We start from the raw sequence: 71844 nt of genomic DNA, 5'->3' as shown, positions 1-71844 counted from the left end.
CTGCCCTATTAATTAATTGCCCTATAGGTGATAAACTAAACCTAATCCGGGGATGGTTTTTTTATATAGCCTGATATTAATGTAAAACATGTGAGCTCAGTATTTTTAGAATGATATAAACGGTTGTTGTATCTGTTCACCAGCTGCTGAAGGCACATCACACCCTCAGATTTGGGGAAAGATAATCTCTCCAAAAGTAAAAGAAATAACATTTGGTTAATAAAAATAATTATATCTTGATGGTTTGTGGGAAATAATATATAGCGCATATGGAAATTGTAGAGAATCCCACTAATGATACAGCAGTGCTACTTCAGTAGAGAATAAATCATTCAATTCCAAAATGGAAAAAGCAGAATTGTATCAGAATTGGCACAATCTTTTGAAGCTGTAGAGAAAAGGTACTGTATAAATGGTACAATATTACTGCTGTCGGATGAAGTTTCCTCTGCAATGATCCAGAGATTCACAAACACAGATTTAAATGTTCAGATGTCTGGGCATAATTAATATAAAGATAATGCACCAGCAAAGGAAGAATGACCATTAATTGCTATTTTTTATGATAATACTTTAGAAATATAATTGAAAAGTAAACTACTACATCTGTTTGTTTTGTAATGTAATGAAATGAAAGTAATGAAATAAAAAAGATTTGAGTCCAGTAGTTCATAGAAAATGGTAAAGATGATGATGCCCTATCCCTGACTGATTAAACCTTTTAATAGATGTATGAAACCAGACAGGTGTGTCACACGAACCTCTGCAGCCTCCATAAAGTCGGGATGTTTCAATGTTTAGATTGACCCTGTGGCTCCAGGACAGTAAATCTGGGACATTGGTATAGAGGTCAGAGCCTGTCTGGATCGCTTGAGCTGCCCTGTTTTGATAATTATTCAAAACTAAGTGCGCTAAACCTAATCCAGATCCGAAATGAAGAACAAGGAATTATACAGAATTATATGGAATGGCTGCCATTTAAATGGGAATACGATGAGCTCTCTTTATTTTTTCCAGAGTTATGTACAAGACGAATCCTAGATCTTGTCTGGTGATAATACGTAGGAGACGGTATGCACCTAATTTACCAATAACTGAATTATTGAGTTCTTTTTCAGTTGTTTCCCTTTGTCTGTGCCACGTTGATATTTATTGCGTGTGATGGCGGCCGCAGGACTCCAGGAACTCCAAGGATGCTGTTAATTCCACATGTGATCCTATTCCCAGACACTGGGCCACTTTGATGTCAGCGTCTGAAAGGAATGAGGCGGCCGTTTGAAAAGCAGCAGGGCTCCATTCCCGTTCGAGTGATCCGTTCTCCAGGTCGCAAATTTATCTTGAAAAAGCCTGAAAAACTGCCAGCTACTAACTTCTGATTGAAAGTTGCTCTGGATACGGGTGCCTGATAAATGCTGTAAATGTGAATATTAATGAGCCAGGGGACGAGGACAATGTCAAACGTCTGCTTCTGTTCCTGTGTTTTTCAAAAAACGTTGAATAATCTTAGCGGCAAGCACTTAACAAAAGATACAAAGATGTTCTACTATGAGCTATGGTTTGGCAAAATATCTACAGATGAGAGCAATATTGTACTGCTGCCCAAAGAACATCTTGATAACAGAGTCCCTTTCTCTACACACATCATGCTATTGTTTCATGAAAATGAACAGTTTAGGTAAATCTATGTTCAATATGTGTTTTTTGTTAATTACTGCTAAACTAGTTAATAAGACTTTCACAGAATACAAAGAAAGAAAAAAAACTTGTCACATGCCTTCAGTGAACAGGGAGTGGAAGACAGTGATGGTCGTTCTTGTAGTATTTAAGAGATGAGGTGCTTTGGCCTGCAATTTTTTTTTTTTTAATGATATTTACAAACTATTTTGCATGGGTTATAATAAAGAATTATTAAAGGAGCATGTTATGCAAATTAAAAATGTACCATTCCTTTCTAGCTTTCTGCCATTGTGCTTCGGGACAGTAGTGGCTTCGCAGGTAAGGATGCAGACTCGTAACCGAGGGGTTGCAGGTTCAAATCCTGAACCGTCAAGGTGACACCGAGGTCCCCTTCAGCAAGGTACCGTCCCCCCACACTGCTCCCCATGCGCCTTTTATGACTGCTCACTAAAGGTGATGGGCTAAATGCAGAGGCCACATTTCATTGTGCTGCTCCAGTGGGATTGACCCTGTGATTATAAAATGTGACGCGCTCTCGAAGACGGAACTCGTACAGAAAAGGTGTCTTGGTAACACTGGGTGGTAACCTCAACCGTTGGATAAACACTGTCTGGAGCATCACGCTGACGTGCCAAGAATTTTGGATCGGGAGAACAAGGCCACATTTAGGGTAGCGTTGTGCGATTTGAGCGCACACCATGTTTGCCCGGAGCACAAAGCGCTTTCCATGAAGCCTTTCTCAGGATCGCATTCAGCTGGAGCGAGAGGTGCACGGGCAAACGCTGAAGTGTGCCGTGTTTATGTTGGACGCGACCGCCGCATATTTGGGCCACATGTGCAGTGCGTTTGAGAGCAGCCGGGCAAATGAAAGGCAAATTGTATCCCAAGAAACTGCACCGTCTGCACTTGCAACTCTGGAAAACGGAATGGCCCGGCCAACTCTGCCAAGTTTTTTGGGAGTGACATGAAAATAGAACCATTAAGATGAATGTCATACTTTGGATGGGGTGGCCTGTGCAGCCTTAAATCTTTTTTTTTTTTGTTTTGCCCACTTTTCCTTCTGTGCACTTGAATATATAAGCAAATAAATACATAAATAATGATAATAATACAAAAAAAAATTTCTTTCAATTTATCCCAGTACCACTTACATCCATTGAGCGGAAGAAAACTGTTGAAAGCATGCATTACCAGGGTTGGTGGCCAGAGGGCGACCAAGAGCTGTGTGGCCGAGGTCCTCGCTGCTCCTCTCACTTTGTCCCTGCAGTGCACAGTGCATCCAAACCACAGTTCATCACCATCTAGCATTTTTGAATTTCGGCCAGACATTCGTCGGGATGTTCTTCTGTTCCTCTGAGAGGTTATTTGTCACTCGAAAATCATGCCTAATCTGAGCAATAAAGTCAGCTCTCAGCTCCAGTCATTTGGTTTAAATGTTCCTGTAGCCGATCCAAATTTTCCCAGTGGTGGGAAAATCTTTGGTCCACTCAGTGTGTGTTTCTTACAATAAAACTACACTTTTACTGCCATGTGTAATGTGATAGTATTTGTTGGATGTGTTTATTCTTCTTTATTGTTTTATTCAATTATTCCATAATATCCTAAACTCTTACAGAAGGCTTACCTGATCTCCATGAGCTGTTACAGGAAATGGTTCAGTTAATGGCTATAGTTATTATGTTCATTATATGCTGTGGCTATAATATTCTGTCTGATGGAAAAACACGTAAAACTCGTAATCTGCAGTAGTCCATGTAACCTTTGTTTAGACCTCCTGTTGTAGAGTAACCAGAAACTGAATTTACAACCCCTGAACAGAGCCCACTGTGTGGTAACAGGACACATGTTCGATAGTCCAGCAACGTAATGTATTACATTTTTCTTTATTGCAAGGCTTTGCTTAATTTTTGTCTGAACATAACCTCCCGGTGAGGCTTCTCAATTATTGGTCTGTAGTCACCTTCTACACCAACAACGTTCAAAGAATACTGAAACAAGTGGGGGTGTCTCCATTCCTCCAACCCGCACTCCACCCTCACTGAAACGTTAAAATAAATCAAAATAATAATAACAAAAAATAAATAAAATCAATTCATTTCTGTCTGGCATTTTGTTTTCTTTACCTAATTTCTTCTAATGATGTAATTATGGCTTTGGTGAAAACCTATATCTTTCACATGCATCTCATTCTTATCATTCAGAACTCAGATTAGTCCGATCATCATCAAATGGAACCTTGATCTTAATTATACTAAACAATAACTGTAAAAATAAGTTCATACATTGTGCACACTTGTTTTTGTTAGATACGCCATGAAACAGCTGTGTCATGTTTTGTATAAGTGTACCTTTCAGAATGAATGGTGCGACAGCACCCACAGACACAGTTGCAGTCTCAGCATCCTCTCAGGAAGGAGCCCGGCTGGGTCAGTGTCCCACTGTCCTCACGGCAGCCACTCCTGCAGCGCCCTCGTTTATTTTTGGAACTCTGGGATTATGTTACGACCATGAGAAGACCCATTGGACAGGAAGTCACGCAGCGTGAAACCAAAGCAACCAAAGCAACCCCCCCCCCTCAAAAAAAAAAAAAACTCCACTGCAACCAAAGTCACCACCGCTCAACCCTGGACAACTTCTACAATCACCAGTTCAGCTGGAGTTGAAAGCCGCATCAATGTGCACATGGCTTCACCACACAAACGAGGAAATCTCGCTGGCGGTGGTCATGCAATTTCAGTTCTTGATGTCAGGCTGTAGTGGATGGATGTGGTGGCAATAAATATCTCGGCGCAACGTTCTTCCTGGTCTTGAGGCTTAATAAACTTGCTGTAGTGTGGTCCAATGGCATTCGCTTGGCATGTAAATCCAGAGTTCTGAAGCAGCTGAGGAGGCCATGGGCATGGATGCCGCAAATAATGGATTAGCCGCATAATAACATACATACATAACCTACGTTTACAATATCCACACATCACACCTCGTGTCGTCTGTTTATTTCATCACTACCCTGCCATCTGTCAATTTTACGCTGGTTATTGCACAATCAATGCAGTATCCATAGCCACTTTCCAGTGATGTCTGTGTCTTATGTTCTCCTCATACATAAATATTTGCTTCAATTTTAGCTTACTAGCTTCATTTCCCTTTTTACTCTATTTTATTTCCCCCTTTATTTTATTAATTGTATAACTTTACATCTTTAACTATGCACAGGCAAAAACAGAGTGGTTCCGGATGCATTTCATTGCATTTTGCTCTTTCCAATCTCAAATCACATGCAATCACAGTAATCATCTTTAAATGCAATTACATATTTCCATTTTAGGTCTGCAACAATATCCATACTTCAAGCAATGTGACAATTAATTTGACATTGCATGGGTTTTGCAAGATGCTTTTTTGAAAACTAAATTTAAACAACATGTAAAATTATATGTTACCAAGTTGCAAAACATCTTTCCACTGTATATGTTGAAAGAAAAAAAAAAAGAGGGACAATTTTAACATGTCTTCAGCCTGAAGATAAACACCCCTGGCAGACCAGAAAATAAGATGTAAGATATTTTTATCATTGTGTTTGAACGTCTCCTTCTTTGTCCATTCCCGAAAGGTAAAAGTCGTGAGTCAACGATTAAAGCCGCCACATAAACACCATGTGTGTTTGTAACATTTTTGCTTTACTGGAGGCTTGCTCTGCCCTGACCTTAAGGGGAGAGGTCATGTTTCTCCAGCAAGGCTCCAGGAGCTTGGGTTACATCATCTGCCGTTTGGGAAAGCGAGGCTGGACCGTCACACCTTATGAGCTCTCTGCCAACTACACCCACCCATTCAGTCCTGTTTGCCCTTAGGGCCCTTAAAACAATACACGCCTGGACTTTAATGGTGCTAACACGGGCGCAAATAAGGTATGGGACCACCTTAACTAAAGTCACCTCATGTCATCCCTGAACATGGCCAGACGTGAAAATTAAAGCAAGCAAATATGAGAGTGCAAATGGATCATTTGTCTACAACTGGGCCTATTCTGCAACCAATGCTATAGCCATTTATTCTAACTTGATGTGATATTAGAAAAGTGTCATGCTATATATCGACAATCTATACACATCTGCAGTCTGGTCAGATGCTTTGTCAAAAAGGAGAAAATAGACCTGACATACATGTGTTATTGTAAAGGCTAAAGCAATGAAAAAAACGTGATATGATTAAACAACATGTAAATTTACAGCATATACACGACTGGCCAGGAGTCGTGTGTACTAAGCCAATTTAAAATCAATCATCAAGTGTATATATGCCTATCAGCTTCTCCCCAGATTTAATGCAAACAATAAGCAATTTGCTGCAATATATAATTATGACGGAAGGGGGGAGCATTACTGGATCATAGCTATATTTGCTATGCAATGCTTGAGCTGTTCATTTTTATCACATTTGCACTATAAGCATACAGTAAACAGAAGCAAATGACGTACAATGAAGTTTGCTGAAAACCCAAACTAGACTGTACCACAACACAACCACAAGGAGACCCTCCAGTTGTAATGGGCTCCTGAGTTAGGAAGTGTGCAGCGGGTGGGTGAAGGGTGTGGAGCCTCCCCTCCCCCATCCACTTCCTCCACCTCCCCGCCCCCTTCCGCCCCTCCAGTGCTGCCCTGGCTTCATTAAAGCTCACACTGGAGGGTTATGAATGGGCTTGTCTCAGCGCAGCCGCCCTTGAAACTCCAGCTGTTTCCTATTACCGCGCCGTCATGTGCGCTCTTGAGACGGCGCAGGGTCCGGCTACGTCTAATCCCTGGCAGGTAGCAGTGATGATACCCAGAGTTCAGGTGCACCGTGTCTCCCTCTGCGTCTGTGTGTGTGTGTGCGTAGCAGTCAGGGAGTTCACTTCCGGACCCGGTGTTGAATGCAACTTTAAGACCCGTCTCCCTTTCCCTAACTCGATCTGTATCACTCACGTCTTTTATTGCTCGACCCCCTTCTTCTCCTTCTTCTTTTCACCCACTCGCTCCTGCTGTAATTTATCGTAATAAATGAAAACTGTTGGCCCCCCTTTTTTTTTGGTGACACTGTAACCGTTACTTTCCGGGCGGAGTGCCAGTGATGAAAATGCCAGACAGTGTCGGGCTGGTTTTATGAAACTGCATAAATCTGCAGGAGAGAAGGTAAAAGGTAAACCTGCAGCCTTCTCCCTTCCAAGGGTTGGGAGAAGAAAAATGAGCGTTGGGTTAAGTCAACCGAGTGACAGCGGCAATTGAAAGTTTTTTTTTTTTATTCTATATCGTTGCCTTCAACTTTACTCTGCTATGTGTGATATTGTTTACTCATTGCCCAATTTTGTGCCTATTGTAGCCCCCCCCCTCTTCATCCTCCCCCAGAATTCCCAAGAATTAGCAAATCTAGTTCCCCCACAAGCACACACAGAAACAATCTACAAAGGCGTCCCAAACCAAATCTCCCCCTCTCTCTCTCTCTCTCTCTCTCTCTCTCTCTCTCTCTCTCTCTCTTTTTAACTCCATCATCGCTATACACTCACTCACAGCATGCATGCCCTCGCCCCTGTGCAGCAGACACATGCAACCAATTAGGATTTCATTTACCAGGGACACGGAGACGAAGCCCCCAGCAATGTTCATGGCTGATGTTTTTTTTTCTGCTCTCCCTGTCTAAATATATCTGTGTCTGCTTTCTCGTCACTTTGGTTTATTGCCGCTCGCTCTCTCAAACACTGAAACATTAAGGTGAATGTAATTCATGATGCAATTCACCATTAATCCTGAAATTATTAGAAGGTATGGGAGGGGTTTACAGGGCTTACAAGAGATTCCAATTAGCTCTGGCTTCCGATGTAAACGTGGATTTTTAAACTTTTTGGACCTGTTGCACATCTCATTCGGGTGCTGCAGTTCAGATTTCGTCCACAAGAGGAGCCCATGTCTCATTCTAAAGGCTGGCTCGATTCTGTTAACAAGGGGTGGTGTTTTCATTTAATCGCTTATCTGAGTCTCATTTCCAAAAATGACTTCAGTTCTCTAATTACAGGTTCAGTTCCCATGGAGAAGCATGGGGTTAAGTGTGTTCCTCTGGGACAAAAGGATGAAAATTGCATTAATTGCGGTGACTTTCACCCTTATGATTTAGTGGGTCTGCTAGTTCAGCGCTGTTTGATCCAAATGAAATAAAATGTGCAACTAATTGACAAAAAAAAAAGTTCTGAATTGAAATGATTTAATCTGCCATAATGCATTTCCGCTGATTATGTGTCACAGAACGAAATCAAACATTGAGACTTCAGTGTCACTCTTTGTTTTTTTATGGGCAACTGAGGCAAATGTAGATTTTGCTTATTGGAAATCAACTCAGATGCAATTTTGCAGAAGTTGTGAATGATGCCGAGCTGCAGCGAAATTGACATCATGGGAAATTTTATCTTTTTTTTTTATATGTTGATCCATTTTCTAGGTCAGTGCTGCGGGTGGTGATTGAATCTGCTGTTGCCAGGACGACGCTCTAATTTGGCTTCTTGGTAAACATTGTGGCTTGAGCAACAGGTGCTTTTTATTTTGGTCGGTTCTCTGCAGGCTTCAGCTAGTGCCGTTCTACCTTTGTGCGTTCAGAGGGGCTAAAAATACGCCTGCGGGAGAACATGAGCTTTCCGTGGCTCTGCTCTCGCTGGCACACCCAAGGGATATACAGCATTTGTTTACCAGCTACCTGTGAAGATTTTTTCATTGTTATTCAAACTAGCGCGCTGTCTCTGACCATCTCCATCTCTCTTTCTCTCTCTTCAGCTCTCTCAACCCATTTTCTCGCATGCCGTGAGGAGATTATGAGACGACTACCAACCGCCTGCTGCACCCCTGTCACTTTCATAGAGTTTCCGCCTCAATATTCTGCGGGCCTCGCCAGACCAACCCGCCAACCCAGTCGCCAGCACGTGTTATGTGGCCAGGCTGCAAGCACCAAAAATGCTGAGCATGGTGGCAAACTGAGCATGTTTTTTCAGTTAAGATGCATTCAGCTGCCATTAAAATGTTTGAAAAGGAAAACATGTTTTCACTTCTGGCTTGTTAATGAAACATGATGTATGAAAAATGCACGTGTATCCATTATCAGTATAAGAAGATGGTAAAATGTTTGATATCAAAGACATGCATGCATCCATGTAATATGTGGCATAGATGCTGTTACCTCAGTTTACAGAATAATACAGTGGGACAAACTGAAATGAATACTTTTCCTGTAGCCTCTTCCTGTTCATCCTTCCAGCCTTCTTTCAACCTGCCATATAGAAACCAACAGGAAAGAACCCAGAGCATGGTGTCAACAGAGACCTAGACTTGCTTGCAAGTTGATTTAGAATGGTGGTTAAACTAGACTGGAAACACTTTGTGCGCTTAGGAGTCAAAATTGAGTGTGCACCCATAAAATGGTATAAACTTATAAACTTTACCTGATCTCATGTTTGAAAAAAAAAAGAATGACAATTAATCTCTGAATGCTCTTGCCTTTGTGAAATATGTACTTCACCTTTGTTTCTCTCTCTGGGAGTATGTGATCCGGCCAGCTCATCTCTGACCCCTGTTCCTCCCCAGTATGAGCTTGGCAGAAGAAACATGCTGGTTAGTGGGGTTAAAATATTTACAGTGCCGCCTGGGTGCTTCTCTGGGCAAAGTCTCGCCTGTTTTCTTAAGCCAGACGGTGTGTCGACCTTTGACCTCCCCTGTGCCCAGCCCTCAGCCCCGACATGGGGCTCGGCTGTAATTTACAGGGCATTCCCTCTCACTCTGGCCTGCCGACTCATCCGCGGTCCCCTGGTTTAGGTGATAAATGACCTGGAGCGTGACCTGCCATCTCCCTCTCGTGACATGCTGTTGCAGCAGCAGAGAGTGGCACCCACCCCCACAATGGAGGCTAAAACTGAGCTCTCTGCTCTGTTATTCTACATATCCGGTTACAGGCCAAAACCCACGGGGGTCTTTAACAGGCTTAGAGATCGTGACCTCAGCTGTTAACAGCTACTAGGAGACGCCTTTCTACTTTTTTTTACTCCCCTCACCTCCTTGTGATGTGGATCCCATTCCTTTCACTGTCTGATGGTCTTCTCTACACCATCCATTCTTCAGATAAAATCTGACGTTAAATGGTATCAGGACAAAATAATGTCTCATATTGCATGAAGTAATATACGAAAACAACTTTGGCTTTTTGTGATTATTTGTGACCATTCCAGTAATGAATAATCAGATATATGGTTTTGTTGTGATCCCAGGTCAGAACACAGGATCCAATATCTCTTCCATGGAGGCTACCATGTTGCATCACCATATTAAGACTTCTTGTGCTTCTGGTACAGATTTAAAGCAATATTCTCAAAATGTTGATAAAACATGATTACGAAATGCCTGTGTTTCCATTTTATTGTGTCATCAGACAATAAAGAAAATGGTCTGTTCAGAAGCCTCTACATTTCAGTTGATTTGTTTCTATTGCAGCAACTACACTAGCATCATCATTATTTCTAATAAAAGTCAACGCAGGCATGTAATGCTAGATATTTTGGAAATGCACAACGTTTATACTGTAAAAAATAGGGAAAAAGTCTTCCATTAACATGCTTGGTTATTCACAATTGCACAATTTGAGTGTTACTGGATGTGTGACCACAGCAGTAAAAAGAAGAGAGCACTTTTTATGTTTTATTCTGAAGGGTCGCCCAATAGTAGGCTGTGATCTGCAGCCTCACCACTGCAGGTTACACACCGCAACCTTTAATTAAACGAGTAATAATGACTGATGTGGAGAAAATTCCTAATTCCAACCTGCACAGGGCATTCTGACATTGCGGTAACACCCATGTCACGCAAAGCAGGCCAATGTCACTCACTTCACGTTGTGTGTTTGAAATTGTCACCTTTAATCGGCATGCAGGAGTTGAGGTTTGATCTGAAACAGGCAAATGACACTCTGCTTGCCGCCTCAAAATTATGCCTGTCATCTTTTATCTAGTAAATTACCTTTGCCGATGATGACTGAGGATGAGCAAATGGGTATTTTGTATGTCGTCTGATTTTGTCTAAATAAGGGCATGCTCACATAGAGTTGTATAAATTCACCACAAAGGAAGTGACTTCATCCAAGCTTTTCTGGTGGTTTAAGTCTTCTCTGTGCCTTCTAAGAACGTGCCTATTTTCATGCTGACTTAAATTTAACCTTTATCGTAAATAACCTCTGATGCTCTGGTTGCTGAGCTTGTTTTGGAGGTGGGGGTACAAGAACCCGTGTGGTAAGGCAGTGGTGTGGTCCACAGGGTTCATCAGGGCCTGTAGCTCTGCTTCCTGCAGCCACAAACAACCACAAACATGGCCTCCTTCCTGACCCGCAGTTTCGCTCCGCCATTGTCTGAGCCCACGGCCGTGACCCATCGCACAGCAGGGAAGCCCACTCCTATTTTTAATGTCGGGTTTCCTACTTGGGCATTGTCGGCGCACACCCCTTTCCACAGCCTGGTTTCCTCCTTTCAGACGTTGGCTGTTTCCACTGCTTCCTGTTTGTGGAGCAGCAGTCCCGTGACGATCCATTGGCCTTCTGGGGGTTGTTTAGACGGCCCTTGAGCTAATTAGCCCAGGCCTGAGTGCTGCTGTGCGTGGGTCTTTTTGTGAGTGAGCACATTAATGTGCCGTGTGTCATCTAATTGCCTTTTTTTTTTTTTTGTGGAATTCCTGACCGGACAAAATGACAAGGAATGTGCAGTCGCTTGTCTGGACCGAGGAAAAACTCCAGAGTCACGGCCGCACAAAGTAAGCTTGCAGTGTCATAACCTCTGCCCGGACCACTTATCCCTATTCAGGGAAAAGGCGGGCATCATGACACACCCTGTCCTTATTTTTGGGCCGTATACATATATTCATTCCCTGGGACAAATTTGTCTAAATAGTTATCTTCCTCCTGTCATGATCTTACCGTAAAATGCTTGCTATTTCATTTGCATACAAAGAATTGGCCTTCATGCGTCTAAGTGACCATTCTTTCCAATCAAATCATGTTTTTTAGGGTGTGCAGAGGAACAATTGTTTAGGGTAGGGACATGAGAGGGTGCTGAGAAAACAGCAGTCAAACTAGGCCTCCATACTTTATTTTCTTATCTCTATAAAGATGCTTATTTACCCAGCTCCAGGGGAGTCAGATCCAAAACTGTGCTGTCTTTCTGAAAAAAAAAAAAAAAAGCAAGTCTGTCATGTATCTCGAATTCTGATCCCTAGAGATGGTTTGCTTCTGTCTAACAGGAACCCATCATCCCTCATGGGGTTCTTGGTGTCTCTGTCACAGTTTCTTAATATTTTCTCTTTGTCAAGTCTACATCTATTTAACTCCAATTCGTCTCATATTTTCTCTTTTCTGTTCTGGGTAGAGGAAATATCTATACACACACATCAAATCTTGCATTTTAAAGGGCAGCGGTAACAGATTGTGGTTGTGAAGTCAATTTATAGCTCTGTATTACCAGTAAAGAAAATGATCACCTTGCATTCAGTGTTGCTAATCTGGGTGGACTTCATTTCACTGAAATAAATATAAATTATTTATGCTATTTATAATAGTTATGTGTGTGTGTCCACTTTTTTGGGTGAATGTGGGCAGAACAAAAATCTGATTTGGACACACTGCTTGTTGTGGGTTTAAATAATTTAGAATCAGGAAGTATGATGCTTTTATTTTCCATTTCAAACTTAATCATGAAGACGTCATTAAAGTTTTTCTTCGGGTTGACAGAAACAATGACACTCAAAAAGGCGTTGGCAGGCAGTTAGTTCCTCCTCTATGAGATACAGGTATTTCTGGAGATTTCGGAGAATTTGTGGCATTTTTTTTTTTTTTCGTAAATCCAGAAGATACATATTGATGTGACATTAGTAAACATGCCTCCTCAAGGCACCTTAAAGAGCGTAATTTTTCGCCAATCCATGTTGCCGTTAGCTACCCTTCTCAAGAGCATACAAAGTGCCTGTGAGTGAAGACATGCATGAATGGCAGGCCACTGATACATATTTTGTCCTATTGTTAGACCATGTCTAGAGCTTGACAGGAAATGATGCAAAGGGTGGCCTGGGGGGCAATAAACATTTTGAGAATAAGGAGTCTCGAGAGACGCCCCTTTCACAATGGATCAAAATGCACGCTGAACAATGGCATTGGGTCACATTCTCCATTTGCCAGGTGTTTGTCTCTCCTGGTTGAATTATTTTGAGTTTACAGCCCACCTGGAGGTGAGGGAGTCGCATCGTGTGTGTGTGTGGGGGGCTACTCCGATCTCTTATCCGGCGGAGACATCTGCTGCTCTCACTTACACAGATGTTTCCTGACCTGAGTCGGAGAAGGCCGCAGCCCTGCACACTTGCCTGATTTCTGGGCCCAGAAGGGTTGCTACCACCCCTCCCCACCCCAACCCCAGGTCCAGCTGGTCACATTCAGATTTGTGGAGCCTGAACAACACAAGACACCAGGGACCTGATACATCAAAGCTTTTATGCAAAATTATCCGTCCTTTATTCAGTCGATATCTCATAATCGGAATGAAAATCCAGTGTCCATAATTTCCATGACAGTTCTATAAATTTTTATGGACATAATTGTACTCTTGTATGTAGGATGCATGTTTAGTCGAACAGCATGAAAAACCATATGGAAATGCTTTTAAATGACTTAAATGTTTATGGTCTAAAAAGAATTAGGCACGTAACATGATCACATCTGAAGTGCCTTTGTGCATGAAGGCTGAGAATGGTGTAAGAGCGGAAGCTTCCTCAAGCTAATATTTAATGATGATTTATACAGAAGAAAAGCTGATTGTATTTGTTGGTACAATGGAGCTCCCCCATCGAAGCCTACGTGACCTACAGCATTCGGCCCCTCATTCTTTTCTTCTACCTTCTTTTTCCATTAACAGCTCCTCTTGATTTGATGCCAAACGGCCCATAGTTTTATGCTGGAAGCCGAGCCAGTATTGTCACACTGCAGGTTTCACCATCTTCTGCACTAACAGGAAGGCAGGCACGGGAACACTGCTGTACGTCAGCGTGTAAAATACGAGGCGGAATCCCCCTCCCTGCCTTTTCCAAGCACTTAGGCCACTGACAAGAAAGTGGCAAAAAACTCAAATCTGACGTGCAGGCGCTCGCTGACAGTTACCACTCTGCATGGGGGAAAAAAAACGAGATACCAGACTTCACCTTCTGAAACCACACGGAGATCAATCAGTGCATTAAGAAAAATGAATAATTTAGTTTGCGAGGGGAAGCACCAGCCAGACGTTTAACATTGCGGCCCTCAGCAGGCAGCCGAACCGTAAGAAGACAATTGCCATTGTACATTGTGCTATGATGCTCTCTGCTGGCTTCACAATATTTGTTTTTTTTTTTTGCTGTTTAACTGAAGGTGGGAAAATCGACCTCACGCGTGCAAAATGCGAACAGATATGACGTGCGCATGCCGAAGAATTTTGCGTTGGAATCGGCACAGCACATAAACAGCTTGCGGCAAAAGGGCCCGAGTGCTGGGTCTCCGATCGCAACACTCGCAGCGTGCCTGTGGGAGTCTGTCTGTGTTTGCAAGCTAAAATATGTCTCTTCAGTGCAGGAAAACAACATCTGCGTGAGTTTTATGTCAGCTCAAAGCCGCAACCTGCAGGCAACGCGCTTTGAGGGTGGAATGCAAGCCACGTATGACATCACTCGCTGGTTTCTCAGCTCTCTCGCGGGCCGAGGCCTTTCTTTGCCATGTGTTTTGCGTCTACGAACAGACCTTTTTTTTTCCTCCTCGTTTTTTTTTTTTTGCATGCATGCATGCATGCATATGTGTGCACGCAGGCATGCAGTGTGTGTGTGTGTGTGTCTGCACGCACATGCGTTTATGTGTGAGTGGGTTTTGTCTCTCCCTCCTCTCCATGCCCTCGCCCACGCCCAGATGCGTCCTGACCTCACTGCTGGTTTTCATTTTTGCCGTCACGTGTTTCTCAAGGCCCTGTGTTTTGTGTAAGACTCAGGTGCTCTACTCGCCATGACTTCACTGGAACCTTCTCAAACACCCTTATACATTTCATATTCACAAATATATTTAACCAAAAAAAGCATGCGGAAAGTTTTAAACGTTGGCATGATTTCTCTGGCTATTCCTGCACACGTGATGTGCACATTTATACATTTGGAGAAAAATGATTGCATAAAATGACCTTATGCTGCCTGTGGATTTATGGCTTTGGAGGGAGTCACTATTTAGGAGATTAACGTTACTCAGCGAGATGAACGGGACGGTTTTAATCAGGAGTCGTCTGTACTTTTCTTCTTATGAATGTCTTCAGGTAGCATTGATATACAGTCCTTTAAGTCACAGGATCAATTTAATATCCTCCTGTTTTTATCACTTTGAGTTACGGAGAGTCTGATACACGCCAGACTGCCAAACGGTGATTCTCTCCAGACGGCTTGGCTTGAGTTAGACGTATGCCCGACAGATGGTTCTTTTATTCACCTTTTCTATTTTTCTCGCATTTTTTTTCTTCCTGCTCTCTAAAGTGAAGATTCAGCTGAATCCTTCGAGAGAGAGGAAATCCGTCAGATCCACATGGCAACTGGCCTCCGATTCATAACCCTGCCAAGCATTAAAGATGGAGGAAGCTGAAGCCTAATAAGGTGCATCCTGCAGACTTCCTGCCAGGGTAACCTTGGTTTTGCCTCTTTGCCGGGTCTCTGGGTTCCTGTGTCTGCCTCTGAACCTGCGCCCGTTCACTGGCCGCCATCAGGGCTGGGACCAGCACACCCACTGTGATGATGTTTTGATATGAACATGAGGTCAGCTCTTGTACACCTGACTATTGTTGTTTTTGAATTTTGAACCTTTTCAGAATCTGACATTATCTCCAACACAAGTCTAATTTTGTCTCCATGACAATGATGGGGCCCTGGTAAGGGTGATGTGTACAGTGATTGCACAGTGATTGCACTGTGCACAATGATTGATAATCATAAACTGATTAACACCTTAAAGGTACAGAATAAATCATAATAAAGGATGGGACGATCCATGTCAAAAATGTGTTGCTTAATGTCCTGGGTTAACACATTATTGTGTATTGAAGAGCTGAGCACTGATCATTCATTGATATATTCTATTCTGAATGTTTTAAATGCCAATTTGATCATATATAAAGGGGTCCATATTTATTTGACAAACACCCGAATGTCTCACTCACTCATTTTCCTTTTCCACTTATCCCTAAACAGGGTTGTGGCTGGAGCTCATCATCAGGAGACTGGCCGCAGGGCATACACACACACACACACACACACACACACACAGACACATCATTTCACAGAGATCATGCAAACTCCACTGGCACTCTGCATTCAAACTCACATGCTTGTACTCCCCAAGCAGCCCACACATAGATATGTTCCATACATATCCCATGCACCCTGACCCCTGTCACTAACTTTTACCATAATACATAGGTTTTCAAAGGCAAACTGCAGATGATGCAATATTTCCTGCATTTTCATTAGAATGAGAGCAAAATGATATAAAAGACCAAATGCACAAAATGATTCTCACAGCTGTTTGTCATTTGGCAACTCAAGCTTCCCTATTCTGTGTGTTGCTCAATCCGATGTGCAACTGCACAAATGACACCTGGACCTCCACTATTTCTGGATGAGTTTGTGCATGGCTCATGTGTTATCTTATATCTGTATTCATTTATTATTATTGATTATATTAATGTCATGTTTGGGCCCCTTTTCTGTGCATCAGCACATTCCCCATAAGGACTAATAGAGGGGAAAGCCCCACCCGTGGTGCAGTAATCAGGTGGCCCATCTGGATCCAATCCCACCTGATAAAGATAGATCCCAGTGGCTGACCGTGGCTAAAGTGCAGCGGTTGCACATCAAAGTGCGAGGAAGCGCTGGCCACTGCGCATCAGTCGGCCGGGGCCGCTGAGCCTCGCTTGTCTGGGCTGAGGCTCTGCCTCGCCCCTCTGTCTCGCCTTCCAGCCAGACCTGGCTTTAAGCGGTGGGGGTCGGCCTCTCCCCGCCGTTCCACCGATAAGACACGCAGATTCAGATTAGACATGTTGAAAGGATGTGTTTCCAATTTGACTCGTGGCACCCCTCCTCCTCCGACGTCTCCTCTGTCTTCTCTTCTCCTCGGCCGGCCCTCCGGCTGCCTGACACCTGATTAATCCTCCTCTGAAGCAGAAAGTCCGGGCGGTGGAATCAATAAATCATTCCTTTATGTGTCTGCAGGTAAATTAAAAGCATGTCCTCGGCCAAAAACTGTACAGGCAGGGTTCGGTGGAGCCAGTACCCACAGATGCTCCATGGTAATGTCTTCCTGAACAGGGAGCAGAACTTCAATTTATTCTCTATCTCTATTGGTCCCTGGGGTCTTGTCTTACGTCTCTCTCCACTACTGTTCTGCATTTGGATATTTGATTTCAGGTCAGACCCTGTTTTTAAAATGGTACCATCTATAATAATAAATCCACGTATGACTGATTACACCCAGAGACAATGCAGCCACAACAGGCCAAAAAGGAGCCAGTTTTGGATCCTTGCATCATAGAGTCAGACATTTTCCCCCTTAAAACATTGACTTTGCCCTCCACCTGCACGCTCATTTCAGGCCAATGGGCACCAGATGTTCCCTCTGAAAAGCTCTCACACGAGGGCGTGGTGTGGTTTGACTAAGTCTGGTCTCTGGCATGTGTAGAGTCATTATTCATCTGTATGCCATGTATGCGCACGGTAATGTGCGCTTTGTCCAAATTGGGCACCCCCTTACCCTTGTATATCTTTGGAAAAGAGGGTTAAAGGTGCAGTGTATAATTTTTTTTACCGCGGTTAGCATGGTGACCAGTTAGGCTGTCTTAGGCAGTGGTTATAAACTCCACCCATCTCTTTATTTCCAGCCTTTGTGATTGAGTATAAGTTGCCAACACAAGTTGATGGTTTGACAGTCTATGGGTTGCATCTCATGTGATGCATTTCTAATAAAACAGTGCAATTTTTTTTACACTTTTTTAAATTGAAAATGATACGTAAACTTGGTTGAAATAGTGTGTGATAGTGAAGTGGTGTGTGCGTGCTGATCTGTGCTCCTCGTGCTCCTCGTGCTCCTGATAAAGGTGGCTTCCTGCCGATGCTCCACTTTGCAGAGATTGTGAAAGTGCTATCACAGCGAAAAGGAGGGGTGCTTCCCCGGGTCAGCCGAGGCATTGGCTGCGCTCTCTGCTGCCGCCACCGTCACCAACTCCTGTTTATGGCAGCAGAGCGTGTTGCTAATGGCGGGTTGTTGACCTGAAAGCAGACGTCTTCTCTTTTCACTCCCCCTCGCTTGTTCTTATCTCGCCAGCTGCCGCCCACTCTCTCGCACTAGATCTCTCAAAAGACGGTGAGAGGGTAGCAGGGTTGATGTGCAAAGGTGTTTTGTTGGAGTTCAGGCTGCGGTTTGCAAGTCTGCTGTTCATCTGTGCCGCTGTCAAACGTGCTGCGCTTTGGTTAAAAGTAGAGCATCCTAAAGATATGCGCCATAAGCTGTAAGAAGCTATTTAAAGACCCCCTATTTTTCTAATTTACTCTTTTCTGAAATGAAAATGACACAAATATAACCATCAATTTATGACATCCATAAAAAGCATGATTTTGCTAGCATGTTATCTGCATTTAGAACGAGTTAAACCACAGATATACAATCTCTCACATCTACAGTTTTTTGTTTTTTTTTCTTCAGTAGTTTCACTCGGCCTGGTCTGGTTATGCAGTCAGAAATAAGAAAGAGCCGTTCCCATTGTCTCAGCTACTGTTGTGCAAGGGTCAACTCCTGGGCCGCACACACACACACACACACACACACACATCTGCAGAGCGTGCAGTTGCGGCCTCGGCCACTGCAGGATGTGAGAACACGAGGCCCTCGTGTTTCCCAGCCATGGCCCAGGAGAGCGCCGCGGAGGCACTCGGTGTGGGAACGGCCCAGGAGGAGATTGTCCTCTGTGCCGTGGAGAGCCTGGCTGTGGCGGTAAAGATAGCCGCTGTGTTTTCTTCTGCTGCTCGGAGCTTGTTGTTTCAGGGCGGGAGCGAGACGTAACAAAATCTGCTACACAAACAAAAACGGAGATGGTCAGAAGATGCTGTGAACGTCCAAAAGTTCCAGAGATTATTGCTATTGTTCATTTTATTAAAAAACTATTAGATTTAAACTATCGATTTGATCTCCAGGTTACTCTTGGTTACTCGAGTTTAATTATTTAATTGCAGGATCAATAAACTGAACAAGTCACAGCAAGTTGTAACTATGAATGTTGCACCATTATGCTCATTGTGCCAATTGTCTGCATTATGAAAGTGAAGTGATTGTCACTGTGAAACACTGCAGCACAACACACGGTGACACAACGAAATGTGTCTGCTGCTTTTAACCCATCACCCTTGGTGAGCAGTGGGCAGCCATGACAGGCACCCGGGGAGCAGGCAGTGCTTTGCTCAGTGGCACCTCAGTGGCACCTTTGGCGTATTGGGATTTGAACCAGCAACCTTCTGATTATGGGGCCGCTTCCTTAGCCCACACCCACTGCCGCTGAGTGTTGTGGTGATATTCAGATAGATGACAAACCCACATCTATTTTTTTGTATGTGTCGTACATCTAACATCATATATCTTAATTTTGTCTCTCCATATACTTGTAGAGTAGCACAAGTGTCTTGAATTACCTTCAGTGACTGGGCAGGTATTTTATCCCTGGCAAAGTCAGGTCATCCTTCAGGGAATCTGCAGTCTAGGGAATCGGCACAGCTGGGCATTTGTTGTTGTACTTTTCAATGCAAAGGGCATCTTGAAACAAAGGACAGTGAGAATGGCATTGGGTTATATGTGATGGGTTAAATGCAGTTATGCTGTGCTGCAGCGTTTCACAGTGACATTCACTTCACTTTCACATTGGCCTGCCATCATGCATCATCTCCATCCATGCCAAAAGTAAACAGTGCATTCAAGATTACTATTTCCTATTGAATCCTTGTTTACCGAAATTAGTCTCTTTTATTTTCACAATAAATATTCATATTAAACGTTTAAATTGTTTATACCTTTCAGTCTAATGTATTAGGGTCCAAAATAACCTAAATTATTGGTCAAAGGTTAAACCCTCTTGCCATAAAAGTTGTCAATTCTCTTGTTCCACAATAAAAAAAGGAAGTGAAGTTTGAGCCTACACACTTGTCTCACTTTTCAAATACTTCAGTTGCATTGATGAATAAAGAAATTGAGGTTAAGGGCTAAACTTGCACTTTTGCACGGCCCAGAAAAAAAGACACACAGTTTCAGAAGAGTTGTTAAAGCTGAAGTAGTAGCAATGTGCCAAACAGAGCCAGAGCCAAAATGCCATGACAAATTCCACTAAAACTATTTTATACACATACGCACCTGGGCCACAGTGTGACATGGTGTAAAGAACAAGTGTGTGTGGCCAAAGCCTCAGAGTGATGAAGCATTCGTTGCTTTTTCGTTGCTTTTTCAGCTTTGACACGACCACAAGAACAGCGTCTAAACTTGGTTCCAGTAGGTTCTGCCCTGTTTAGCCCTAAAAGTTCATAAACCAACAGATTAGCTGCGTTATCAGCCTAAGAAATCTATTATTTATCTCACCACCAAATCAGCCTTTGGTGAGCCAAACGTTCTCTTGCAGCCCCACACATCATGTGGGGCTTCGTGCATTAGCAAAATGAATACAAGAAGCATTGGGAGATGTGTCTTCCGCATTTAATCGATCACCTTTGTGAGCAGCCATGACAGGCGACCGGGGAGCAGTGTGTGGGGACAATACAGGACCTCACTGGCACTTCCTTACCAGCTAGGCCACCACATGGAGAACATACAACCTATTACACATGGGATTCAAACTCACAATCTTGGAGGCCTGCTGCTACATCGCTAAACGCCACACCTTCGCATAGCCCATCAATCAATCAGTCTGACTTTATTTATATAGTGCCTTTCAAGCACATAGCAACACGGGTGAATTAATCCATGATCCAGTGCAGACATTCTGATAGGGCCTGCTGGTGGAATCCACTGCTCTTAGTTAATACGTAGCCAATGTTTCAAATTAAAAATGGCCCAAGTTTTTTACAGAGATGGCCCACACAAGTCCCACATCATGGTGCCAACACTCAAACCCATGTGTCTTCACACCATGAAATGGCCACGTCACTTTTTAAACCGCTCTGTTGTCTGTCTATATCGGCGTCGCCCTCATTCATAGACGAGTCATTAGCATGCGTCTTGTAATAATTTCCCTGGACTGGGGTGGTGCCCAGCTGGTTTGACTCACTGTCAGCGCTCTGTTTACACAGCCTTGGCCATGCGTGCTTGAGGAACCCCACCCCCCCACCTCCCTCTCCTCCGGCTTTTTTCCGAGCTGCCGACACACACCAGGCAAGCATCTGAAGGGGTCGCTGGGCTGTTGGCGGAGGCTGGCCGGAGGAATGCCGTCGGGATGGTCAGCATTTGGACCAGTAGGAGGTTCCCGAGGTGCGTCATCCCGTGACTTCAGGCTTTCTCACACACAGAGGGAGAAATGATGTGTCCACATGGCTTAGTCATGCACTCAATAAAAAAGAAAAAAAAATCCCTGCTGACGACACTGAGAATACGTGATTATTGGCTTCCACGCCAATGAGATATGTCTGTCACTTATTTTAGGTAACTTGACATGAAGAATATCACGGCTTCTCTGGTTGCAATGAGGTGGACAATCACAAGAAGGTACAGTATGTACTTCCTACCGATGATGTTGGTGAATTGTTTCTTGCCTACAGAAATCAACACCACTACCGCTTGACACCTTGGAGCATGTGTGAACTTCCTCTGTTCTTCTTCTTTGTGTGAGTGAAGCGAAAGTGAAGCAACTGGGATCGTGAAGCACAGCAAGCACAGCACACACTGCACATGACGGAATGTGCCCTCTGCGTTTAACCCATCATCCATGAACGGTGTGGGGACGGTGCCTTGCTCAGTGGCATTCGTACCGGCAACCTTCTGATTACGAGTCAGCTTCCTTACCTGCCAGGCCACCACTTCCCCCTATTGTGTCAACTTTAATCACTTGTTGTGCATGCCACTGGTATTTCAAGGCTAAGATCTAATGTTGGGCATTGTTGGAAGTGATGTGATCATTGGTCATTGGTTTCATTTGACTCATAGGGAAACAGTTACTGTTCCTAAGGAACTCTCTTGCATCAGAGGACACAATTGCCTTGTGGTCCTGTCACTTATTATTGTTAAGAAAGTTCAATCAGCACCACTATGACCTAATTTTCAATGCAGGAAACCAGTGACAACCATAGTCTTCTCGTCTCAAAAGAAAATGTCACATGAACATCACAACACATGAATGTCACAAAAAAATTAAGTTGAACTTCTGCTGGTAGGCAGCTTTTAGCTTTTAGCATTTTAGCATATCAGTCTTTTGCCTGCATGGCCAGTCATCACCTTCTTTACACCCGTCCACATGTGTTCATTCATCGTTTTGACCAATGTAAATAGTTTTTACTCATGTAAATGATCATGACAATAAAGAAAACACATTGAATGAAGGCGTGTCCAAATTTTGGCCTGTACTGTATGTGTTATCACTGTTGTGATTTACTGGTGTAAACTGGACATGCCAGAGTAAGGCTTGTCAATGATAATTGTGCTGAGCTGCTATTAGAAACATTACTAAGCAATAGTCAATTGAAATGTTAGCTTTGTCCAGCAGGACCCCACGGCCAATACACTGTTATACAAAGGTCCAAACTTAATGAAAGTTAAAGCAATCGTTCTACTATCAAATCTGGTCATCTTTAACCAATGGAGACACTAAAACCGCGTTGTCATTGTTTGCTAAAGTTGAACAATTCTTAGTCTAAATGCCAACATGTGCTGCTTGTTCAACCAAACTCTCAATAGCTAATGAAATTTCAGCAGTCAATCAGACTAACCGGCTCCAAGTGTTTCATAACACTTTTATCACCAGTGTTGCAACGCAACTGTGGTTAGCATGACAACATCCTGGTTGGTGGCTTTCATGGAGAACTAATGAGCAAGTGTAAATGATCGCTCTTTACAATACTTCACCATTACTGACCAAATAAAAAAAAAAATCAGCCATGGGGTGCTTTTGTCTATTTCATTGCTTTGGTTGTGCCTTGATTTGACCTTATCTAGATTCAAACATGCTCTAGAAATTTTCCATCTAACTGTAGAAGAAGGGTGCATAAGTTAAGAGCATAAACATGAAATCCTATTTCTGCTTTCAACTGTGACTCAGTGAACAAATGCATTTGTCATTTGTTCAAAATAGGCAAGTTACAGCTCTTCATGTCGTGAAAAAAACAGCAGTTTCCTGCATATGACAGATGCCCCCAAAAATAAAACATTACAGAACGCAGGTTGCATCCACGATCTCGGTTGCCTCCGTGTGGGTCTTCTATCAGAGATTTACGGCACGGGCAGCGAAAGGATTAAACAGGAAAACAGACTGAGCAGTAAATCACGTCTGGGCGAGCAGGCGGCGGCCTCCAGACCCACGCTGGTCGGTGTCAAGGTGCTCAGGGGGTAAAGGGGTCAGCAGAAAAGGGGACGCACGAGACGCCGGCCCTACGAGCGCAGTGCCGAGCGCCTCACGGGCACCTCATGTCGGCCGTGCACATGGAAGGGCTCGAGCATGTGTTTGTGGCTTGCAGTGAAAATATGTCTCGGTGTTTGCGTTAGCCTCGTGTGATTCACTCAGCTCAGCCCTGAATATTTATGGAAAGTACCTGTTATTATTAGCAGGTTTTTTTTTTTTTTTTTTTTTTGCTGTTTATTGACACAGAGGAGTTGAAAGTTGCCCTGCAACGGTGACCACACGTGAGAGCAAAACAGCCTGATTGTGGCGTAGAAGATCATCAGCTTAGTTTTTTTTTTTTTTTTTGCTATGGATGGGGGATGGCAAGAAAGGGCGACTTGGAAGAGGCGAAGAGTTCTTTTGGCAGCCAGGGCCGACCCCTGCCCTGTTTTCTCACGGATGGCGTGGGAGTGGGTGCTTAGAGCAGCAGTGCTGTGGTTAGGCGAGCGAGAGCCTGAAGGGCCCCGTCTGACGCGGCCCTCGTCTCCCGCTCGGCCCGCTGCCACTTGTGTACATTTGCTGTAAAACATTTACTCCCTCGCTCATCCACGTGGCTGTATACATGTCCCCTTACATCAACACACTCTCCTCGTGGCGTGCTAATAATAATCCCGTCTACTTCTCCCGCTCACCGGCCATCTGCGGCGCTCGTAAATTACCCCGTCCGGACCTGCGAAGACGCGTTCTTTGAATCATTAATTCAGCAATTCCGTTCAATGGGCGATTTGGGACTTGCAAATCTTTGACATGGCAGTTTTTTTCCCAGCCTCAAGTTCCCACATAATTCGATATTTATTTCCCCTGCACAGCATATAGGGAATACATACATATCAGCGTTGAAGTAATCGGCCCGGAAAGCCGGATACCCTATAGAGCACATTTATTTCGACTCATAAAAAGTCTTTGCGTCCAGTGACTGGTGAGGAGAACCCCGATAAGGGCTGTAGGGTCCAGGCCTGGAGTGGGGTGTGGGATGAAGTGGGGGAAGGGGGCTATCCCGTTCTCAGGAGGAGCTCTGATTGGGAGCAGATGTTGTGCAGAGTGCAAGCGGAGAGTCGGACAACGTTGGGAAAATTCTCAGCCTAAGCCTTCACTTTCTGGGCCCTGTCTCCGTCGACCAATCGCTGCGAGGCGCACACTGGTCTGAGGCATGGCAGGTCCGCTCTGATTGGTGGAGGAGCCGAACGTGGGTGTCAGGAGCAAATGTCCTGGGAACATGGCTGAATCCCAGCTGGCCTGCAGTAAACGAGAAGTGAAAATTCTCCATTCAGCAACTGGATATCGACCAAACACACTCTGATCCAGCTGCAAACACATACACTCTCACAGTCAATGCACTTGTCCAAACAGAGCAACACATGTATGGAATCACATTCACTGTCCCCTAGACATGTTCCAGGGCCCATAAAATGTCGTAGACATGGAAATTGTACCCTCGTAAAGTTTGGAGCAGCCAAAAGCTCTTAGCCGACGATTCGTTTCTGTCAAAAAATATTCCAGAGCTGTTCTCTTTGTTTTTATGGCTCGAGTGAGGGGGTTTGGTTTCTGTCAGCCCAGCGACCTCCATCCGATCCAGCCGGGCATGTCGAAAAGACAAAACCGGCATCTCATTGGATATGAGCTGTCATGCCTGCTAACATGAAATCAATCACCATTACTGATGGGAAGTCCACATTAACCACCTGCAACCTTTCCATTTCCCGCTCAGAATGCCAGGTGTCTTGCTCTCGGGACCTCATGAATGCGCGGTGACCTGGCGAAGGTGCTACCCGCCTGTGCACGGGTGCGGCGGGATGCGGTCGGAGCTTCTTGGAGTCAATGACACATTACAGGCACATTTGACGACTGTAATAAAAATGCAAATTGCCCGCAAAGTTCCAAAGAGGACCCGGCTTGTCACATAATACAGTCCCCACCGGGGTCGACGTTTGGGCCAAGATGTCTTTACTCTCACACCGTGCCCCAGACGGTGGAGAAAAGAACACCACAAAGGGAGAATATTAATGGGCATTTGTCCGCTGTAGAGGAAGAAGAGCACAAAATGTCACGTTCCTGATACATTTTGAAACAACCTTCTTAAAGTTAAAGTTAAACTTAAACAATGTTATTTGTGCGAATGTGGGCATCGGGAATGTGGAACCAGATACGGAACAACTGAGGGGTAAATCTTGAAGCTTTATGTGCTCCCAAGACGCCGATTGTCCTCACGGCCATCAATGACCGAAACCAGATTTGAGCGTGGAGAACAAAAAGGCCCAGAATAGCAACCCCTCTGCAGTATATCTGTCAGTGGGGAAATACAGAGGGGGGGACTCGGGGGGCATATTTCACGATATTTTGGCGTAATGGAATCACTGAGCTGGGCCCACATGCGTCATAAGGAGCTTTACGGGGGGAATCTGGTCAGTGTGTTAAAGGGAAGTCACATGGAACACAATAATGTTTACCATCAGTGCACGTTTTCCATGTTTATCTATTCATCTGTTCGTCTGATTTTAGGATTCTAGAGAAACTGCATGGTGGTTCTAGACCTACCAATTTGCCCAACCAGCATGTTCTTAGATATCAACTGTGCCAATGCACTCAAATGGTCCATTGCACTCAGTGCACTGCCATCAGCAAAAAATGATAAACTCAACAATACACGTCCAGCCTTATGCACCTGATAGCATACTGACCATTTTCTCGATTCATTTTGCACATTTCTGCTCTTTTTGCACATTTCTGTTCATTTTGCAATTTTGACTTGTCTTGTATATCCAAGAAAACCCCTTACAAGCAATTGTACAGAAAGGTTTTACTTTTCTCTCATAGTATAGTATTTATTTAGGTATTTTTAGTTAGTATAGTTTAGTTTAGTGTGTGTGTGTGTGTGTGTGTGTGTGTGTGTGTATATATATATCTTTTATGATTGCACCATGGGGTGAAACATTATTTGTATACATGGTATGCTGTGTATACTGTTGTACTGACAATAACCCACACGTGTATCTTGAATCTTGAATCCACCAGATCACACATGTTCAATGTCAACAAATGAATTGTTTCTAGAATGTAAATGAACTATTAACGTGTTTTAATGTAAAGTGGATCATGGCTTGGTAACAAGGTAATAAAACAATCTAATAATTTTGATTACAAGGGAGTGTTTGTGTGTGTGTGTGCGTGTGTGTGTGTGTCAGTGAGAGAGAGAGAGAGAGAGAGAGACAGACCGCAAGAGAGAGAACAGAACAGTCGAGTGGATAAATATTTAGGTAGAGATCTGACATTTGAGGATGTCTCCTGCAGCGACCGTTTAAAATTCTGAGTGACGGCGAGAACAGACACATGGCACGCCTCTTCATTTTGAGACTCTTCTTTTATCAACCTGCAAAAGCAGTGGAAACTTTTTTGTTGTCTTTTTTTGGTTTTGTTTTCATTTTTACAAAGAAATCCTCTGAAATACCCAAGAAACAATGTGGTGGATTACCATTACCTGGCTGTGTGTCTGATGTCCCCATTAATACTCCTCAGGCATTTTGCCAGTGTAATGAGTTTTCTTTTTTCTTGAATTATGTACAACAGAAATGTACAGTTTCTGTAAAATAAACAGGAAAGATTCCTTTGTGAATATTAAATCTTTAACCTGCCTGTGTGTGTATGTGTCTTTTTTTTTTTTTTTGAGTGTAGTGATGGAGAAGTCTGCCTATCTCAAGATTCATTTGTCATCAGTCTGTCAGCCAGTTTTAACACAGACGGGAAAAAACAAGGAAAAAGTGGGTGTCTGTGAGATGGGGCAGTGTTCATGTTTTTATTGCTTGGGCTACACATGAAGTAAAAGTGTATCCGTAATGTGTATCCGTAATGTTACGGAGTCACATAACGCTATGACACTGATGCTTGCCTCATTAGCACACTTCTCTGGCTTCCTCTGTATTTTGAGAGGCAGGCATGGTGAGAGGGGCATGGCGAGATCAAATGAAAGGAGATGGGCGCTCTGCACCAGCACTCTATTTAACAGCATTTTAATACATGGCTGCAGACAAGCACGTGCAGTGCATATCACATGACCCGAGTAGGAGACCTTTGCAGCTCTGCACTGTACCAGTGCTCCCTCTAAACTCTTCTATAAATGCAGTTTTATAAAAAGCAGTGTTTGTGTCAGCATTTTTCATTTATATGTATATCTGTTTGTTTGATTGAACATGACGCATTACAATGAAACACATGGGTCAGAAATATTTTTTTCCACATATATTTTATAACATAACAATTTGAAGTACAATAGGAAATAGAAGCTACATTTTATAAAACTTTCCAGCAGAACATAATGATGGCCCAGCATCAGCCGTTTTTTTTTTTTCTCTTTACAACCGTATATAAGCAGACAGGTTTTCAAATTTAATATCAACTTTTTTCTTTATTTCTTCGTATATAAAAAACGCTACATTTTGTCCTGCGCTACCTTTATTTCCCATGAAAGCACCAGCTGTCTGCATCTCATATTTCAACATTTTATAAAATATAAATTATTGAAAAATATTCAAATGTTTGTGAACTAAATACATTAAAATTCTCATTTTAACAAAAATACAGAAACACTATAAAATATACAAAAACTGAAAAAATCATTCTCAACAGCAACGAAAAGACAGGATATCTGTGATATACTTCTACCAAGAAGTACTTCTGTATGCAAGGTTTTGTCCAAAAGTTCATAGATATTTTCAACATTTCTGACATTATACATGTATACAGTGACACTGTGAAATTAAATTTATAGAGTTTAAAGAAATTAATGAAATAAAGCAAGAGGATTAATGGGAACAATGAATCTTCATAATTTAAGGTCTTTTCCCTGGAATAAAAATGCAAAGATGAAATAAAACCTGAATCTCTTACAATTGGTGAATGGAAACAATGGCGACACATGAAAAATTAGGTTCAACAAAAGCAGGCACTGCGCTTGGTCTCAGCTCAGTGTTAAAGACTGTCTGGGGTATTTTATTTTGATTTAATATCACACATTCCCTGGTCCCTGTCCTCCCAAACCTAGAGGATGAGCCTGAAGCCCTGTGTTCTAAGACCTCACATGGGTTTGGTTATTATTTCTCCTTTGCTTCTTGTTTATTTGTTTTTTAGCTGGGTCTGTTAATAAAGACTTATGACATATGATCTGTACAAACATTTCTCAAACTGTCCTTATCGGGACGGGCAACATTTGGCTTCTGTAAACAATAACATTTGGGGGGGGTTGGTGGATGAAATTTCTTGACTTTGGCGAGTCCCATAACTTCAGTGTACAGTACTGTTCCCACTAGCGCCCGTGGGGAAACGACGGCATGGCTCCAACCAGCTAAGAGTATCGTGGTTCACAATGTTCTTGTGCCGCCTTCAGCACATTAGGTAAGCAATTAAGACATGGTAATCATATAATGCCAGCAAAATGCTCCAAAGGTCTGGAGCACTTTGCCAAGAAAGAAGCTGTCAGTGGTCCGTCGATAGAAAAGCACTAGAGCTCATCTCTTAATGGTACGTCTCTCTCCAAAACCACTTACAGCCTGCATTTCGCCATTTCCCAGAGCCTCCACGCATCAGACCTCCCAACACACAGCGCAGCCGGAGTCTTCCAGCTGGCCGGCGCTTCCAACCTTCTCCCCAACCATGTCAGCGGTGGATCGGTGGCCTGAGCGCGGTCACCTCCGCACCTCCCGAGAGGTCACAAAATATCACAGTGCATTCAACCTGCATCGTCCACGCCTCAAGCACAGTCCACTTCAACTGCAGCGAGTGGCTCTCAAGTCTTATCGGGCAACCTCTTCACATGCCTCAAATGCTATCGAAACCACGTCTGTCAAAAGAGAACAACTATGAACGCTGATGGCTGCAAAAATGCTATTCTGAGGCCCCAAAAAAAAAAAAAAAAAAGAGTTTCCTATATGTAAGAGAAATGAATAATGAAACACGTTAGTGGCAGTTGGTGCGCGCCTGCGCCCTGTCTGGATGAGTTATAGCGCCTGGCGTGGTTGAAAAGAAAACGGCCACTTTCGGTTGTGTCAATGAGCCATTCTCGGTTTGAGTGTGTTCTGCACATGAAAGCTTGGGTGTCGTTACCATTTCTGTTTTTTTTTTTTTTTTTTTTCTTTTTTTTTTTTTATTCAGTTAATGCCCCTCCCGCCCTCCCCTGGACTCTGCCACGCCCCGCCCCGCCCCGCCCACCCATCACCTTCATTTATATGTAAAGCCACGTGACAAGACACAACTGAACATCTTAAGACAGGTAATGTCCACGATTAATACTGGCACAGACATTTCTTTCTGAAGTAACAAACGAACAAAATAGAAAATACATTTATTTTGGTCCTGGTTTATAAAACTCCACCTACACTTTCCTTGTTCTGGAAGGCAGAGACAGTGTGTGTGTGTGTGTGTGTGTGTGTGTGTGAGTGAATAAAATATGCAGACATTTCTTATAAGAACAAACGAACAAAAAATCTCTCTCTCGAATCTCAAATTTGGCAACGTATGAAAAAACGATATAAAAACAAAGTGATGCGTCCGTGCAGTGTCCAGCGAGAACGGATCCATCCCACTTCCCCGGGGCCGTCCCGTCGCCCCCCTAACCGGGCTGACCGGGCAGAGCCAGCCGCTCGTCTTGCACTGATACAGGCCAGTTTCCATTTACCACAGAGCCGCAGCATTGGGACGTGACAGAATGTGAACTTTGGTAAATGTTGTGATGCCGCCCCTTCGAAAGAGCGGCACTGAAAAGGAAGTCGGACCGCGGCGTGTTTGCTGAAGCCAAACCCAGCGTCCACTTTACCAGGGTTAGCGAGGGACGCCCTTTCCGGGCCGCAGCTTGTCAATTGTCGTTGTCCGGCTTAACGTCCAATATCGCGTGGAGCTCCTCGGGAGTGTAGCCAAGCAGGCTTTTCAAGTCACAAACGAAGCGGTAGACGTAGCGCTTCCCCGACGTCTTGTGGATGATGTTCTTGTCGTAGTAGTAGCGTAGGCCTCGGCTCAGCTTCTCATAGTTCATCTTGGGCTTGTTCTTCCGTTTGCCCCACCGACGTGCAACCTGGGAGAGTCACAGAACCAAAACGTCATTGTCCATATGGAGCTTTTAGGCCGTTTTGGCTGTATGTCTCAACTCTGTTCAAAAAGGCTGCAAATAGACTTTAGATTGCAGTATCTGGGGAAAACAGGAAGTAACCACCCACAATCCGCTCATCTCAGACGTACTGTGAAAGTTTCACATTAGCAAACACGCGACCAGTTACATGTTCCCAGATAAGAAATGACAGGTTAACAGTTTGGCCGAGTAACGTCTCTGGCAGCAGATGCTCTCAGGTCTAACTGTGAAAGTGGCCAGGAGGAGCGATGTGGCAGGCCGTGACCTCTCACCTCATCGGGGTCGGAGAGCTTGAACTCCCAGCCGTCTCCTGTCCAGCTGATGAAGGACTGGCAGGACTTGTCGGTCAGCAGCTCCAGGAGGAACTGCCAAAGCTGGATGGGTCCACTGCCTGAAACGGACCCAGAGGCACAGAAGGTCAGGGGCTTTCCACAAAAGAGCAGTCCGGCTCCTCGCTTCTCGCTCCGAAGGCCGTTAATATTTCCCATTCATCATTCACAGTTTTATTCATATATGGGGGCATTGTGGAGCCGTCTGGGAGAACAAGGGCCGCTGTCTCTTTTTTTAGAGTGGAACGGCGCACTATCTGTGTGTTTTGCAGGCACCGCGCGCGAATTCCACTGAACTGAGATCAGCTTCGGGTAGGGGGGACGGGGGCTGATCCCCAGGGCAAAAGATGTGGGGAGTGTTTGTGGCGGGTGTGTGTGAGAGTGTGAGCTGAGACTCACGCTCTGCACGCTAGTGGCCAACGCAGCTCCGACCACCACAATCACTGGCATCTGTCTTAAATGGAATACAGCGCCTGAACATGCCATATATCTATAGGATTAAGCAATGAACCACTATCTACAGTGTTAAAAAATCTAATATACATGTTCATAAAGTGTACAATGTTGTGTAATACTGGAACCCATCGTTCACAGGACTCCATATTTATTTATATTGATGGATATGTTGAGCAATTCACTACTGAGCCCTGTAAGTGAGGTGCATGCAAGATACCAAGCGCATTTACAATCCTTCTATGCACAAAATTGAACCTATTTAGGTTTTGTTTTCTACTTTTTTTCTAAAACGTCGACGTTTTTTTGGTTCTTTTTTCCACCGAAGGTACCTGCTAGAGTGGAGCATTACCCACAGCGTGAAAAGGGTGTATCTGAACGAGGCCATTCTGCAGGCCCTGGCTGAAAGATGCCATCAGCTTTCAGAGTGCTGTAACCCGACTGAGGACATCAACAAGACTCTCGATCCATCTCTCTCTCTCTCTTCTGTTTTTTTTTTTTTTTTTTACTCTTAACACCAAGGCAGGGCCAGAAAGATGCTCAGTGTTCCAGCTCTTAGTTATAACCATCTTTGACTACCACAGTCTTGTTGGTGCTAAAAGCTTTGAAGTGCATTCCAAAAAGTCAGCCGCTGTAGCGAAGAGCCCGTATTACGGCCGTGGAGAGAGTGAGAGAGGACAAAAAAAAAACTTGTTTACAATCATCTTTACCATAACTTCCCAAACCCCAAAGTTTCACTTAATGCCAAAGGTGACTGACAGCATGGCATGTGGGTTGCACATCGTGTGCACCAAAAGTCGTCAGCGTGCAAGAAGTTAGGGCTTCCGTGATGCCGCTTGTCATTTGAAGGAAAACATCAGAAGCAGACAGCAGAGCCTTGTTTATCTCACACCTTTTATCGACGAACCTCATCTGAGCTGAGCACAACTGACTTTTTAACTTTTTTTTACATTTCAGCAATAACCTCTCCCTCATGAGCAGAAAATATACCGCATACTCCACTCCCCACCCGTGCTCCTATACAGACGAGAGCAGTAGCCATCCCAACACTCACCGTCACAGAACTAACACGCCCCGAGAGCGAGGAGAGCACTTCGTGCACCTCATGATGCTTTTAACTGTTCCCTCAGATGCCCTGCCACAGACAAACTCTACATTACGCATCGTGTGTAATTTTATTTCCTCCTCCTCTGGTTTTTTTTTTGGCCTTTTTTTTAGCTCATAGCACACCAAAAGGGATTTTTAAAACACTGGTCCAGCCTATTTCTGATGTATTTACAAAAAAAAAAAAAGCTTCTGCAATAATACAGAGATAGGACCTGTGAACGTCCTGCCCTATGGAGGGCCTAGATCAGAGCCTACAGCTTCTAGTTGTAGAATACATTATTATACAAAAGGTAATGCTAGGAGGAGTTTTTTTACACTTTCGTAAATGTCAAACTTCTGAAAGTTCAAAAATAGCAGGCCGAATACTGTACTCTCTTTCCTGCACCTTTTTTTTTTTTTTCTTGAAAGCACAAGGCAGGCTGGGAGCTGAGCGCATGGTGAACATGTAGAGAGCACTCATTTGAGATGGCCAGATAAAGCCTGTCTGAAGGTAAACGAAGGCGCTGATGCCTTTTTATGCTACGCTAAGGCTGCCAAGAGCTCCTGTAAAAAAAAAAAAAAAAAATGTCGAGATGCAGGGCACAGATTAAAGAAAGCACGTTCCCAAGAGTAGAACATTGCACCACACAAAGCAACTTCAGTTCCATTTGCACCATTTGAGGCCTCATTTGCTTCCAGAAAGCAAAAAAAAAAAAACCTGCTGCACTGCACACCAACGCATTTAAAAACTGGTGCACAGGTCTTGGCCTTCGTTCCATAAGCATCTGTATCTCATTCTTATCACACAAAACACAAAAAAGTTTAAAAGCAATTCCAACATCAGTGTCAGAACATTTTTTAAACAAAGGTTAATGCCTCTTACTCAATCCAATGATCCAATGCATGTGAAATTTGGCTATGGCTGGATTGGGAAGAAGCGTTCCAAAAATCGAAAGAAATGACGCGTTTTCGCAGCGCGAGTCAGAAAGACTGTGGCGTGGTGACGAAAGTGGGCGGCTCACCCGTGTACCCCGCGAGCGCGGCGGCAGGGATGACAGGCTTGTCCTTGCTGAGGTCCGAGCGCTCGCGCACGTAGTCCTTGAATGTGCCTTTGGGCTTGTGGCCGTGCAGGGCGGTGGGGTAGTCCTCCGAGTCGAAGCTGTCATAGGAAGGGACCCGCTGGAGGCTGTTGAACGACGACTGGCTGCTCCAGGAGTGCGTGAGCCGGTCGCCGCTTTCAAAGCTCTCGATGCTCTCAAACGAGTCCTGGCCCCCGAGCTTTCCTGCACGTAAAAACAAAGTGTCATCCGCCGGTCCGATGGTGACATCCATTCGCCGCATGGACGTTCCATCCTCCCGGGGCAACACAGAGTTATGATCTGTGAGATACGGGGCCTGTTTAGTCGCTCATGAGAACTTTGACCCGTTTGCCGGCTCTAACACTTTCACACAAAGCACTTGCTTTCCTTTCCACGCCAACTATTATCGCAACAAATTGCTTCACTATTTTTGGCTGAGAATGGGATAAAAAAAAAAAAGGCTCCGTTTCAATTGAAAGCCACTTAAGAACAAAAAGCTAATGTGTTGCTGTGCCGCACAATTTACGCCACATGTGGCTTCGCCGGTGCCACAAAAAGTTTCCCACGAAAAAAACAAAATGCGCTGCCAAATGTGGGGTGCATCTTGTGAGCAAAGGACCCAGCTCTGGCTATGAGTGGACACACACCTTTTGCTAAACCGGAAAAATTTGGAGCCCAAGCTCTCAGAGAGGTAGAAAGATGCACACGCGGTGAAGATAACTTATGGTGAAGAAAATAAAACCGCTTTTACTGAGAACTAGGCGGCGGTATGAGAAAAAAACGGTCTTAACAGATTTACATAAACGAAAGGACTTGCAGAATCTTGTGGCTTTGTACACTTCTCACTTTGATGTAAATACTTTTTTTTTTCTCCTCCCCCTCCGTCTCTTCTTCACCACAGTAGTGAGCGCTTGAGGCAGGTCTTGCACAAACCACAAACCCGGCAGCCTCTTTCCTACCACCACCAGTGCAAAGTGAGATAGCTGAAGAGAACACTGCTACAACACACCACATACCACCCATTATTGAGTGTGTGTGTGTGTGTGTGTGTGTGTGTGTGTGTGTGCAGCGAAAGAAAAAGCTATGTCAGGACATTCTGCCTCGCATCAGTCAGAACGTTTGATAGAGCACAGCAACTGCAGGACTTTACTGATAATGAGAGCCAACAGCATGGAGAAGAACGAAAACGAATCAATATGCATGTTCAACTTCTGGGACCTTTCGGGCTTAATGGCAGATATAACTATTTTAAAAGGTGCATAGCTATTTATAGATTGAAATTAACATCTTATTGTCGATTATGGAAAGCATTGGCTCCCACCTCGGCTCATGCGGCCCACACACATGTTGTCCGGGGAGATGACCTCCTGCTTGATAGGGAAGTAGTCGCCCGGGTTCAGGGGCGTGTCGCGCAGGATAACGTTGGGGTACTCGCTCTCATATTTGAGCGTCATCAGGTCCTCTGAGCTGATTGGGTGCAGGGTCTGGTAGGACTCGGTGATGAAGCCGGGCTCGGAGTACTCCGAGGGGGGTACGCACTGGGCGTGCTCGCTGCTGTAGCCTGTGGCCAGAGGAGAGGGGGGGGGGGTTAAAAAAAAAAAAAAAAATTAACCCTCTGCATGAAATGTGCATACGCTAACTCACGTGTGAGTGATACTTACTGAAAAAGTAGTCTGTGTTGTGGCGCGATTCCTGGTAATTAGAGGTCAATCCGTTGAGAGGGAAATATTTGGTGTCTTCTACGACAAAAAAGGCCACATCAGTAAGCAGGTTTGTCTTGTGATATGAAGCTTTTGGTGTGTATTATATTATGACATCATACCTTTCTGCAGCATATCTAAATGCTCCCAGAGAATGTCCCCGACGAAGTCCGGCGCGAGGTCCAGGAAGCGGTCTTTCCCGAGGCCACACAGGTTGGCGCCGTTCATGCAGAACTTTTGGAAGTCGACGTTCTTCAGGCTGAACTCGTTCACCGTCCATGTCAGCCATTCTCTCACATGGCTTTCTGTCCACTGTCTGGGGTCTGAGCAGAAACATGGACCATGCTCAACCAATGCCGTTTGGTGACGATGTTCAGTGCATAAGGCATTTATAATATCCTGATGTAGATTAGACTGTGGGGACACATTGGACACATTTCTGCATGCCACAGTATAATCTAAATTCTCTCAGTGAATTCTTATCTGTACTGTTTCATGCATGATTGGACTATTTTTATTCATATTATTCATTCTGCCAGTTACTTGCTCTTTATCTGCTGCGTGTCTTCTTCACCAACCTTGCTAATGACCCAAACGTCTCACTGTTGAATGTCTCTTTTAACAGAGCAGCGATCAGAATGCATGTAAGGAGCAGCCTTTTGAACCGACAGCGGATGGTCTGGAGTCGGTGGTAACACTTTGCTTACTTCGCACAGCCCTCTCTCTCTCTAGCTATTTCCAGACGAACCTGGGTCAGGCCAGTGCAGACGGAGCCCTCCCAAAACGCACTGACCGAAGCATTCTGCAGCCTGCCTCAATTTGGGAAACATAATTCATAACCGCTGCTTAGGCTTGTCGTGTGGCTTTTTTTTTTTTTTTCACCCATAAAAACCTACACGTTTTTTAAATAGCATTCTATGATCTAATAAAAAAAGAAAAGTAAACTGCAGTTGGCCCGCATTGTTGGTAGTGCATGTATCTTCGGGCCTTTATCGGGCAAATAAACTGGTTCCAGAGAATGTGGTCTCGGCTTTATTAATGCCTGAGAATGTGCTGTCACAGAGAGTATAAGTGTATACTTGAGAAGGACGTGCCTCTTGTACGGTTACGGACCAAGGTACTCTACCTTTGGGGATTCCTAGCCGCTGCTGCTCCTTGGTGAAGCCGCTGAAGGTGGCCTTGAGGGCCTGCGACATCATCTCTTTACTCCCTGGCGTGAGCAGTGGAACGTCCCCGCACTCCAGGTCTGCCGGGACAAGTGTGGAACGTTAACTCTGGGTCAGCGGAGCCATCCGAACACATGAAAAGCCCAACGATAACGATAAAGCCCAACGATGTCCCCTGCATTTAACCCATCACTCTTAGTGAGCAGTGTGTGGAGACGTTGCCCTGCTCAAGGGGACCAAAGTGGAATCTACGGTTACAAGTCCGCTTCCTTACCCGCTCGGCCACCGCTGGCCCTTTGCATACAGGGTGGTAGTAGCCTAATTGTCTAGTAGCCTAGTAGTAAGTAGCCTAGTGGGTAATACACTCGCCTATGAACCAGAAGACCCAAGTTTAAATCCCACTTACTACCATTGTGTCCTTGAGCAAGACACTTAACCCTGAGTGTCTCCAGGGGGGGACTGTCTCTGTAACTACTGATTGTAAGTCGCTCTGGATAAGGGCGTCTGGTAAATGCTGTAAATGTAAATGAAACTGACACTTATGCAAATAGGTGCAAACTGTTGCAAAATAGGTGCGATTCCGCCTAAACAATTCTCGCTCACTCCCATGGACACCCTTTGCACCTTTTGACCCAACTTCACCCTTCCCGCTTGCCCAAAAGGTGGTTAGCTGAGTCATTGTAAAAGACACCGACAGACCCCCATAACTTCTTAACAAGCTTCAGACTGCATTAGCCCCACCAGACAGAGGCTTTACTGTCGCCTGGCCACGACAGTGATCAGGCAGTCGGGGGTCAGAGGTCAGGGCCACAGGGTGATGATGTCACACAGAGGCCAGCCCAAGCAGTTAGGTCCGGAGGGGTTGTGAACACATGGGTCAGTGTTCTCCTCCATGCAGCCACTGGGCACTCAGCAGGACACAGAGCCTCCTTTGATGGTGTTAAGCAGTACCCAATGACTTGCACTGATCCAATTAGGACTGGCAGAGATAGAAGGGACCCAGCGAGCCCAGACCACTACCCCCGGCGGCCCTGTGATCGCCACATGGCAGCTCCCCCCCTAGTGAGAACGCAACAAGGGGACAAAGAGACGTCCCTGGCTCTGTAGCTCTTCAGGGCGAATTAGACAGATGACTCACAAAGTAGATGATGGTTCCTACAGCATAGTGGCAAGCCACACACTGGCTACATGCTGGAACTCACATTTCTTTTCCTTTGCAGCTCCTTGATACAACGGACCGTCTGGAATGTACAGCAGCTGTCCGTGCTTCCCTGCTGTCTAACTCCCTCGCTCTTCGCATCGCTTCTCGGAGTGACCCGGCTCCGACAGAGCTACATTAAGCAGAACTATCCCAAATGGATGGAAACAATAATGCGCCTTGGTTTGATTCGATTAGCCCGGGACGCCTCGCTCACTACATTTGGAGCTCTTAATTGCACATTAGAGGATGCATTTTATCGGCGTTGCGTCAGGCATTTTCTGTGGCACAAAAGTGGACCATTTTCACATCGGCCCCAAATAAATGTGTGCACATCCGTCTGCCGCCCACGAAAAGGCATGCAAATCTGCTCGGATGACAGCAAACAGCTGAGGTTTCACAGGAGGGGGGAGCAAGACGAATGTTATTGTGTTAGGAAGACTGATCGCTGTTCATTAGAGGAATCATGAAAGTTTTAGAGTTTAAAAAAAAATAATAAAAATGCTTTGCACACTGATGAAGTAAAAAAAACTTTCAAAAGAGTTTCAAAAAGGTCATCAAAGGTTGCAAAGACTGCTTTAATGGCATATCTTAATTCCTGTCCACTCTGCCTCTGTCTTCAAAAAATTGTTAATGGCACCTTTGTGCCACATCTTAGGACCCCTCACCAGTGTGCCAGATCCTAAGTAGTAGTATCGTACCAGCAGCTTAAAATGATCATATTTTGAGAAAAATAATTGTTCACATGCATTTTCTATTCTGACAATGCTCGGAAAATCTACACATATCATTATAGACTGTGCATTACAGTGTATATAGGGCGTTATAGGGCATTGGTGGCCTAGCGGTTAAGGAAGCGGCCCCGTAATCAGAAGGTTGCCGAATCCCGATCTTCCAAGGTGCCACTGAGCAAAGCACCGTACCCACACACACTGCTCCTCGGGTGCCTGTCATGGCTGCACACTGCTCACCAAATTCAAATTTATTTGTCACATACACAGTCATTCATGGTATGAAATGCAGTGAAATGCCATCACCAAGGGTGATGGTTAAAAGCAGAGGACACATTTCATTGTGTCACTGTGTGCTGTGCTGTGTATGACTTCACACAATCACTTTACTTTCACTATAATGCAACTTTTACCTACTCTTACCAACGTTTTTAAAAACCACCTTTGGGCAGAACCTAAAAACTGGGGTGCCCTGAAGGTACTTGAAAGATCTATACCTTGAAATGATCGTACATTATGGGATTTTTGGAAATATTGATCGTACAGAGAGTAAATTTATGGTACAAATACGACAATTACCGTCTGTCTGGCAACACTGCCCCTTATTTACATTTTCAGTCATTTCAAACTACTATCTACCATTTTTTATTTTATGAGTGCTGTACATTACTGTTTAATTTCTCTTCTATGTTTGTTTTTCAATGAGCAAAACTCCACCTGACACGTACACGGCTCATAATGTTCCTTGGACATGGCAAACACCCGTATTTATTATTAATGTCTTTAGATCATTAAGATTCCTGGTGAAGGTGTGTACAGAAAAACCCACAGAGAAACACACGGTTGATGCTCTTTAAACTTCATCCCATTAACCCAGGAGACAGACGCAGATCAAAGGTCTCGCGAGAGCGATGGGGAGAGCCAAGCAGAGACGCCAAGCATCTCTTGTCATCCGTCCCGCTGCCTGGCGACAGATTCTGTCACATTTCTGCAGCGGAATATGGAACCTCGATCTCGCCGAGCTCAGTTAAAGGTAAGCAGGGCCCTCAGCACTTAAGATGTGTGGGGGGCGAATGGTCATTTGGAGATGACTCTTTCACGCCAAGAGATCAGAAGCCTGCAGCATGCTGAGAAGAATCAGGCCTGCAGGAGGTAGACTGAGTGGAGTGGGGGCCGACATGTGAACCAAATTAGCCGCCTCCGTGGCCCTCGGGTCTGGAAAATGATGGGGGTGGGGCCTTCTTTTTTTTTTTTTTTTTTTCTGTGGGGTGAGGCAGCAGGGTGTGACATGCTTGGGTGGTGGTGGTGGTGGTGATGGTAAATCACTCATCTGAAATGCGGCGCCATCATAAGGTTGCAGAGATGAATGGAAGCGCCTAATCAAAATGACATCAGAGCGGACCGTGTGCCAATGAGACGCCTCCTTCTCCCCCTCTCCCCTTCTGACTGCGTTCATTCATAAACCATCAGCCCCGCATTACATGACGCAACGGGAGGCACGGAGGAAGCAACTTCCAGCCCAGAGGGAGATACAGACGCTGTGTTCACATGCTATTAATAGCCCACAGATCAAGGAGTGTGTGTGTGTGTTCATTAATGCCCATCCCACACAGTGCGTGAGAAGAACAGAGTGGGAGGGAGTTTAAAAGCCAAGCTGGCCTCTGCAGGTCATTCGCTGGCCTGGCAGAGCCTTCTGTGCTTCGTTTGTTTGTGTCCATATGTCATATTAGCATATGTCTCAAAGAATTCACTTTTTTTGTCTCCATGGTTTCACTCCGTATAAGCGGAGGTGTGTGGGTGCATATGAAAATCCGGCCACTTCCTGTGACCTTGCCCTTCTTCAGCATCCAGTCGAGGAGCACTGGTCACTCAGGTTGCTGGCTCTGGTCAGACTCTTCGCAGACCCGGAGGCTCTCCTCACCCGCAGGGGTTCGGGACCTGGGGTCTCTGCACCCGGCCCGTCCAAAGGTGACGGCGCTTTCACAAGCTGCCTTTGATAGGAGCCCTTATCTCCACTTCTCCGAGTCGGACGGCAGGGTCATAAACGCCGCAGACATGAAGAAGGCCCATTGAACACAGCAGGCGCACCGAGAGCTGAGGAGGGGGCGGGGGCGCGTCGGGGAGGGGGTCGTCCCCGGCCCTAAGAGGACTGGTTGTTCTGCCGTTATTTGGATTTCCATCTGAATGGAGAAAGAACGGGGACGGGAATAGAAACGGGCCACTCGCAAGTTCCCGGTGTCAGTGCCAAGGCCGCCAGTCTCCCTCGGGTCAGGGGCCGGGCCATCCCACCCTGGAACACTGCAGCTATTCTTAGGCCACAACCGCTGTCCGCCCCGCAGCCCCCGACACCCGTGAGTCCCGTGAAAGGATCCAAAAACGTGAACAGCGAGCACTGGAGCCCTCTGTCACCCGACTAGATCGTTCCATCCCCTTGTTTTCACCCTCGTTTCACGCTCCTTGCATCTGTCGACCCCACATAAAGCAGGCCACGCCGCCCCTGGCATCACTTCCTGTCCCCTGTCCAGCGAAACATCCCCGCGTCTTCTGCTTGGCTCGGCGGTAAACAGCGCAGAGATCCCAGGGACCCGTCCTATGAGACTGTTTAGGCTTTAAAGCAAACAAACGCAACGCAAGTGACAAACAATTTACTCCGTCTCCTGCATTCTTCGCGCACGCCTCAGCCCGGCTGCCTTTTCCGTTGCGAAACGCGGACTCGGAGAGCCCGGCGGGGTTAAAGGTCAACGGAACCGGCCGAAACCGAACGTAGCCGCGCGGTTCCCGTGCTTTTTCGACAGCAGGGAATGGCCGACAGATGCGTACAGATGCAGATGCAATTAATGAATTCCCCCCAGACCGCATTGTTTTCAAGTGACATGCCATACATTCCATGTCTGCCTTTTTTTTTAAACGCTCTCTGATGCGAGCGCCTCATTCAGCAGTTCTTCTTTGAAAACAAGCCTGGGTTCAAGTGGTTCTGAAATCACAAAGCGAATAAGGGGCAATTCTGATCTAAGGCAGAATGGTCTTATTTGGCCTCTCCGCTTATTTATTGGCCAATTTATATTGCTGCCTTATATTGCATTAATTAAAGCACACCTATAAGAAGAGTAGGATGGGCTGTGCAAATGTCTTAGTCACCAATACAAACCAGTTAAAAAAGCTATTTAATTACCATAACATAAAAAAAAATCCCTGCGTCAAACATTGTTCAAATATTGATTTACCTTAACTGTTTATTGCAGAAGTTATTGCAATGTTGTTGCTTGTTTGTGATCATTCACTACTTTACAGAGTTGGAAGAGACCAACCCCCAGCTCTTCCAGCTCATCTCTAGATCTCAACATGAACATTATCGCCACTTTCCCTTTCATAAAGTTCCTTACTTCTGGGAGGATGGAACATTTGCCTGAAAATGTTTGCATTTGGTATTGGTTATTAGTAATAGTTTTGAGATCAGCGATCATAAAAAAACAACTATAACTAATAATTACTCACTCAGCATTGGACTAATCGCTGGTTTAATGATGCATATTAACGTCACATGGCGACTAATGGTCTGTGCTGATTTGGAGTCCTCTTCTAAAAAAAAAAAGCCGCACTAATGATGTTTTCTATAAGGAGCCGATGGGCGTCTGGATCCCAGCAGCACTAATAGCCGAACGATTGCCATGAAAGGCCGCTGCTCGTTATCGTGGTCACTTGGGTCTCCAACAGATGCCGTCAATTGTTCGGCAGAAAAGCCAACATCTTGTGTTGAAATGAAGACGCCTCACGGCTCCGCATGTCTGCAAGACTCGTTTCGCATGCCAGGACGTTAAGGGAACGCCGCGCTCAGGCCGTGGCCGCCGCCGCAGCTCGCCGGTGGGGAGCGGTGATTGGAAAAGCAGCTCTGCGGCTGACTCCGAAAACAGGTGCATTCTGAACAAGCCTCCCCCGGCGCCGCTGACCTCCTCGGCGGTGCCACGCCGGTGATCTTAAAAACAGAGGCGCGCGCGCACGATGCTGCGCGGCCAGCCAGCACCGGATGGAGAAAGAAAGCGGAGACGCGCGGCGCGGGGACGAGGACAAAATCAGATGCTGCTGCCGCCGGGAGGAGGATCAGGCTCCCCAGGCCCTGCTCTACCGGCCGTCGGTAAGCAGAAACGTCCAGGAACAAGTAGGCCCTCCGCGCCGAGCGAAGGCCCCGGGGGGCAGACCGGCGGTGAGGCGTCGGGGCGCTACGGGGGGACTGTGACTCGGTAATTAGAACATGGCGGGCGTCTGGAACGAGACGAGCGCGGCACCGCGGCGACGCCACATCGGGGCTGGAGACCACGCGACGGGGGAGCATGTGGTCCGCAGAAGACTCCAGAACATATAAAATGCGGGGAGCAGAACTCGTCTGTCTTTGAAGGCGGGGTTCAGGGTTGCGGGCGCAGTCTGACTGGTAAGGTCTGTTCTGCCCGGCCGCGCCTTGCCATGGCACCTTGCCGCGTCCTTTAACGACGCAAACAACCGTCCACCATCGTTCCAGTGCTTTTAGACGTCCATTAACACACACACACACACACACGCCCCCCCCCCGACTTCTTTCTCTCTCCGCCGGAACCGCTCTCACACATGCTTACTATTTACCGCGCCGGCGTATCCAAAGGTGACACCTTTTATTACAGCTTTAAAGGGAACAATAAAGACTTGAGGTCCCCGGCATTCTGAAAAGGGGGGACCGGTTTAAGTGGCACGCACTCAGACGCGAGGGGGGGGGGTTCACCTGCGCGCGTCACGGCTCGGGCGGCGGCTCTACCGTGACTCCGGCCTGAAGAATGCGGCAGGCCCGCCTGACCCTCCAGCCCCGTCGAGGAGGGCGAGTTTCAGCAGTCGCGTCAGAGTTTCCGCGCGGGATTCTAATAAAGACGATCCCCTTTACCAAACCACCCACATCACACGACCCCCCCCCAACAAAAAAAAAAAAAAAAAAGCTGTTTGCACAGCTGCTAGGCTGCCGAGCCGTGAACGAAGGCGGTGTGGTTATGGCAGCGTTTGGCTTCGCTTGAAGCCCCCCCGACCGTCACACTTCTCACCGACCGGCGGCCACCATTCACCCCCCCCCCCATAGGGGCATCCCGATCCAGAGAGTTTACATTTACAGCATTTACCAGACGCCCTTATCCAGAGCGACTTACAATCAGTATTTACAGGGACAGTCTCCCCCCTGGAGACACTCAGGGTTAAGTGTCCTGCTCAGGGACACGATGGTAGTAAGTGGGGTTTGAACCCGGGTCTTCTGGTTCATAGGCGAGTGTGTTACCCGCTGGGCTACCACCACCCCATAGTCGATGCAGCATCAGATAACGGCCCGGCGATGGGTGGCCCACCCGTACCACAGACATTCCACCCCCTCACTGAACCCTGGGCACCGTTACAGGCGGCGACGCCCGGCTACCGGTAAAAACACGCCGAACCCAGAGCAGCGGTGAAGGTCGTCCAGGTCCGGCGCCGCCGCGAAGCCGAGGCCGTAGAACAAGCGGCCCTGATCACACACAGCCCGCCACGTCGGGTGATCCACGCCGATGCTGGCTGCTTTATCTGCCGATGTTGCCCTGATTGCTGTTGCGTCTACGTTCAGCTTGAACTGATAAACGCTCGGCGGAGACGAAACATCTCGCCCCGAAACAAATGCGTTTTGGAAACTCTTAACGGCCATTGCTTGTTTTATTGTACGCGATCGGGTTTCCGCGCATAAAACCACGCAAGTCATGCACGCATGGGATCGAACCTGGGGGCCGCTCCTTCCCATGACCTCGAATTACCCACCGCCCACCCCGCGGCGAAAGGGTTCAGCTGCGGGCCACGGGCAGAGGGGGGGGGGGGGGGGCGGGAAGGAGCTGCGGCGGCCATGCAGGCTGGCAGGCGGCGAGGGAGCGAACCTTGCGAAACGCTGGTCTGGCAAGGCCTCGGCAACCGTCAGCACTTCTCGTGTTTTACAACAGCGCGGTCTCCATCAGTCCGTGTGTGTGTGTGTGTGTGTGTGTGTGTGTGTGTGTGCCTCCTGCAGGTTGATTCACATTTCAGCATTCCACAGAGGCAGAGCGTGTTTTCACGTCACAGAAACAGAAACTGTTGCTAGCAAAGTCACTGGTTTACTCATCTGCCGCCGATCCAGCCAGGTACGGTGAACTCTGTCTGACCTCTCGGAATGGTGGGCGAGCAGGACGGACACACACACACACACACACACACACACAGACACAGACGTACGCGTAAACATACTAACACGCCCTACCAGCACAGCCTGGCACAGAGCTGAGGAGGTCAAGGAGGGGCAGCCCTACGCTGCCGCGGGGCAGGCCGGACCCGGGGGAGGATCCTGCCGACGGCACGAGACACACATGCCCCCAGCATCCCTGCCTGCGGCCCGGCGGGGAGGAGAGACAGCAGTTTACAACACGCAGGCATGACAACCAGGATAAAGTCGTACTTCACAGACAAAGAGACAAAAAAATAAACTGACCAGACAAGTACAAGAACAGAACAAACATAATGCAAAAAAACCAAACCCTTCCCCAAATCCAAAAATAAAACATGTGTGTGTGTATATATATATATATAGATAGAGAGAGGGAGAGAGAGAGAGAGAGAGAGAGAGAGAGAAAACGTGGTTAAACGCGGATAGTGCAGATCTGACAAAAAAAATCCAAAATCTAAAATAAAACCTGCGTGGCGCCGGTGGACTAAATGGAGCAGACGACACCGCCTGCAGCCGGACTCTCTGTTATGAAAAAAAAAAAAATCGAAATAAAAACCCCGAAGTTCCACAGCCTCGTTATCCGCCGTCCCGCTTAACGCAGATGAATAATTGACGCCTGCGCACCAGATGCCGGACAAGGGAGCGGTCGCTATTAACTCAGCATTAGGGTGATATTAAATGCGATTAGTATTAACAATAATGGTGACACACGTTGTTTGTCGTTTGATCGTTAAACCCGAGGTTCCCGGCCTCGGGGATGTGACAGGGCGGGTGGGTGTGCGGGAGGTGAAGTGTCCCGTTACTTTTTCACCGCTCCATCACTCCCCGCCGCTCTCATCCCGCACTCCGCGACGCGGAGGCGTCGTGACCAGAAACGCAACACTCACCGTCCATCTTCTCCGATTTTATGATGGTTAACGTCGGTTTCACGTCAACGGCCGCCGTCATGGTCGCGCGAGTAAGTCCGCGAAAAATTAAAAAAAAAAAAAAAAATTCAAGGTTTTATGTTGGGTTTTTTTTGGGGTTTTTTTTTCCTCCCTTCCACTCCGACAAAGTCAGACTCCTTTCCGAGATTTCCCCTTCCCGGCAAGATACAATTCGGCCGATGCGTAATTTCTACAGTAGAAACTTCCCCCTCTCTCTCTCTCTCTCTCTCTCTCTCTCTCTCTCTCTCTCTCTCTCTCTCTCTCCCTCCGCCGCCGTCAGGGCGTTTCTGTCTCGGTCCCGTGCGGAAGAGACGTCCTCCACGCGGCCGCGGCGCTGCGACGTCGGCGACGCCACGACCGGGGGTGGGGGCGAGAGGGGGCGGCGTTTCAAATTCCTCGCGCCGGCTACGCTCACGTCATTTACACATGCGTACAAATAGAATAAAAAAAAGAGAAAAGAGAGAGAGAGAGAGAGGGAGGGAGAGAGAGAGAGAGGAAGCGCGTCCCGACTCGCTGCCGGGATACTTCCTGCTCCGTTTCCTATGCGCTCCGGGTCGCGCCGCGTTCGCCATCAGCCCGCCGGGCGATGACGTGAAACGACGCACAGTGGCCTTATTCATGCGAGGACAGCTGTTGGGAGCACATCTGTTTCAGGGCGCCGGAATAAAAAAAAAAAAAAAAGAGGCTGATGTTGCCATGAAGAATGGCCGGAATGGAGCGGTCCCCCGCTCACACCTGACACGAACTCTACATGCCTTCCGACGGCAGGAGGAAACCGGAGAGCCCGGAGGAGACCCGTGCCGGCACGGGGAGTGCCGTGGAATCGATTTAAATGTCCATTTCAGCAAAGCACAAAGCCTTCAATGTCCACCAATGAGAACTAGGTTATTTGAAGGCCCTCACAGTTGGATTAACCATACATTCGTGTCCTTTCAAATGCCTCAGTGTTCCCCTCAGGCCCAATGTTAGCATTATTTCACACCCATTATGTTTTTTTATGGCAGTCACGAGTCTGAGTTTGTCTCATTGGTCGTTCTTGTGCATCACTCGTGGCCTATAGCTGTTTTTCTGGCAATCGACCAAAAGAATTGGAAATCAGCTCCAGGCCTTTGGCAGATGCCCTTACGATCAGTAGATAGAGTAAATACTCAGGGTTAAGTGTCCTTCTCAGGGACACAATGGTAGTAAGTGGGGTTTGAACCTGTAACACTTTTTAGTCTCTGGTTCATTGGCGAGTGTGTTCCCCACTGGGCTACTTCCACCTGCTCGCAACCTCCTCACACAGGAAGTGGGCATTTATTGTAGCCTTTTGTCTACCCTGAACTTATTTAAAATACGTAATATGTTAAAAAAAAATCGTCCTTATCTTTAGTCCATATTGAATAGGGCATCGATAGAATTAATTTAAGCAAAGACCCACACAACAAATCCAGAGACCAAGACATGGAAAGCGGTGAGGGATGATGGGGCAACAGTTCCCTGCCCCAAATAAGTGAGGGTACTTTGCAATTTTGGCGGAAGTCGAGCGAAATGATGTTTGGAACGTGGCTGTCCGAGACAATAGAAGGCGTCACCCCCCGACAACGCATGCGGGCGCGGGGGGCAGACTAATTACCTCCCCCGAACTGCCCGCCGCTACGAGTCTGCCAAACTATTATAACCGGCCTTCCTACAGAATAACCTTATTACATCATGCGGTATCGAGCCGCCTCAAAACAAAAGCCTGGCGCATATCTTCAAATGGGATCGGGCGGATTTGGGAGCCGGCGCTATTGATCACGTATGGATTTCTAAGCAGGGATCCTGCGCAGGCTCCATTAGCCAGCCTGGATAGTGTTTCACTTGACAGATATGAGCTATAGTGGAAACCGGCGAGCCTAGCAGCGGGATTCTGCGGCCGTCTCCTCGCCAGGGGCCGTCGGGGAGATGTTGGGGGGGGATGTTAGGGAGTCACCTCTCACTTCATCCAGCCACTCATTCATTCGGCCACACTCATTCGTTCACCCCTCCCGACCCCCAGCCCCGCCTCCCCCCAGCCCCTTTTTTGTTTTTTGTCTTAATGAGCTGGTTGTATGTACTCTTAAAAGACAGCCGGGGCCCTTCTGCGCCCAGGGGCGGCCATTAAAACTAATGGCACTGCTGACTAATATCTGGACCGGAGCTCACTGAGTGCCCTTTTCTGTGAAGGAGGGAGGGCGGGCATCGGCCGTGCTTGAATAGCGCTTCGACGTTGCTTTGTCTCGGAAGCGGATTCGGCAATAACGCCCCTGACGCAGCAGACGAAATGAATCGTATATGGCAGCCCGGTCAACAGGCACCGAATTAAATCTATGTTATGTAACATCTGAAACAGTTGATTGAAAAGAAAGTGCTTCCATTTTGCCAATCCTTTCATAGACATGGAAAAAGGTTTCAAAAAGATGGAAGGATAACAATGGTGGAAGGGCACAAAAACACCGCAGAGTGAATAAACAGGCGTCCATTTATTCCAGACGCTCTGAGACACTTTGCACTCCGTTCGGGCAAAATAAGTTCCGTCACTCGTGCACAGGGGATGTTGGTGATTCGTTCTAGCGAAGACACGACCCTCGTTGATTCCTACAAAACACGCTGTTTCCAGGATACAGCCACAAGTAAAATCCTCCCTCATCCACGGTGGTGAAGGGGGGAATGTGCCGTGTTTTGGTGCCGCTGCCACCGGCCGTGGGAATTACGGCATTTCTGAAAAGGGCTTCAGTGATGATGAAAAAAAAAAAAAAATTGTACTTCCAGACCCAATTTGATGTCGTTTTCTAAAAAGCTGACATGTCCACCGGGTGAATGCCGTTGCCATGGTTTTAACAGTTAGCCGCCGATATGACACCAGAATGGCCGAGGTTAGCTCTGCCATGTGCTGGCGAGTAGGTCGGCCTGCATTAACATGGAGATACAGAATTATTCCGCGCAAAATTACCTGGTTTTTACTCAGCAGTACAAATGTGCAGCTGTTGAGTGTATATTAGTGTGTATTTCCATACACACATATATGTATGTATGTATGTATGTGTGTGTTATAGAATCCATTCATTTACACACACACAATCACACACACAGGCCGACGAAAGGCCATAAAACTCCTGTACCCTGTCCTGCCTCCCTGTCTGCGGATGCCACAGTCTGGCCACGGTCCTGCTGAGATCACAGAGACCCTGTGGGGACAGGAGGGAGGGGGGGGGGGCTGCCGTGCCACTGTGGCCTGCTGGAGGGGGCGGGCCCCTGAACAAAGGGCCGGTTCTTTCTGATCAATTAGCCCGGTTGAAAAGGACATCCATCTTTACTATTAGCGACACCACGTGCCCCCCATTCAGTGCATTGTGTATGTAATTAAATTACAACTCCCATCTCCTCCTCCTGCTCAGGGTATCTGTGCCTCTGAGACCTCCTCCTCCCTCATTGTGGATTTCTGTGTGTGTGTGGTTTAGACTTATTTATAAATGTCTATATGAAGATTTTTATAAATTTTTTTTGCTGTCCATCAACCAGAAAGAAGGTTACTAGAATTAGATTTCAATTAAAGATTGTTTTTGTGTGTGTGTATTGGGATAATTGTGTATAATAAACAGCTCACATTTTTATAACCCTCTTTCCTAACAATGAACATGTCATCATGTGTGTGCCTGAGTGTGTGTGCCCACATGACACCTCCAGGGTCTCCAGCCTTCTAGGATAGCACTCAGCCTAATAACTGCCGTGGATCTTTTCTCTGTTCCATTGATCACAAAGGTCAGGGGGTCGGGTTCATTATGAATTTTTCATACGCATTAGGGAGGCCTCCCAGAAGATTCTGACAATTCACACTCACTAAAAATGGAATTACAGCCAGCTACAATTGTGCCTTGGGTGAGTTCAACAGGACTGAGCAACGACAGCAAAGTCAAAAGATGTCCTGTTTGACGTTCCATCTTTTTCCACTGATCTAGATTCAGTTTTGACCAGGTTTCTGTTACTTCCCACCCCAGATCATATTGGATTTCCTCCTCTAATGCTGGTAGGCATTAGTTGGATTTGTGCTCTGAGACAAAAAAAAAAAGCCCTGGAGCAATAAAAAAAAAAAAAAAAGGCTCCCCCGTTATATGTCATATTAAATCACTTTTATACTAATAAAAAAAAAAAGTGTTGGTGTGCGGTAATGACCCTTTTAACCGGCCTAGCCATACGGATGGAAGGGCTCAGGTTAGAAGAAAAATACAAATACAACAATCCATGACGAGTGTAACTGAATAAAGCAGCCAGGCTTTCATAAAGCGGTTAGTGGCTATTCCTGAGCTACAGACTTCCCAAAGTAACATGAGTGAGGCATGGCTCCGCCTCCTCGCCCGCTCTCTCTCTCTCTCTCTCTCTCTCTCTCTCTTCCCTCTTGTTTTGTTTTATAGTCGGGGGAAGTGTGCGCGGCCCTGATTAGCATCGCTGTTTCCTCCTTTCCCATAACCTCCAGACCCCCGCCGGCCCGCTGTTTACTTTTGGAAATAAAAAATGGGCCGGCGCCCGCGAGGACGTGCCCCTCGTCAGAGACTCCCAGCCCCCACGCGGCCCGGAGTCCTCCAGAACACCCGCTTTCTGCGTTCCTCCTCGCCCGTCCGCGCGGCGCTGCCGTCCGGGGCCCTTCTGACATTCTCAACTCTCTCTCCAGCTGTCAGATCGCATGGCATGAAACCTCGGCCAGTGGTCCCTGGGAGCAGGATCGCAGCTGTTCACCTCGAGAGAAAAGGCGGCTTTTAAAAGTGCACAACGAGCACCAAACTGGAGCGGCATTTTGGAGATGTCGATAAAACGCAACCACTTTCCAGAGAAGCCATTGCTCCTCCATCCAGAGTTCTGTGACCTATGAATCCAATAAAAAAGGTCTGAAATACCACTTCACGTGAGCGTCAAAACGTCTTATTTTTAACCATCGTGTTTGCACTGAGCATATTTTCTATACACAATTAGAATTTTCATGATGTGACGGTTCGCGGGAAGATGGCTAGTGAGGCTGTAAAAAAACGTGTGGAGCACAGTATGTCCAACAAAAAAAAAGAAGTATGCACAGGAGCATGTGTGTGTGTGTGTGTGTGTGTGTGAGTGCACATCTGTACGTGCAGTTTCTCGTGCAGAGGTGTGTGTGAAAAGGGCCTGCAGTGTGTTGGGGTGATACCGCACACCGGTTCGGTTGAGAGGATCTCTAAGTGGGCGTTTATGAGCAGACGGTGTTGAGCGAATGTTCTCAGGGTTTGTGTGTGTGTGTGTGTGTGTGTGTGTAAGAAATGACAGCAGACATACGCTGGTGTAAACAGGAGCGTGGCATGGCAGATGTCAGAGACAGCAGGCCGCGTGCCAAGCTGGGCTCTTTGAAACACATCTGGCCCCTGCTGAAGAAGCCGTCTTTAAAGGCGGCCCCGAGCGCGCTACTCCGCTTCTCTCCATTCGCACATGCCCTTCTCATTCCAGCACACTTTTTTTTTTAAATACATGATGTGGCATTTCATATTGCCCAGATGCACATTTCATGCTTTTAATGGCACGCACCTGTGTTATAACCAGCCCATAATTTTAAGCCCAGCTCAGGTGGGACGAAGGAGCGAAATGCGCGGCCCCGTTCACGGCTCGAGACACGTATTTTACATTTCACAGGGCGCCCGGGCACTGCCATCCCATTCCTTTCAAGTGAGGAATGGCAGATCGCGGCCTCTGTTCTTAATTATGCAGTAAAAGAAACTGCTTTTACTTATTAAGAAAAAAAACATTACAAGCCACCATACAAAAATACACTAATGTGTTTGAAGGGAGGATGGGAAAAAAAAACCTTAATTCAAGCATCTTCCAAAGAGGTTCTTGGTAGAGGCTAAATTCATTTGATTTCTTTTGTGCTGCAATAAGCCAAAAGTCTCTCAAGTAGGAGTAATATACCTCTTATGAATAAAACCAGAGTGTAGGAACTTTGCATTGTGCGTAGTGTGGAGTCGTAGTGTGAATGCATCTATGGTGACACAGTCACCTGTTTCCTCCCTTTTCATGTCTATTGTCTTGTTGTGTGTCACATTCAAACATGGATACACCAGTGGGATTGTCTTCCTATGCATGTTTTTATGTTGATGTATGTTGGGAATGTCCATAATGCCACACAATTACATGAAATGACAATTACATAAAAATATATTTATGTAAAAAAAAAAGTTGACAGAAAGATGAACAAAGATATTTAAAAACTTTACATTATAAGCACTAAGCATTTCCATTACTTAACACACATACAGATAAAGCAGACGCTCATTAGCGTTTCCCAGGTTTCCAAGCCAGAGTTCACATAAAAAGATCTGAAGGTGTTCTGAGTGGAAATGTCAGCGTGTTTCGGTTTGAGTAAGCTACAGATTCTTGGGTGTGACACACTGCTGGTGTAGCTGTTCGTGAAAAAGATGAAAACGTACCACAAGCTTTTTTTTGTGCTCTGAGACTCGGGTAACCGGCAAACAGAAGAAAAACAAAGATGGGGTCGGGTATTCGGCTTAGATTGACAAATAAATGTTAATATCAAACTAATACACAGTGTGGATCTCAGAAAAGCTAATATTGAATTTGCACTCCTCTGGGCGACCATTAGTCTCATTTGCAGTGCGAGATAAAGGATTGGCTCCTTGGCTCCTTATGAATACAAGCAGGCCCTAAGATCCTGAGGGGAGGGATCAAACGGTCGTTTTTTTCCACTCGTCCATGTTTATGTCCGAGGTTTGTTCGTCGGGACCACTCGAGGCTCGATGAGAGTGTGTCTCCAGCAACAAACATCAGAAAATCCCATCAAATCCAGCCGCGGCCCAATCCCCCAGAGTCCCCGAGGCTTGGGAAAAGGACGGCCGCTTTTGCGCCCTTGGACCCGCGTGCCCTCGTGTACAGTCTGGGAGGTGACGGAAGAAAGCTGGTGCCCCCGCAACCCCCCCAACCTCGCCCCCTGCAGACATGTGGCATGTGTCCCCGTCCCCTGCATAAATCAGTAATAAAAGCGAGGGGAGGCCGGAGTCAAGCGGAGGCAATGCACTGGGAGGAATGTTCCAGTTTTAAATAAATGGAGGGATGGAAATGCAGGGCTGAAAAATGCGGGGCATGCCTCGTCCCGACCGTCATCATCACAAGCCGCCACCCCCTAGTGAGGAGTTGAGGGAGGCGAGGGCATCTGGTAAAGGCATCACCCTGGGGTCAACAACCCTACTGTCCCCAAGAGAGCGGAGCTACCTCTTCCACACTGTGTTCATTTTTCACCCCTACTGAAAGGCCGTCTATTTGCAGTAGAAACTTCATCAGGAATGCAGCCTATTTAACAAGTTCTGTCCCAGTGAAGCAACATTTTGTTTGAATTTTTTGGTTGTCATTTATTTTCAATGAAAAATGGATGCTATATAAAAAAAATGTATCATACTTAAAGGTACTTATCATGAAAGATTCACTTTGTAAGCTCCCCTAGCCTGTCTATGGTCCTGCAGTGGCTAGAAATGGCGATATGTAGAAAGAGTGCTTTGGCCATTCTGCTTCGCCGTTCAGAGAGCCCCTTGTCCCCTTATGTCGTCATAAAGGGAAAGGCTACCTCTTGTTTCGTTATCTCCACTGACCGACGTGGCTTCCAAATGTGTGAAGCATTGCAACTGCTCGGTGATTAGTTGTAAAAATTAGCACAAATGTATTGTTTTAGTTCAATGGGTTAATTTTACTTTACTGGAAAAACGTAGACACGACATCCTCTCTGTGCGAAACATTGTGGTTGGTGAATGGCGTTGATGACGTCATTTCCGCAAATGCCCCCCCAACTTCTACAGGCCGCTCTCCTCCTCGTACCGCCTCACTCCACCTCATTAGCATTTAAAGCGACACACACCGAAATGGCTCATTCTGGGGAAATCTCCTCCTGGGACTGGCCAAACGTTGCTGTGATTCTACACCAAGGCTGAATTTCGGAAAGATACTTATAGATATGGTATTAGGGGACCACTAAGAACGATATATAAAAAAATTGTCCTGTCAGGGGACCTTTTTATGTAACGTAGATAAAATGTCCATCCAGGTAGTTCAGCACCCAAGTTCTTACCCGTAGTGCAGAACTCTGGACCATTGGGGACTTCCTGCAGGGTGACGTCCTGGGCGTAGAGGGGTCGAGGAGGGTGCATCTGTAGGGGGTGACAAGCCGGCGGAAGCTGGGCCTGTTGGCCCATGGGAGCGGACATGACTACTCCACCAGTCTGCCTCTGAAAGGGCAAAGAGACAAATTCAATATTAACACACAGCCCCAACGTGCGTGTAAACCGCCAGGTCATAGAGACGATATATATTTTGCCCCTATAAAGTACACATGCACCCGGGCCAAGCCAGGGATTCTGGTGAGGTTTATCAGAAGCCCCATTCTTGTTCGAGGAACCACGTTATCATTTTAATGCGGAGGCCAGTAAACGTCAGCTAAAAATAGACAAGTGCGGCTGCTCGCACCCTCTGCTGCTGCATTTTGTTTCAAATGTAAATTTTCTGGTCGGGGGGCTTCTCTGGTCATTTTATCCCCTTGATCTCGTCAGACATCAGGAAAGGGAAGTAACCGTACGACGAGAGAGAGGAACACTGCTGACTCCGGCAATGCGATATGAATTTTACTGCAGATAGTCCAGGCTCAGATAAAAAGAAATGAGGGGGGGGTTTGAGTCAAAATCACCCCCTTTTGATGCTATTTTTGGAGCATAATGTCTATTGAAACTGTCAAGAGATTGCTTTCTTCATTCCAGTGCTGATGCCATTGTGTGGGGCTGTATATGTTCCGCAAAGAAGAATCGCTCATGGTGCGTTTCCATCTTGTTCTGGAGGCGGGGAATAAACTGTTTCTTGCGAGAAACAATGGTAAAGCTCGGAGATTAAAATGTCTGGGACACAACCATCAACCCCTGGGTTATGGGAACGGACACGCGCTGACATGAGCCGGGCTGAAAGTCCAGCGGCAATGGCGGGCGTGGAGTGGCGACACGTACGCACGGGCTGCAGCTCCTGACCGCGCTCCCCCCATCTACCGTCTACGGCGATCACTGCCGGCAGACGGCGGTTTTATAGGAGCGAGGCGGCGGGTGCCTGACTGACCGCCCATCTGATAAGGACGCCCTGTTAGCTCAAGGCTTGGCTATCACTCCTGGCCTGTCTTCAGGAGTCTGGCTGGGGAGCAGCTGCAATCTCCAATGCCGTCTCTGTCTGTAGCACCACTGCCGCTTGCCCTGGTGGGAGAGTGGCCTACAAAAGCCCGAACTGGACCAAATTATATCCAACCGTCCCAGCCCCACAGTGGAAAATACATTTAGGATTGTGAGTTACGGCGCAATCTGCTGATTAGATCCAGTTGCATTACGCCTTAGCTCATGAGGATATAGGCCATAAATGTAAGATATGTACCATTTGTGTTGTGTTTGGTGTATGTTGCGGAATCCCACAAACATTGTCTGTTCAAGAGCCTTCCTTTAGTGCATGAACGGTGTTGCACTGAGTTTCTTCCATTAGGCTAGATGCTCTTAGCATCAGTTAGAAATAGTGGCCTTGGCTCTTGCATTACTTAATTTCATTTCACAGAGAACACACACGTCTTACCAGGAATACATAACATCATCAAACATCATCACAGTTCTTCCCAACATCATTGTGAAATGTTCGGACTGCTACAACCAGTCATTTGTCACATAAGACAACGATCCTTTCATATCAGGCTCTATGGAATTAGATACACAAGGTCACTGCTAAACTTTTACACCATACTATTTATAAAAGTGGCCTCAGGCTGAACAGGCCTTTGAGTCGAGGGACCTTTCTTCCTTAATGCTTTTCCTTGTTACTATTACATTTGGTATCTTTGGGGTTGAAGCCACTGTAATAATCACAACATAATTAATCAAAATCCCATTTGAATTTAATTGAAACACTACAGCACAGCACACGGTGACACAACAAATTGACTCCTCTGCTATTAACCATCACCCTTGGTGAGCAGTGGGCAGCCATGAAAGGCGCCCGGGTAGCAGAGGGTGGGGACGGTGCTTTGCTCAGTGGCACCTCAGTGGCACCTTGGCAGCCACTTGGCAGGACCTTGGAAACGGGTCTGTTTCCTTACCCACTACAACAGGTGCTGCTTTACAGCCTTAGAAGAAATATTTTACTAATATGTACATTACAGGCCAAAAGTTAGGACACCTTCTCATTCAATGGATTTTCTTTATTTTCATGACCATTTACGTTGGTAGATTCTCACTGAAGGCATCGAAACTATGAATGAACACATTTGGAGTTATGTACTAAAAAGCTGAAATAACTGAAAACATGTTTTATATTCTAGTTTATTCAAAATAGCCGCCCTTTGCTCTGATTACTGCTTTGCACACTCTTGGAATTCTCTCGATGAGCTTCAAGAGGACGTCACCTGAAATGGTTTTCCAACAGTCTTGAAGGAGTTCCCAGAGGTGTTTAGCACTTGTTGGTCCCTTTGCCTTCACTCTGCGGTCCAGCTCACCCCAAACCATCTGGATTGGGTTCAGGTCCGGTGACTGTGGAAGTCAGGTCTCCACTTTTTGTTAAGTACAGAACTCCACATGTGTTCATTCATAGTTTTGATGCCTTCAGTGAGAATCTACCAACGTAAATGGTCTCGAAAGTAAAGAAAACACATTGAATAAGAAGGTGTCCACACTTTTGGCCTGTACTGTATATGTGCCGATATGTTTATTTAATGTCCCTAACATGCATTTGTTCAAAACAAACTAATATTATTTCCATTTTGAACGTCATGTAAATTCAGAAAGCCTTTCTCTACTGTGGTGAGGTGGGCTTGATGTGCAGCCATCTCAATTTCAAAGGCCTGCAAGACCAGCCGGGCCAATTAGAGGTGCCGCAGCTTTACTCTGATGCTCACCATGCAAGGGCCAGGTCAGGCGGCGATTAGCATGTGACCTCCTCTCCTTTGGATAATGCATCCGCCTTCTGCATACAAATGGCCAAATGTCTTCCTGCCATTTCCATCACGTACCTTTTTCCCCGGCCTCACCTGAGAGGAATCCCAATGTCTCCCGCTTCCGCTGATCGCTTGCTTTGAGCAAAATGTTCTTTTCTCGGGGTACGGGTCGTGCTCACATGCACGCTAAACTGTCCCCACCTATCTGACCTTCTCTCGAGACTCAGGAAAATGGCTGCTCTTTTTGGCCTGACTATTGTGTGCTTCAATGCCTGTGGTTGATATGAGAAAATGAATCATTTTTTCATATTTTATTCATGTTGTAATGGCCATGTTGTGTCTTATAATTAGCCCGAATATGTAATGTAATCCATTTCCAGAACCTGGAAACACTCCACTGGTTAAAAGTTGAAGGTAAGTGCATCCGTGGGCCCTCGGCTAAACACCGGTAGCACGCCGACAGAGCGTAGTGATAGAATGCCGAGGTGGCTGCGCGAGCGAACTCCGCCGGACGTGTGGTAGGCAGCGTGCAGGGGGGGCAAACACAGGTGATTTACGACCGGGGTCTTACCATCGCTCCCAGGCGGTCGACAGGGTGAAGGGCTGGGTAGGCTGGAACTGGATCCACGTAGTAACTCATCATGGGGTCTAGAGAGGCCGGCGCTGGCGGGTGGACAGGCGGCAGTCGAGACGGGTGGATGGGCCTGTCAGAGGGATCAGCACACAGGCGAGGGCCGGGTGAGGTGAGAGGGCAACGGACCCCTATCAATCAGACGATGTTTATACAGGAGACAAGCCTCCACCGTGCAGAATGGAGGGCTGGATTAAAATTTAAAAAAAAATGTCCGCCGTCCCTGATCTGGTTTAGGTTCAGTTTGAGGGACGAAAAAAAAAAAATGTACGTTTGCACTGCAATGGCCCACAATGCATCTGTTCTCCCCCCTGCATGCTTCCCAGTCCTCCTTCAGTTTGGGGATTAATTAGGGGAGGTGATTTCCAAGTTAGGTTATCGCTGGTAGTCCCAGAAACAGGAAACGGCAGTGATGCAAGGAGATATCGCATTTACTCCCCTCATCAAAAGTAAATAAATGCACAAAAATTCCCACCCCGCAATGAAATATATCATAAACGTATATCTGGCTGAGGTCCGGCTCTTCCGATGCAGGGCCTGTCTGTTATGTTGGTTTGAATGTATTTGAATGACTACTTAGCCGAGGAAAATTACCATAGGATGCTGAGACGGGATAACTTACAGACGCGTGTAGCGGAATGACGGATGGCCGGAGGTGGCTTCAGAAGGGGAGAAAACGCAGCGTTTTTCAGCTAGAGGAGATAACAGCGAAGAAGCTCAAGCGCAGCGTTGCCTGGTGTCCCGCCCGCTCTCCCTCCCTCCTTCCCTCCCTCCCTCTCTCCTGCCATCTCTTTATCATTGTTTACTAGCGGCGGCGTGAGCCGCCAGAGCCGGAGCCCAGCTGTGGGGATTATGTTTCTGGAGGGATCTCAGGACGTGGGCAGTGACAGCCAGCAGAATGGCTCTCTCCCTCACCTAAAACATCCTCAGACGCACCTAAGAGCCATGTGTGTGTGTGTGTGTGTGTGTGTGTGTTTAAAGGGAACATCTTGAAGTGCTTAGAGAAAAAGCAGCTGATGTTACAAAAAAGTTTGGAGAGGTTCTGCTCCACATCATTCCTGAAGATGCTGCAGAATGTCTCCATAACAAGCCATCATCACTCTCTTTCATTCTGATAAATCATTACAACAAGAAACATATTCATTCAGTGCAGCATGGCAACATGGTATATGATCAATAGAGTTAAATTACAATAATTTCTGTGATAAGTTAAATTAAGTCACGTTCCATTCAAACACAAATCTAATTTGCCATAAAACATAATAATTGTTTTGCTTAAATCTCTTGGAATGAATTAGAATCATGTCAACTCATTAATAAGACAAAACTTGATTTTCCAAAGTTCCAGAATGAAAAGGCAAGTTTCAACCCGGTAAACGTTCGTTACAATCTGGACGTATTTTGTCCACCCGCATTCCGTCTCTATATTTCTGGGGGGGAAATGAATAATAATAGCAGTATTAATATGAAAAAAAATGTATAAAAACCTCTCACCTCCGCGCAGCGCACAGTCTTCCTGCAGGAACCGGCCGCGCTGTCAGCACTGCGGTACCTGCTCTGCCCGGGCTGGGACGTCGGAGCAGGAGGGATAAAACGCACTTGCCCCGGATTTAGTCCCGCCCCCCCCCTCCAATTACCGGGGTCCAACCGCAGCGGCTCTCCTCCCGTTTCCACGACGCGTCTTTACGCGCGCGCGTGCGTGCGTGCGTGCGTGCGTGCGGTGAACGTACGCGCCTTGTTAAAAACAAACAAAAAAAAACGAATAGTTAGGTGAAGTTGCGCTGACTGGAAGAAGTTAAACACGATTCCCGCATCGCTGCATGGAACTTCAAAGGCCAGAACAATATCCTATTATTATTCCATTTTTTTTTTTTTTTTTTTTTGGTGGGGATCAATGGAGTGGACAGGAAAATGACCAAATAAAGACAAACGGGAAAAGCAGCAGTTGCCAGTGACAATGTGTGGATTTCCTTTGCTCTGTTCCTCATGTTTGTCACCAGTGACTCTCTCTCTCTCTCTCTCTCTCTCTCTCTCAGGGTCAGTTTTGGGGAGCGGTCAGTTGTATAGTAGTGTCCAAGGCCTGGCTGTCACTTCCTTCTTCGTGTCCCCACGTGGCCGAACGTCCGTTCCTGAGGAGGTATGACACCCCTGGGTTAAAGATTACTGGCAAGCACACACCCTCGTCAGCCATTTCAGCACAGAGAAAAATATATATCACGGCCGTTTCATTTCTACCTTCCGGGTTTGGGGTTCTTTTGATTGAAACGTAACTGTTTGAATTTGTATGGGGCTGCAGAGCCAAAGTCTAGCATCAGAACAAGTTGTACCACAGAGCAATGGAAGAAGACGTTCTAGTCTGAGGGATGGTATTTTCTATCAAATGATTTTGATCTTGGGGTGCGTGCGCATCACTTAACCGGGGAAGACATCTGGTACCAAGATGTAGGATCAGGGTGGCCATGGCCTACCGGGTAACACGTTCGCCTATGAAACAGAATACCCAGCTTCAAACCCACCACTATCATTGTGTCCCTGGGCAAGACACATAACCCCGAGTGTCTCCAGGGGGACTGTCCCTGTATGTAGTTACAGGGACAGTCGCCCCTGGAGACACTCGGGGCTACGTGTCTTGCACCCAATGCTAGTAGTGGGATTGTGTGTGATTAAATAGGCGAGTGTGTTACCCACAAGGCCACCACTGCCTCACAACTTGGTCAGGTCGTTATGGCCGATTGGCATGAGGACTAAGAGCTCACTTTATTGAATGATTTTTTTTTTGTTTCGCTCTGTTTTATCAGGGCAGCACTTGCCTCTTGTCCTCGACACCCCGTGACTGTGTGGTAATGCCTCTATCGCCCCGTTTGCAGCACTTGTTTGAATTACAAAGTGAGCGGTCAAAGACCAGCGATGCAGATAGGGCCCTTAAAAGCAAATCTGGAGATGTGAGAGGCGTGAAGAGGTGTCACGTCTGTCGGCACCGTCTCCAGCGGCCTTTCTTCTGGTCCCGGGCCTCGGCCCTCTGGGGGCGCAGCTGGGCAACACGTCAGGGGCAAAAGGGGAGTGGATGACTTATTGCCATGTGGAGAAGGAGAGAGGAGGGGATGAGGAGAGTCCGGACGTGCCCCTCTGATGTGCCAAATTGGATAAAGGAGGATGAATGTGATCCAGATCTTCTCTTCATGCCCACAATGCTGTTTCAATTAACATCCTCATGGGTTCAAAGGCACAACCTCTGATACACTTATGCTACGAACGGGCCAGATCTCATCACTCCCACCACCACCCCCTCATCATCCACCTTTTTCCTCGATTTCTGCTTGTCGATCATAGACTCCCTTCTTCTCCAAAGGACGAGGCAGACAACGGTCACACTATACATTAAACAGATAGGTCATCCTCATCGCCAATATATGCCAAGTGCTTACAGGTTCTGATTTATTGCTGATCTTCATCCCACCACAGCCCTGGTACGCTTTCTCCCCCTTTTCCAGACACCGCAAAATCCACATTCGTACACGACCTTCAGTTCGTTGGTTCGGTTTGGGTGCTGTTGCACGAGTGGATTTCCGTCATGTGCTATTCGTATTTATTGTTACTGTGTCTTTGTCGACGAATCCGAAAACCATCAAAACTCGATGAGCTGTTGTTGTCCTCTAGCCGTCTGGCGTCCTTCATCCCAGCCGCGGGTTTTAATCAAACTCCTTCTGATGTTGCGCTGAGTGCTCGCAGACCTTGGAACCCACCAACCTCTGGCTCCCTTTTCAGGTAATTTCTCAAGATATCGCATGACAGGTGAAATGAATGAGACTTTATTAGCCTCGCCTTGATTGCTGCAGGTTCGTCTGGGTTTCCAGGGAGAGAACGCAAGTTCTCCTCCCACTCTCTTTTTTTTTTTGGGGATGGGGGGGAGATTGCTGTGGCTCTTTGAAAGACTGCCCGAGTTCCTTCTCCACAAGAAACTGCCCCGCAGATGTTGCCTCGCCGACTACAAAGAAGGAGAGGGTCTATTTTGGGCCGAAGCGCTTCCGAGCCGTGGTGCTGCGAGAGGTAGAAGTCGAAGTCTTGTTTTATTCCTTGCCGAGGTATTTTTAGATTAAAGCCCCGTTGTAATGACTATAGCGAGGATATAATAATTCATGGCAGCATCGTCTTATGATCACTGAGCTGGATTTAGCTGGAGTGAGGGGAGAAGTACCTAAAGAGCGTGAAAGGAGACCAGCACTGTTGAGGGGAGAACAGGGGCAGGGTTCGAGTCGGGTTTCTGCCCCGAACCCAAAGACTGAGACGTTGTTGCACCCCACGAAGTGAAATTCTTGGGAGCGATATTAACTCTTGATATTATCTTTAATTAAGGCACTGATCCCCTCACCAAGTTGTCCAAACAGCCTTCTAGGCCCGATAAACCAGACAAACATCCTCAGTATTTGGATAGTTTGGGAGCATGCAATGCCTCCAGATGTTCGACGCTCCAGCATGTTTCACCATGGGATGGACCTGGACAGCGGTCCACTGTTCGAGTCGTGGAAGGAGCGCTTGACAGAAGCCCTCACTGTGCTGCTCCGCCACGTCCTTCCCAGACCAGGGCCTGAGCGCCGGATACGCTCAGTAGAACATTGTTCGTCCGACACGGCCAGTGTGTGGACAGAGACTAGGAGTGGCCCTTGAACGGTGTGTTCCGGATGCAGAGCTGTCCTGGCTCGAGTCTTTAAAGGACACAAAGCACAGAAAAATATGGCGAGGGGGTCTCAAAGTACATAAGCCGTTGGGACACAAACAGCCTTGTGATTTCACACATTGTGACGAGTTGAGGAAATAGGTTTGCTTATAACCATTAATTCCTTGACCTAGAAAAACTTGGGGAGACCTGGCGTACGAACAAAAGGGTTATCTGTAAGAAGGGAAACAAACAACTCTCTTTGTTGGTGTGTGATTATTAATGTCACCAATCTTGAATTTTAGGGTTTAAAATGGGAGGAGACGTCTCTCCCACATGTTCATTTGAATCATTATGGACGATTCAAACCCGGGTCCATCAATACGTCACGCTGTGTTCCTCTTTATGTGAGTTTTATCTATTTATTTACGTAAGTCCTGAACCCACCCGGAGCAGTCGAAGGAAGAGGAAGACTTATGTAAATCCCGAGGATGTCTTTGATCACAGTGCACAGTGTTGCACTTAACTCGACTTCAAAAACAGCGCCCTAAATGTTTTCAGCATCTACTTTATTATCATGTATTATATTGTTACAGGTATTTAGATGTACACTTGTTAACAAAAGGACATTGGGAAAGTAATTCCCCCAAATGTGGTTTTGAAGCATTCTGAAGTTCTGCCATGGCCTGCAATAGACAGTCGAACCGTTTATCCTGTAAAATTACATTTTGGGAGATTTACTATGAAATTTAAACGTTTAACTGTGAAATATAAGGAACAAAGTGGGGAAACTTTCCCGAGGAGCACAGCAAGACACAAGAGTCCACCCTCGATAAGCTACTACTGGGAAGAGTCCAAAACTAACACCATTCCTCTTAATTAGGCTGCCAGAGCAAGCCGCCTGGACTCTCATTAGTAAACGCTTGGGCAGCAGACCCACACAAACATATATGTGGATTGTGAATGGAGTGGGCCAAAGTGCAGAAGGGTCAGTGGAGTAAATGAGAAGGAGAGGGGAGGTTTATCGTCACTGCACATGTTCAATGAAATTTTCATTAGCAAAGGGTTATAATGAGATATTGTAGAGATGAACAGTAATCCTAACATCAGCGGACCTTTTAATGACTCGGCAAAATTTACTTTAACCGTGGACATTATGCCCAGTGCTCCCACCTTATGAACTTTTGACCCTGGGGATCACCTGGTGACCTGATTGTGTTCACCTCTTCCTTGTCTTGTCTGTTTGTCTACCCGCTTGTTAAAAAAAAAAATGTGTGAGTGTTTCTCTATTCACGTTTTGAGTGTAGTCAAGGCCCTCATACCTTTTATTAATAAAATGTTGTGCAGTTGCATCTCCCTCATGCCACCACCATGACAATTAGTGCAAAATGCATTACAATCAGGTGCAAAAGAGTGATGGGGGTTCATCTTTTGAAATTCAGCACAGCGTATCCGCGTGTGTGTGTGTCTGTGTAAGCATGTCTCAGCTCGTCCTATGGAGCCAGACGGGAACATGACTGTAATGGCTCGGGCCGAGAGCTGGATGGTTGTTTGGGATGACTGTTCCCAGCTGTCTGTGTCCTGGCCCTCGCAGCCCACCTTCACTGTGATGAGAGACATTCCCTCTCCCTTCCCTCTCTTTCTTCCTTTCTTTTGCTCTTGCTCTCACTTTCTCTTCAAAGGAAAAAATACGTATAATCAACCGCATTACTGCGGTGTGTTGTGAAATACAATGCAATTTTTATTCAGTTAGAACCTCCACCAAGCATTAGAAGGCCCTGCCATGTTAGCTATGCACAGTCCAGTATATAGAAAGATGAGACGATGAAGCTCCAGTTACAGTAAAAACCAGAAATAATGAAACAAATAGGACACAGAGTTGCCATATTTACATGGGATGTTTGCATGGGGTAAGTACATGTGTACAGGATCTTGGAAATATATTAAAAAGAAGGGAAATATCTATAAACCTTAGGCTAAAAGTTGGATAAATGTGGAAACTTTTAACATGAGAAAAATGGACAGAATTCCTGAGAACCTGGACTGCTGTTAGCCGCTGCCTTTTGTGGTGATGTGCGGAAGAGCCTAGTAAATACAGCTAATTACCATTGGCACCTTTGTCAATATGTCATTGAATTCCCGCCGTATGTCTTCAAGTGAAAATGAACTTGGCTGCCTACTGTAGTCTGTGAGAAGCTGAAGCCGCAGTTTCTTAGAGCAAACAAGCACTTCAGCTTCATTTCCAGGAAGTGTGCATGATACAGCTTTGCCTGACGTTGTGCTCGTAGCGTCACTAGAGTGCGGCCCTCGGCCTGAGAATCGCAGAAACCCACCCTGCAGACCCTCTGGGCCTGGCTGAGGGTCTGTTTACAGAGATCTGTCTGTTATTAATGATGGGATTGCCTAGTTCTGGGGACTTGGGTGCAGCTTTGGGGGGCTATATTACAGTTTCATAAATAATGACCCTGTTCTGACTGTTCTCTGTCATCCCAACACACACACACACACACACACAAACACACACACACAGAGCATTCTCACATTACTCCAACTCTGCCCTTATTCCCATCGTTTCTTTGTGCTCTGAAACTCCTCTGCCACCCCTGCTAAGTTCTGGACACCTTCCCGTGCCTCACACACACACACACACACACACGGCCTCCCCTCACCATGAAGGGCCAAGTGTATTTTTAGCTCACGGTTGATGTTTTAAGGATGTGAGTTCCATCCTGTGGCGTGATATTGCGAGGAAACGGCCTGTGCTCAATCTCTCCTCGTTCCACCTCCCTCTCTCCAGCTTTCAGCCCCTCTGCTCTCCTCCCCTGTGGCTGATTAAGAAAAATTTGGGTGCGCTTATCCTCCGCCACGGCGGCATGATTTGTGCCTAAAGAGAGCCTTCATTAATCTGTCTGGTTTTGGGGGGAATAACACCTCTTTACAGACTGCGGGCCGCAGCTGCACGGCAGTCGCGAAGCCACGCCAGTGCGCAACCTGCATGGCATTCAGACAAATGGCCAAGGATTGTGAAACATTTCGGAACTTCCTTAAGCAGATTAAACCCAACGTTAGACTAAACCACTGTCTTGAACAGTCAGCGTAGCAAAGCTGACTGTATTTTGCAGGCGTCCAGGGTGAGAATGTTCATGCCGATGACGCCTCTGGCTTTAAATACCCAGATTGCATTGCTCACCAAACTTGTTTTCGTCTCTGTGTGTTTTAGAGCACTTAGAGTTTTAACAAAGGAATAAAATGGAAAATGCATGTGAGACAACAAAGTAAATCAAATGCACAGTGAATCTGTAATGCTCACACAGCGGGTGCAGAAGCACTTGACTAATCAGTCCTGATCACTCCAAGCTCTCACCATTTAAGCATGAGTGATCATTAGAAACGAGTGTGCAGCACCCAGTAAGTGCTGCAACATGAATGTGGACCCATTGTTTCAATAAATACCTATTTGTTCAGCATCAAGCTTCTGCGCCTCCTTCCCCTTCATGACAGAATCATATGCAGTGTAGATTAATACTTATAATTACTCAGAATTAAAAAATTGTGACTCAGATTTTTTTTACCACAGACTGTCCTCTAGTACTTGAAAGGTCAAAGTCGTTCATGTCATAAACTCAGCTAATTGGTCACCTTTTCTCAGTTAAACTAATTTAATCAGATGTGGGCAACCCAGTCTTGAAATTCATACATTTGGAAATGCTTTAATTTGGACACTCGTAGTCCCACAAAATTATTTCTTGCTCTGAAGCAGAAGTGTGGTCACAGTTTCTACTTCCTGTGTTATCAAGATGGATTGTGGGCTTGGATCAGGTGTATGAAAGAGATAACGGAGATTAGGGTACCTACAAGTAGATTAATTAAAAACACAGGAAATCGTTTTTTTTTTCCACTGAGTGAGTAGATAATCGGCCATTTCTGGTCTTGTTTTGTCTCTGAGTTTTGAGAACCAGGCGCCACCTGGTGCCTTTCAAAGCTCAACTCTGCCCTCTGTTAGTCAAACGAATGAAGTTCACCTCCCTCAGCAGCCTGACACACCACAGAGTGCCAGATAGTCTGGAAGAAACAAGGTCTTGCCCTCGTGAAACTTCACACTGAAACAGTGACATGTGGGCCAGGGGAGGGACAACTGTCTTCCTCAACTGGCGCCTCCCTATCTGCATTAACACACAGTGTCTCACCCCTGGCTTCGACGTTAAGTGAACGAAAGTGGGAGGCAAACGGCATCTGAGGCCCGGGATAGGCCTCCAGTCCCAGCTCTGAAGCGCAAACGCCTGCAGAACCTTCTGTCAACGTTACCTAAGCGTTGTTCATCTGCTGTGCACATGTGCTTGCTGAGGGTCTGTCACTTTAAGAAGCAGGGAAGAATGCTGTGGTTCCGCCAAGGCGTTTGGGGCAGTGCCCCCGCAGTCACACACAGACATACTTGCACATACACACACACGCACACACACACACACCCTGTTTTTTTCTCACTGTTTTCTCTTTCGTGCTTTGACGTCTGCTTCGTGAGCTTGCTTTACTTGAAGGATGTCCCTTTTTGTGCCCCCCACCCAACTTTTGATTTGACAATAGTACTTCTTTTTTTCATCTGTTTAAAGCATAATCATGCAAGCGGCACACTGGAAAACGTCTGTTTCCCGTTTCACACTTTTGTTTGTGCCCCAGGGAGAGGGAGTGGGAGTGAGCAAAGGGCCCAGACTTGGGTTCCCTGTGACCACGACGAGCCATTCTATACGTGCACTCACAGCAGCCTGATGGGATGTGCTGCTTTTATTTTTAAAAGCTAGACATAACTAGATTAGGTTTGCATGTGAGGGAATCTTTCAGTTTGTTCTAAACCTCAGCATGACCACGATGACACTAAAGTGTCAAGTGACAAAAGAGAACCATAATTTTAAAATGACAGGCCCCCACATCCAAGAGTGATGAGCTTGTAAATTCTGCAAATTGGCTCCTGGCTTGGACCAGCGAGCCCTCTAGTGGGCAAAATGCGCAACGGCATCAACAGAGCAAAGGATCAATAGGCCACACGCTTTATTGGAACCAGATTTGACCGTCTGAAGGCACAGATGAATGGCTTTTGTAGTCTGCTGAGCAGTCCATGCCGAGTTCAGCCTGTCAGGCGTGCCTAGTGTGTGTGTGTGTGTGTGTGTGTGTGTGTGTGTGTGGTGAGGGTAATCGGGCCTCAGAGTGAACGCCTGCAGAACGCATGGCAGCATAAAACCTGAGAGCCCGGCCAGATTCCAGGGAACAACGCTTTCTTACAGAGTGAGGGGAGCAGCCCCAAACGAGAGGTGACAGCATATTCATTACAGCCTGTGATTTCTTCGAGGGCTCTTCACAAAGTCTGCTGACGGACAAGTTTGGCTTTGAATAGCACCAAACGGAATGATCTCTACTTTTGTATAACATTAATTACCCCCAGGTAATAACACTTACTGTGAAAGTTCCTCTGTGTGCACTATTAACACATTTACAATGAATAATGTGCACAACATTAATATAATTTTCTTTTCTAAGTGCTTGTAACCACTGTAATCATGCTTAATAAATGGTTTTAGTGCCTCTTGCCGGTCACTCAGAACCTTGGGATGATATTTGCAATGGGGGTTTCAGTAGCTCCTATTTGTCATGTCGGTGCATTATGAAGGGACCTTTGGAAGGGTCTGGCTTAGCATGGAGTATTTATGGGCCTGAGCAGCGAATCAGGTGGCTCTGCAGCCCCCCCGTTAATTTATAGGGATGCCACCGGCTTCATAAACGGTTTCCCCGTAAAACGACTGCACTGGTTTAATTTAATACTTCCCTTTCCAAATTATTACTGGCCTCACAAGCCGTCTGCTATGTACACACTGAAGGTTTCCATTCCCGGACCCTCTTTTTTTTCATCTCTCTCTCTCTCTCTCTCTCTCTCTTGCCGCTGTCTGCGAATTTATATTACATACCCGGAATCTGTAAATCTATCCTTCTATCTCTCATTTCGGCCCCGAAACTGTAAGTCAGTCTTTATGAAGAGGAGAGAAGTAAGATTAGTCTCCCCCTATCTGTCCCCGAGAGACCGCGGTCCCTACCCTGAGCTCTTATCGTCTTGAGAAGCCGAGGTGGACGTGGGCGCATGTGATCGACGGGGCCCTGCCCTGCTCTGGTGCCGCCGTCTCCCTCTCGCTTCGTCCCAGGAGGGCCGAGAAATAGGGCGTGGAGCGGGCCATCGCCATCTCCATCTCCCCTCCATGTCTCCCTGGGTGCCTCCTCTGGCTAAACAAATAAGCACAGATATGATCAGCGGTGTCTGTGCGCCCCTGGAATTCCTAAATGCTAAACTTTTGTGTGGAGTGGGGAGCTCAGAAGGGTGTGTGAGGGTTTTTTTTTTTTTTTAATCGGTATCTACAGTAAATCTGCAGCCGTTGGCAATGTGTCCTTGCACCTCCAAGGAAGTGAGTCTGAAACCCACATTAGATGAGTTTACATGCTCTGCCCATGTTGTCCTCCCCCAGGGTCTCCGGTTTCCTCCCACTGCCCAAAGGCATGAAGACGAGGCACATTGGCGACCCTGAATTGTGTGTACATGCGAGTGTGTGAGTGGTTGGTGTCCCGGGATGGGCGACTCTGAGTAACAGGACGAAGCGGTTATGGAAATCGAGGATTATTGCACATGAAATACCCCCCCCCCCCCCCCCCCCCCCCCCAGGCCTGTTAATAATCTCCTGTTGTGTTTGGCTGTTGTTGGGCGACACTGGTGACGCTCTCTGAGCCCCTCATGTCTGGTATTTCCTCCATTGTCATGGACAGTTAGTTATAGGGTCCCTGGTTTCTCATCAGGGGGCATTTGGAACACCGTCACCAGTCAGAGTGCAGGTCCTGAACCCTCCAGGAGAACTTTCTGGTCTTTCTGAAGGGGCTTGATTAATCTAGCGGGAGCTGAACAATCCATCCGAGTTTATCAGACGCGTTTCCGGCGGAAACAGGCTGCAGTTTCCGCCCATTGTTCAGGAGGGCCTGTGCAATGCTGAGAAAACAAACGTTCTGTTCGGTCTCCAAAATGCCAAGACAAACACGCAATCAACCTTTTAAACGCCAATTTACAGTAAAATTCTTCTGGATGGAAATTCAGTTGTAGAAAAATAATTTCTTATTTCCATTGTACGAATATTAAAAGCCCATACAAGCTTATAATAACTTTACTTTAGGCTTTTATCCAAAGCGACTTACAAGAGGAATACACCAGCAATTCTAATAATCACATTAAAGTTCAAAAGTGACTAACAAGTGGTCTATTTATTTATTAGTTTGTTAATTGGTGGATTTTTTTTGCATCTTTAGGGGGTCTTTTAAACTCGGGGTGCCCAGTGAAGATCTCATGCTTGAGCAGCTGTCTTCAATGCAAATTGCCCCTTTTCCCCTGATGGAGGAAATGGAGTCAGTGAAGTGCGCGGTGTAGGAAAGGCGCTTGGCTGGAGACGTGCGGCTTCCGTCAGGATCAGGATCAGGATCAGAATCAGGATCAGGAGCAGGATCAGGATCAGGATCAGGATCAGGAGCAGGAGCAGGAGCAGGATCAGGAGCAGGAGCAGGAGCAGGAGCAGGAGCAGCCGGACTTGCAGTGGGTCTGCTCAGGGATCTGATTGGGCGAAAAGCCGGAGCCGAAGAACGATGGGTGTCATCAGAAGCAGGCGTCACAAAATAAATCATTTAAATAAAAAAAGGGGGCTAAAAAGGGTCACGACCATAGTCAACCCAAACAACACCAAAAAAAAAAATAGACCATAATAATAATAATGTTATTAATGTTATTAATGACCTATGCTAATAATAATGTATTAATAAAAGCATATTGTAATTAAATGTACTATTTATTTGGTTTTATTGTTATTATAATTAATACAGATAGATTTAATGGGATTAGCAGTGAATTAAAGTGTAGGTAACATTTGAACAAGAAAAGTAAAGAAGTGTGATATTGCACTTTAACATGTCATTATCTGTTATGAATTCATTCCCAATTTCGGCTCTCTGTGTACATAATCATATCTGAGGTGACCATAAAGACGTTTCCTTTGACCTTGAATGATGTGAATAAATAAAGGTTGGTTTTGTGGGACCCCACCCACCCTTCCTTCACGCCCCCGTCCCCCGCTCCCCATTGGCTGCCGCCAGGCTGCCCGTGCGCGCGCGCGGCGACCCTCCCCACTCACACGCTCCCCAAACAAGGCGCTGTCACCCACCGCGTCCTTCCAACGGGACTAATCGCGCTCATTAGGGACTCATTACGCGCAGGACAGGTGAGTCTGAAAACGTGCGTGCGTGCGTGCGTGTGTGTGTGTGTGTGTGTGTGTGTGTGTGTGTCGTGTTTGGCTTTGCTACACCCGCACGTTACTGTCACGCATCGTTGTCGTAACGCGTTTGTTTAGCCAACGTCACAGTTAACAACTTTAACTTTACCGCTGCGCGCTGCTGCTGGAGTCAACACTTGTTTTAAAAAGTGTCCCTCGCAGAGACTTTTTGTCGCTTTTTGTCCTCTCGGACCTCCGGCCGCCTAATTGGCTGCAGCTGCGGAATCCTTTTCTTTCTGGATGGAGAGCGGGTCGAGACGGCACAGGGTGATAATATTTTTAATATTAACTGCCACATGGGATGGGTCTGCTTTTAGTCCTAACGAGACAAACAGAATATTAAAAATAAAAGGAATAGCTTTATTAAATACTCAGGTCACTTAATTACTCAAATGAGTAATCAAATGATATATAACTAAAGCTGCGTGGGATGCCAGCCTGTGGGGTGGGGAGGCTGTGGGAAGCCCCGTCCACGAGCTGCCCTTTCACCCCCGACTCTTATTAAGGCAGAAAGTGCTTCAGCGTGTGTAGCCTGAGGATGGGGGCTTGATGGGGGTCGTGATGATTGCAGCTTTATGGGACTTCATCAGCAACAATGATTATTAATGTTATTATGACTGGAAATCGTAGTAATGGTGGTTGTACTACTGACCATGAAGTGAAAGTGAAGTGATTGTCATTGTGATACACAGCACAGCACACGGTGAAGCAAAAAAATGTGTCCTCTGCTTTTAGCCATCACCCTTGGTGAGCAGTGAGCAGCCATGACAGGCGCCCGGGGAGTGTGTGGGGACGGTGCTCTGCTCAGTGGCACCTCAGTGGCACTTTGGCGGCACTTTGGTGGTTCGGGATTCAAACCGGCAGCCTTGTGATTCCTGACACGCTAGGCCACCATTGCCCCTGTTAGTCCACCACCACTAGGCCACCATTGTAATGTGTTACTTATCCTGATGACGTTATCTGATGCCTAGTATTGACTGTGACTGACTTAGTGCTGTGGTAGAACTGTTACTAGTAGTACTACTAGTACTAGTAGTACTAGTAGACTAGTTGTATGCCTAGTACTGACTGTGACTGACTTAGTGCTGTGGTAGCAGTGTTACTAGTAGTAGTACTATTAGACTAGTTGTATGCCTAGTACTGACTGTGACTGACTTAGTGCTGTGGTAGCAGTGTTACTAGTAGTAATAGTACTAGTAGACTCTTTGTATGCCTAGTACTGACTGTGACTGACTTAGTGCTGTGGTAGCAGTGTTACTAGAAGTACTAGTAGACTAGTTGTATGCCTAGTACTGACTGTGACTGACTTAGTGCTGTGGTAGCAGTGTTACTAGTAGTAACAGTACTAGTAGACTCTTTGTATGCCTAGTACTGACTGTGACTGACTTAGTGCTGTGGTAGCAGTGTTACTAGTAGTACTAGTAGACTAGTTGTATGCCTAGTACTGACTGTGACTGACTTAGTGCTGTGGTAGCAGTGTTACTAGTAGTAGTAGTAGTGGTAGTTGTAGTGTTAGTTACTAGTAGTAGTAGTAGTGGTCGTTGTAGTGTAGCTAAATTACTACTCATCATGATCACATTATCCGATGCCTATTAATGACCGTGACTGACTTAGTGCCATAGTGATAGTGAAATTTAAGTGATTGTAATTGTGAAACACTGCAGCACAGCACACAGTGAAACAACGAAATGTGTCCTCTGCATTTAACCCATCACCCTGAGTGAGCAGTGGGCAGCCATGACAGGCGCCCGGGGAGCAGTGTGTGGGGACGGTGCTTTTGCTCAGTGGCACCTCAGTGGCACCTCAGTGGCACCTTAGCGGGTCGGGATTCGAGCCGGCAACCTTCTGACTGATTTCAGAGCCGCTAGG

At 46.3% G+C, this 71844-nt stretch overlaps 2 protein-coding genes across 6 annotated transcripts in view; one reads left to right on the top strand and one right to left on the bottom strand.

Annotated features, from left to right (window-relative positions):
* Window positions 1-27598: 27598 nt before the first annotated feature.
* ets1 (v-ets avian erythroblastosis virus E26 oncogene homolog 1) lies at window positions 27599-58534 on the bottom strand. Of its 4 annotated transcripts, XM_029001557.1 has the most exons (10): window positions 58477-58534; window positions 56923-57055; window positions 53475-53631; window positions 36265-36384; window positions 35261-35461; window positions 35100-35177; window positions 34760-34999; window positions 33382-33642; window positions 30764-30882; window positions 27599-30437 (listed from the first exon to the last, which is right to left on the bottom strand). In XM_029001557.1, the coding sequence occupies exons 2-10, from the start codon at window positions 56992-56994 to the stop codon at window positions 30222-30224; spliced, it is 1464 nt and encodes a 487-aa protein (XP_028857390.1). In that variant the 5' UTR covers window positions 56995-57055; window positions 58477-58534; the 3' UTR covers window positions 27599-30221. The 4 variants fall into 4 exon arrangements, with proteins under 4 accessions (XP_028857390.1, XP_028857391.1, XP_028857393.1 ...); XM_029001558.1 differs by lacking the exons at window positions 53475-53631; window positions 56923-57055; window positions 58477-58534 and adding an exon at window positions 45347-45747; XM_029001560.1 differs by lacking the exons at window positions 53475-53631; window positions 56923-57055; window positions 58477-58534 and adding an exon at window positions 44140-44264.
* Window positions 58535-60943: 2409 nt separating this feature from the next.
* Window positions 60944-71844, top strand: part of fli1 (Fli-1 proto-oncogene, ETS transcription factor) — a 31464-nt gene continuing 20563 nt past the window's right edge. The window contains exon 1 of one of the 2 annotated variants that reach the window (XM_029001679.1): window positions 60944-61029. In XM_029001679.1, coding sequence (XP_028857512.1) covers window positions 60953-61029 — 77 coding nt within the window. In that variant the 5' untranslated portion in view covers window positions 60944-60952. Of the gene's footprint in view, window positions 61030-69808; window positions 69925-71844 lie in introns of those variants that run through there. The other variant, XM_029001681.1, reaches the window with a different exon arrangement.

The sequence above is a fragment of the Denticeps clupeoides genome, chromosome 13, assembly GCF_900700375.1.
Source record: "Denticeps clupeoides chromosome 13, fDenClu1.1, whole genome shotgun sequence".
Classification (NCBI taxonomy): Eukaryota; Metazoa; Chordata; class Actinopteri; order Clupeiformes; family Denticipitidae; genus Denticeps; species Denticeps clupeoides.
The sequence above is the reverse complement of the archived record's forward strand: the minus strand, read 5'-3'. Positions and strand labels throughout refer to the sequence as shown.

Excerpts from the sequence above, each read along its gene's own strand:
- ets1 (XM_029001557.1), bottom strand. The coding sequence starts at position 56,994 with ATGATGAGTTACTACGTGGATCCAGTTCCAGCCTACCCAGCCCTTCAC. Across the intron at positions 35,178-35,260 it reads TTTAGATATGCTGCAGAAAG|AAGACACCAAATATTTCCCT; the intron begins GTATGATGTCAT and ends TTTTTGTCGTAG. Across the intron at positions 35,000-35,099 it reads CAACACAGACTACTTTTTCA|GCTACAGCAGCGAGCACGCC; the intron begins GTAAGTATCACT and ends CTCTGGCCACAG.